This window comes from Aegilops tauschii, chromosome 3, assembly GCF_002575655.3.
Source record: "Aegilops tauschii subsp. strangulata cultivar AL8/78 chromosome 3, Aet v6.0, whole genome shotgun sequence".
Taxonomy (NCBI): Eukaryota; Viridiplantae; Streptophyta; class Magnoliopsida; order Poales; family Poaceae; genus Aegilops; species Aegilops tauschii.
In genome coordinates, this window is record NC_053037.3 from 489,183,763 (window position 1) to 489,243,262 (window position 59,500).

General features: G+C 45.3%; 1 protein-coding gene and 1 pseudogene across 1 annotated transcript; both read right to left on the reverse strand.

Moving 5' to 3' along the window:
• Positions 1–13,218: 13,218 nt before the first annotated feature.
• Positions 13,219–14,164, reverse strand: LOC109776135 (bZIP transcription factor ABI5 homolog; annotated as a pseudogene).
• Positions 14,165–32,169: 18,005 nt separating this feature from the next.
• LOC109776138 (bZIP transcription factor ABI5 homolog) lies at positions 32,170–39,644 on the reverse strand. The gene is made up of 6 exons (XM_040404461.3): positions 39,407–39,644; positions 39,252–39,326; positions 33,162–34,238; positions 32,977–33,048; positions 32,849–32,878; positions 32,170–32,697 (listed from the first exon to the last, which is right to left on the reverse strand). Exons 3-6 carry the CDS (start codon positions 34,140–34,142, stop codon positions 32,605–32,607), a joined length of 1,176 nt encoding a protein of 391 aa, XP_040260395.1. The 5' UTR covers positions 34,143–34,238; positions 39,252–39,326; positions 39,407–39,644; the 3' UTR covers positions 32,170–32,604.
• Between the last annotated feature and the right edge of the window lie 19,856 nt (positions 39,645–59,500).

The window sequence follows — 59,500 nt, forward strand, 5'->3', positions numbered from 1 at the left end:
CATACGTACTTATGGAAAAGAACTTGCATGACATCTTTTGTCCTACCCTCCCGTGGCAGCGGGGTCCTAGCAGAAACTAAGGGATATTAAGGCCTCCTTTTAATAGAGTACCAGAACAAAGCATTAACACATAGTGAATACATGAACTCCTCAAACTATGGTCATCACCGGGACTGGTCCCGATTATTGTCACTTCGGGGTTGCCGGATCATAACACATAGTAGGTGACTATAGACTTGCCAGATAGGATCAAGAACTCACATATATTCATGAAAACATAATAGGTTCAGATCTGAAATCATGGCACTCGGGCCCTAGTGACAAGCATTAAGCATAGCAAAGTCATAGCAACATCAATCTCATAACATAGTGGATACTAGGGATCAAACCCTAACAAAACTAACTCGATTACATGATAAATCTCATCCAACCCATCACCGTCCAGCAAGCCTACGATGGAATTACAAACGCACGGCGGTGAGCATCATGAAATTGGTGATGGAGGATGGTTGATGATGACGACGGTGACGGATTCCCCTCTCCGGAGCCCCGAACAGACTCCAAATTAGCCCTCCCGAGAGGTTTTAGGGCTTGGCGGCGGCTCCGTATCGTAAAACACGATGAATCCTTCTCTCTAATTTTTTTCTCCTCGAAAGTGAATATATGGAGTTGGAGTTGAGGTCGGTGGAGCGTCAGGGGGGCCCACGAGGCAGGGGGCGCGCCCCCCACCCTCGTGGACAGGGTGTGGGCCCCCTGACGTGGATTCTTCTTCCAGTATTTTTAATATTTTCCAAAAATATGTTCCATGGAGTTTCAGGTCATTCCAAGAACTTTTGTTTCTGCACATAAATAACACCATAAAAAGTCTGCTGAAAACAGCGTCAGTCCGGGTTAGTTTCATTGCTTGTCCTCAAGCTTAAACCTTTGCTTGTCCTCAAGCAATTCTGTTGATAAACTGAAAGTGATAAAGAAAAACTTTTACAAACTCTGTTTGCTCTTGTTGTCGTAAATATGTAAAGTCAGCATTCAAGTTTTCAGCAAAGATTATGACTAACCACATTCACAATAACTCTTAGGTCTCATGTTTACTCATGTCAATGGCATAATCAACTAGCGAGCAATAATAATAAATCTCGGATGACAACACTTTCTCAAAACAATCATGATATGATATAACAGGATGGTATCTCGCTAGCCCTTTCTGAGACCGCAAAACATAAATGCAGAGCACCTTTAAAGACCAAGGACTGACTAGACATTGTAATTCATGGTAAAAGAGATCCAATCATAGTCATACCCAATATAAATTAATAATAATGGATGCAAATGACAGCAATGCTCTCCAGTTGGTGCCGTTTAGTAAGAGGGTAATGACTCAACATAAAAGTAAATAGATAGGCCCTTCTCAGAGGGAAGCAGGGATTTGTAGAGGTGCCAGAGCTCGGTTTTAAAGCAGAGATAAATAATATTTTGAGCGGCATACTTTCATTGTCAACATAACAACCAAGAGATGGCGATATCTTCCATGCTACACACATTATAGGCAGTTCCCAAACAGAATGGTAAAGTTTATACTCCCTCTCCACCAACAAGCATCAATCCATGGCTTGCACGAAACAACGAGTGCCTTCAACTAACAACAGTCCCAGGGGGAGTTTTGTTTGCAATTATTTTGATTTGATTTTGCGTAAAGCATGGGACTGGGCATCCCGGTTACCAGCCATTTTCTCGTGAGTGAGGAGCGGAGTCCACTCCTCTTGAGAATAACCCGCCTAGCATGGAAGATACGGACATCCCTAGTTGATACATGAGCTATTCGAGCATACAAAACAGAATTTCATTTGAAGGTTTAGAGTTTGGCACATACAAATTTACTTGGAACGGCAGGTAGATACCGCATATAGGAAGGTATGGTGGACTCATATGGAATAACTTTGGGGTTTAAGATGCACAAGCAGTATTCCCGCTTAGTACAAGTGAAGGCTAGCAAAAGATTGGGAAGCAACCAACTAGAGAGCGACAACAGTCATGAACATGCATTAAAATTAATAGACATTGAGTACGAGCATGAGTAGGATATAATCCACCATGAACATAAATATCGTGAAGGCTATGTTGATTTGTTTCAACTACATGTGTGAACATGTGCCAAGTCAAGTCACTTAAACCATTCAAAGGAGGAAACCACCCCACTATACCACATCACAACCATTTTAGTAGCATGTTGGCACGCAAGGTAAACCATTATAACTCATAGCTAATCAAGCATGGCACAAGCAACTATAATCTCTAATTGTCATTGCAAACATGTTTATTCATAATAGGCTGAATCAGGAACGATGAACTAATCATATTTACAAAAACAAGAGAGGTCGAGTTCATACCAGCTTCTCTCATCTCAGTCAGTCCATCATATATCGTCATAATTGCCTTTCACTTGCACGGCTGGACGATGTGAATAATAATAAGAGTGCACGTGCATTGGACTAAGCTGGAATCTGCGAGCATTCAATAAACAGGAGAAGACAAGGCAATATGGACTCTTGGTTAAGTCAACAATAATGCATATAAGAGCCACTTCAACAATTTAATCATGGTCTTCTCCTATCGACCCCCAAAGAAAAGAAAAGAAATAAAACTATTTACACGGGAAAGCTCCCAACAAGCAAAAGAAGAACGGGAAATATTTTTGGGTTTTCTTTTTAATTACTACTACTACAGCAAGAAAGTAAACTAGCTAAAAGCTACAACTAATTTTTTTTGGTTTTCTTAAGTTTTTTTAAACACACAAGAAGAAAGCAAGAAAAAAGGAAAATAAACTAGCATGGATATTACAGTGAAAAAGTAGGAGCACCGACATCTAGCAATGAGTGTGTGTGAACATAAATGTAATGTCGGTGAGAAATACGTACTCCCCCAAGCTTAGGCTTTTGGCCTAAGTTGGTTTATTGCCACGGATGGCCTGGCGGATATCCATAGTTGTAGCCGGGGTCGTACTGAGATGAAGAAGACTCTGATTGCCACTGGTTGGAAATCATCTCCGGATCCCACTGGTAATTAGACTGTCGTGGAGGTTCAAATTGTGGTTCCGGCTCCGTGGCTGGTGTAGGGTTCCGGTAGGCGTGAATGGCCACCAATGGAACGAGATACGGACCTGCAGATAAATTAAACAAGGAGAGAGTAGGCAAGGTAATAGTCTCAGGGTGATGTTTATCAAAGAACAATTTGTATTTAAGCACCCCTTCCCTATTCTTAACAATAAAGTCAGGCGCTACCATACTCTTATAACTAAATAAGCAGTGCGCAGCAATTTTTCTTCTTTTTCATAGTGCCTAATAGGTATGTTATATTGTGCAGCAAGGCATGAAGCATAAATACCTCCAAAGATGGGGCCCTTTGTACGGTTCAGACTTAACCGTTTGGCAATAATACCGCCCATACTAACAGTGTTATCGCAGAATAAACCATGGAACAAAATGATAATATCAGGAACACTAAGGTTTCCACAGTTTCCGCGACCAATTAAGCAACGACTAGCAAATATGGCAAAGTAGCGTAAAACAGGAAAAATGTATGCTAGTGATTCTTGCATCGGAAACCTTCCTGGTTTCCCCCACGGTAATAGTGTCAATAAACCCATCCACATCTTTACGATGTGATTCCTCTAAACTACCCTCAAAAGGTATTTTGCAAACCTTGCAAAATTCATCTAGTGGCATCTTCTTAACCACATCATATAAATGAAACTCTACTGAAGGAGGTGATTCCTTAGGATAATAGTAGAAGTTTTGCACAAAAGTATTGGTGAGTAAGAGATACTGTTTGCGTTGGTCGCAGAGGAAGTCGGTGAGGCCTGCATTCTCAGCCAATTCATAAAAATCATCATAAATCCCGACTGCACTCAAGAAATCATTGGAAGGCCATTCACACGGCCGGACCTCCGCGGTGCGAGGTAAATTATATTTGGGCCTCTGTGCTTCTTCACTTTGCTTTTCCTTCGAGCTTCGGCTCGATGAGCCCCTCAAAAATCTCTTCATTATTTTCTGAAAAATTCTGAAATTTTTAGTAACTTCAAATAAAAGTGAACCAAGCTCAACAAAATTGATAGAAACTACTCCTACAAGTGCCTAGAGACTATATCATGCATTAGAACTACTTGGAACCATATAAATTTGACATGCAAGCTTAAGAACATGGTCACCTAGGCAGCACAAATTTACAATGAATAGAGCACTAGAACAAAAACTAATTGGACCAATGGAGGAGTCACATACCAAGGAACAATCTCCCCAAGCAGTTTTGTGAGAGGTGCTTTGAGCAAGGAGATGGAAAAACGCAGCAAAATGAGCTAGAACTCGTGCTTGAGCTGGATGGTGATTTTTTGGAGGAAGAAGAAGTGTGTGGGTGCAGGAATAAGTGGAGGGGAGCCACCATGGGCCCACGAGGCAGGAGGCGCGCCCAGGGGGGTGGGCGCGCCCTGGACCCTCGTGGCCATGTGCTTGCTCCCCCTGCTGTGTTCTCAGTGCCAGATATTCTCAAATATTTCAGAAAAAATCATATTCCATTTTCAGGGCATTTGGAGAACTTTTATCTTCGGGGTATTTTTATATTGCACGGATAATTCAAAAAACAGACAGAAAAATACTATTTTTCCTTTATTTCAACTAAATAACAGAAAGAAGAGAGAGGGTACAGAAGGTTGTGCCTTCTAGTTTCATCCATCTCATGCTCATCAAAAGGAATCCACTGACAAGGTTGATCAAGTCTTGTTAACAAACTCATTCCGAATAACATGGAACCGGAGAAATTTTGAATGAAACTATGTTACCTCAACGGGGATATGCACATCCCCAATAATAAGAATATCATATTTCTTCTTAACAGTAGGAAGAGGAAATTCAAAACCTCCAAAAATAATCGATGGAATTTTCCAATAGAATTGATACTGTGGACTTGAGGTTGTTTCCTCGGAAAGTGTACCGTATGGTCATTACCATTAACATGAAAAGTGAGATTGCCTTTTCTGCAATCAATAACAGCCCCTGCAGTATTCAAAAAGGGTCTTCCAAGAATAATAGACATACTATCGTCCTCGGGAATATGAAGAATAACAAAGTCCGTTAAAATAGTAACGTTTGCAACCACAACAGGCACATCCTCACAAATACCGACAGGTATAGCAGTTGATTTATCAGCCATTTGCAAAGATTTCAGTAGGTGTCAACTTATTCAAGTCAAGTCTACGATATAAAGAGAGAGGCATAACACTAACACCGGCTCCAAGATCACATAAAGCAGTTTTAACATAGTTTCTCTTAATGGAGCATGGTATAGTTGGTACTCCTGGATCTCCTAGTTTCTTAGGTATTCCACCCTTAAAAGTGTAATTAGCAAGCATGGTGGAAATTTCAGCTTCCGGTATTTTCCTTTTATTAGTAACAATTTCTTTCATATACTTAGCATAAGGATTCATTTTGAGCATATCAGTTAATCGCATACGCAAAAAGATAGGTCTAATCATTTCAGCAAAGCGCTCAAAATCCTCATCATCCTTTTTCTTGGATGGTTTGGGAGGAAAAGGCATGGGTTTCTGAATCCATGGTTCTCTTTCTTTACCGTGTTTCCTAGCAACAAAGTCTCTCTTATCATAACGTTGATTCTTTGATTGTGGGTTATCAAGATCAACAGCAGGTTCAATTTCTACATCATTATCATTGCTAGGTTTTGCATCATCATGAACATTATCATTAACATTATCACTAGGTTCATGTTCATTACCAGATTGTGTTTCAGCATCAGAAATAGAAATATCATTTGGATTCTCAGGTGGTTCAGCAATAGGTTCACTAGAAGCATGCAAAGTCCTATCATTTTTCTTTTTCTTCCTTTTAGAAGGACTAGGTGCATCAATATTCTTTCTCTGAGAATCTTGCTCAATTCTCTTAGGATGGCCTTCAGGATACAAAGGTTCCTGAGTCATTTTACTAGTTCTAGTAGCCACTCTAACAGCATAATCATTGTTCTTACTATTTAATTCATTGAGCAAATCATTTTGAGCTTTAAGTACTTGTTCTACTTGAGTGGTAACCATAGAAGCATGTTTACTAATGAGTTTAAGTTCACCTTTAACTCTAGACATATAATCACCCAAGTGTTCAAGCGTATCGGAATTGTATTTCAATTATCTACCAAAATAAGCATTGAAGTTTTCATGTTTGACAATAAAATTATCAAACTCTTCTAAGCATTGTGTAGCAGACTTATAGTGAGGAATATCACCTTCATCAAATCTATAGAGAGAATTTACCTTTACTACCTGTGTCGGGTTATCAAGACCATGAGTTTCTTCAATAGGTGGAGGATTAAGATCATATGTTTCTTCAACAGGCGGTAAATTAAGACCATGTATTTCTTCAATAGGAGGTAAATTTTTGACATCTTCAGCTTTAATACCCTTTTCTTTCATAGACTTCTTTGCCTCTTGCATATCTTCAGGACTGAGAAATAGAACACCGCTCTTCTTCGGAGTTGGTTTAGGAATAGGTTCAGGAGCTGGCTCAGGAGGTGTCCAATTATTTTAATTTGTTAACATATTATTCAATAGAATTTTAGCTTCATCCAATGTTCTTTCCCTGAAAACAGAACCAGCACAACTATCCAGGTAATCTCTAGAAGCATCGGTTAGTTCATTATAAAAGATATCAAGTATTTCATTTTTCTTAAGAGGATGGTCAGGCAAAGCATTAAGTAATTGGAGAAGCCTCCCCCAAGCTTGTGGGAGACTCTCTTCTTCAATTTGCACAAAATTATATATATCCCTTAAAGCAGCTTGTTTCTTATGAGCAGGGAAATATTTAGCAGAGAAGTAATAAATCATATCCTAGGGACTATGCACACAACTAGGATCAAGAGAATTAAACCACATCTTAGCATCACCCTTTAATGAGAACGGAAATATTTTAAGGATATAAAGGTAGCGGGTTCTCTCATCATTAGTGAACAGGGTGGCTATATCATTTAATTTAGTAAGATGTGCCACAACAGTTTCAGATTCATAGCCATAAAAAGGATCAGATTCAACCAAAGTAATTATATCAGGATCAACAGAGAATTCATAATCCTTATCAGTAACACAGATAGGTGAAGTAGCAAAAGCAAGGTCAGGTTTCATTCTAGCATTAAGAGATTTCTGCTTCCATTTAGCTAATAACTTCTTAAGATCACTTCTATCATTGCAAGCAAGAATGGCTCTAGCACATTCTTCATCCAAAACATAACCCCCAGGCACAACAGGTAATTCATATTTATTAGGGGGAGAGTCTTCATCATCACTATCTTCAATATTATCAGTTTCAGTAATTTCATTCTCTCTAGCCCTAGCAAGTTGTTCATCAAGAAATTCACCAAGTGGCACAGTAGTATCAAGCATAGAAGTAGTTTCATCATAAGTATCATGCATTGCAGAAGTGGCAACCTCAATAACATGTGACATATCAGAATGAATAGCAGAAGCAGGTTTAGGTGTCGCAAGCTTACTCAAAACAGAAGGTGAATCAAGTGCAGAGCTAGATGGCAGTTCCTTACCCCCCCCCTCGTAGTTGAGGGATAAATTTTTGTCTTAGCACTTTCAAGTTCTTCATAGTGACCAGCAGATATAAATCCCAAGTGACTCAAAGAATAGAGCTATGCTCCCCGGCAACGGCGCCAGAAAATAGTCTTGATAACCCACAAGTATAGGGGATCACAACAGTTTTCGAGGGTAGAGTATTCAACCCAAATTTATTGATTCGACATAAGGGGAGCCAAAGAATATTCTCAAGTTTTAGCAGTTGAGTTGTCAATTCAACCACAGCTGGATAACTCAATATCTGCAGCAAAGTATTTAGTAGCAAAGTAGTATGGAAGTAACGGTAACGATAGCAAAAGTAATATTTTTGGGTTTTGTAGTGATTGTAACAGTAGCAACGGAAAAGTAAATAAGCGAAGAACAATATGTGAAAAGCTCGTAGGCATTGGATCAGTGATGGAAAATTATGCCGGATGCGGTTCATCATGTAACAGTCATAACATAGGGTGACACAGAACTAGCTCCAATTCATCAATGTAGTGTAGGCATGTATTCCGAATATAGTAATACGTGCTTATGGAAAAGAACTTGCATGACATCTTTTGTCCTACCCTCCCGTGGCAGCGGGGTCCTAGCGGAAACTAAGGGATATTAAGGCCTCCTTTTAATAGAGTACCGGAACAAAGCATTAACAGATAGTGAATACATGAACTCCTCAAACTATGGTCATCACCGGGAGTGGTCCCGATTATTGTCACTTCGGGGTTGCCGGATCATAACACATAGTAGGCGATTATAGACTTGCAAGATAGGATCAAGAACTCACATATATTCATGAAAACATAATAGGTTCAGATCTGAAATCATGGCACTCGGCCCTAGTGACAAGCATTAAGGATAGGAAAGTCATAGAAACATCAAGCTCAGAACATAGTGGATACTAGGGATCAAACCCTAACAAAACTAACTCGATTACATGATAAATCTCATCCAACCCATCACCGTCCAGCAAGCCTACGATGGAATTACTCACGCACGGCGGTGAGCATCATGAAATTGGTGATGGAGGATGGTTGATTATGACGACGGCGACGGATTCCCCTCTCCGGAGCCCCGAACGGACTCCAGATCAGCGCTCCCGAGAGGTTTTAGGGCTTGGCGGCGGCTCCGTATCGTAAAACGCGATGAATCCTTCTCTCTGATTTTTTTCCCCCCGAAAGTGAATATATAGAGTTGGAGTTGAGGTCGGTGGAGCGTCAGGGGGCCCCCGAGGCAGGGGGCGCGCCCCCCACCCTCGTGGACAGGGTGTGGGCCCCCTGACGTGGATTCTTCTTCCGGTATTTTTAATATTTTCCAAAAATATGTTCCATAGAGTTTCAGGTCATTCCGAGAACTTTTGTTTCTGCACATAAATAACACCATAAAAAGTCTGCTGAAAACAGCGTCAGTCCGGGTTAGTTTCATTCAAATCATGCAAGTTAGAGTCCAAAACAAGGGCAAAAGTGTTTCGAAAAGTAGATACGACGGAGACGTATCAGTTGGCCAACGAGGGAGCGCCTGAAGGCTAGCCGGACCCTCAAGGGGCGAGCCGCGGCAGAGGGTCGACTACCCAGGCACTGTGATACGAGACCACCGTCAAGTTTCATGGGGTCCCTCGTGACCATTGATTTGAATACCTCAAACTTCACTGGATTTAAAAACTATTTGACTAACTCAAATTTCACAAATGCGGCAATGTGCACATATGTGATGAAACTCAATTCGTGTGTCATCTCCACTTCGTTAGTAGAGAGCAAAGGCAAAGACTCCCACAAACACATCCAAAATCAAACACACACATAGCATCCCATCATATTACAGCATGAGTACACATCAACATATTGCTAATTTCGTTTTTCCATTTAACTGAAGTTTCTGACAAACCCATCATCACCTATAAACTATAGCAAAAACACAAGTTCACTTGCTGACATTTGGGTCCTTATGGGTTTTAGTACTACTAGTAAATTACTATACCACCCCACTCTGAAAAATAGGTAACTCTACTATCAACACCGCAAATGTCATTGTAGTTGCACCAAACACACAAAACGGCCATAATGCAAGTCTTGCTCATCCTCCCACCAGCACAACTATGGAAGCTGAATGGCAGGTCACCATTCACCAGATGCAGTTGTCGCAGCGCCGCGACACGGCACTACCCTTCTTTGTGTTGACGCTCTCCATGGACTATTCAATCATCTTCTCTACCAGATGTAAAAGAAATCACGACCACATGTGTTACCATCTGCACTCACATATTAACTGTTTAAAGACTTGCCAATTAGGTTGTTGCAAGCAATTGACAAATGGTGGTAACTATAGGAGGGTTTTTTTCCTAGAAAAGGAGGATCACCCTTGGACTCTAATGCACACATGTACAGCTCAAGAGTATGAGGGTTGATGATCACCGTCATAGTTGGCCAACTAGGGAGAACAACTAAAGGCTAGTGGGACCCTCAAGAAGCGAGACATGATGGAGGGGGTAGGGGATTGACTACCCAAACATTGCAATGGGTGACTACCATCAAGTCTCACGGGATCCCACGTGACCATTGATTTGAATAGCTCAAATTACACTCGATGTAAACATTACTTAAATGCTTAAATCTCATCGACGCAGCGAAGTGTGCCAACATGATTAACTTGTGTGTCATCTCCACTTCTTCAGAAGCAAGCAAAGGCGAAGACTCGTACACACACATCCGACATGGACCACACACATAGCATCGCATCATATTAAAGCACGAGTGCACATCAAAATATTGCTAATTTTCTTTTGTTCTGTTTGTCTGAAGTTTCTAACAAACCCATCATCAGCTATAAATAGTAATAATAATGCAAGTTCACTTGCTTGACTAGATAAACACTGACATTTGGGTTCTTCTGGGTTTTAGGTACTACTAATAAATTCCTATACCACCCCCCTTCGAAAAGAAAAGGTAACTACTAAATTTTCGTTATAGTTGCATCAAACACACAAAATGGCCAGAATGCAGTTCCTCCTCATCCTCCTACCAGCACAACAATGCAAGCTAAATGGTGTGTCACCATTCTCTGGAAATAGCTGTCGCAGTGCCGCAACAGGGCACCACACTTCTTGGTGTTGACATTCTCCTTGTTCTGTTCCATCATCTTCAACGGCGGGTGTAAATAAAATCACAACCACATGGTGTTACCAGGAACACACACCCATTTACTGTTTTAAGACATGGCAATTGGGTTGTTGCAAGCAATTGGCAAATGACGGTAATTGCAAGAGGGTTTTTTCATAGAAAAGGAGGATCACTAATGGCCTCTGATGCACACAACCATAAGAGTATGAGGGTTGATGATCGCCGTCATGGTTGGCCAACCAAGGAGCACAACTAAAGGCCAGCTGGACCCTCAAGCATCAAGCCATGATGGAGAGGAAAGGGGGTCGACTACCCAAGCTTTGTGATGGGTGACCACCGTCAAGTCTCACGGAATCCCATGTAACCAGTGACTTGAATATCTAAAATTAAACTAGATTTAAAATCTATATGAATAGCCTCAATTTCACCGACACAAAAAAGTGCACCTACCTGACTAAATTCAACTCGTGTGTCATCTCCACTTCTTGAGAAGAGAGAAAATACCAAAACCCTCACACATACACCTCCAAAATAGACCACACACATAGCATCGCATCATATTAAAGCGCGAGTGCGCATCAACATATTGCTAACTTTGTATTGTTCCGTTTGTTTGATATTTCCAGCAAACCCATCATCACCTACATATAAACAATAACAACAACAGAAGTTCACTTGCTTGACCAGATAAACACTGACATTTGGGTCCTTATGTGTTTTAGATACCACTTGTAAATGACTATACCATGTTGCTCCGAAAAGAAAAGCTAACTACTATCAACTCTCACAGGATTTCGTGTGACCAATGATTTGAATAGCTAAAATTTCTTTAGATTTAATAACTATTTGAGCGGCCCAAATTTCACTTAAGCGACAAAGAGCATCTATGTGACTAAACTCAACTCGTGTGTCATCTCCACTTCTTCAGAAGATAGCAAAGGCAAAGACTCCAACTTACACCGGAAATGGACCACACACATAGCATCACATCATATTAAAGTGCGAGTACACAAGACGCAGAATATCTAGTCCCGACCTCATATGCTCTCTAATGAACAGTAAAATCGAAAAAAGAAAAAAAGCTGAATTTTTTCAGGTTCAAACTTTGACAAATGTTTTCGTGCTTGCAAATTTCATCCCAAAATAACATTCGCGTAAGTCATGCCAAAAAAGCTGAATGTTATTTTGGGATAAAATTTACGAGCACCAAGGACATTTGTCAAAGTTTACACCCAAAAAATTCAGAGTTTATTGAAGTATTTTAATTTTGTTTAATTTACCGTTCATCTTGAGCTCAATTAAGCTCAGAAGTAGAAGGGGAATTTCGAAGTACACATCAACTTATTGCTAATTTTCATTTTTTCCATTTGTTTGAAGTTTCTCACAAACCCATCATCACCTATAAACAGTAACAACAACACAAGTTCACTTGCTTGACCAGATAAATGCTGATATTTGGGTCTTTATGGATTTTAGGTACCACTAGTAAATTAATATATCATCCCGCTTTGCAAAGAAAATGTTACTGCTATCATCACCACCATTGTTGTTGTAGTTGCATCAAACACACAAGACAACCAGATTCAAGTCATCTTCCTCCTGCCAGCAAGGCTATAGAAGTTGAATGGCGGGTCATCGTTCATGAGATGCAGCTACTGCAGCAGGGCATCACCCTTCTTGGCGTTGATGTTCTCCTTTGACTATTCCATCTTCTTCACCAGCTGTAAAAATACCACGGCCATAGGGTGTTACCATCAACACACACATTAACTATTTTCAGACTTGGCAATTAGGTTCTTGCAAGCAATTAGAAAATACTGGTAAGTGTAGGAGGATTTTTCTGAGAAAAAGAGGATCACCCTTTGCCTCTGACGCACAACCGTAAGAGTATGAAGGTTGATGATCGACGTCATGGTTAGCCAACCAGGAAGCACAACTGAAGGCTAGCCGAACCCTCAAGCAGTGAGCCGCGATGGAGGGGAAAGGGAATCGGCTACCCAAGCGTTGCTTAGGGTGACCACCGTCAAGTCTCACGGGATCCCGTGTGACGACTTATTTGAGTAGCTCAAATTTCACTGGATTTAAAAACTATTTGAATGGCTCAAATTTCACCGATGCGGCAAAGTGTGCCTACGTGACTAAACTCAACTCGTGTGTCATCTCCAATTCTTCAGAAAAGAACAAAGGAGAAGACCCCATAAGAAATGGACCACACACACTGCATCGCATCACATTAAAGCGCTAGTACACATCAACATATTGCTAACTTTCTTTTTTCGATTTTCTGAAGTTTCTGACAAACTCATATACCTATAAACAGTAATAACAACACAAGTCCACTTGCTTGACCAGATAAACAGTGACATTTGGGTCCTTATGGGTTTTAGGTACTACTAGTACATTCGATACCACCCCGCTCTAGAAAGGAAAGGTAACCATAATTTATTCTCATCCTCCTACTAGCACGACTATGGAAGATGAATGGCGGATCACCTATCACCAGATGCAGCTGCCGCAGCGCCGCGACAGGGCGCCACCCTTCTTGGCGTTCACATTCTCCTTGGACTGCTCCATCATCTTTTCCACCAGTTGTAAGTAAAAAAAGATCACGACCACAAGGTGTTTTCATCAGCACACACACATTGACTGTTTGAAGACCTGGCATTTAGATTGTTACAAGCAATTGGCAAGTGATGGCGAGTGTAGGAGGATTGCCACATGATGGTGGGAAAATGTACATACCATTTGTATCTTGGTCAGCAAAATTGTCTTCTACAACAAAATGGTGAAACAGTTTAGTAACGGTAAGAACTGAAAAGACCAAGAAAACTGAATTTTCTCATGGTTTTCACTAGTAAGCAACTCTGTACCTCCTCAGCTTTCAAACGAGTGTTCTCCTCCTTGAGGTGGTTCAGTTCGGCTTCAAGCTCCACGGTATAAGCCTGTCCGGTTAAGAAAGACAGAGAGTGTAAGTGTCACCAACCTTGTTACCAGTTACCACCATTATAGAAATGGCATTGCATAAAGCCAACAATTTTGGCAGCCAAGTAAGTACCTGCTTCCTGGCACACGATTGTGCGGCTGACTAAGGGTTCTTGATCATGCGGTGGTGGCAGCGCTCATTGCTGCTCTCACAGGACTGATCCTCCGGAGCGCAGCGCTTCAGGGCGCCGCCGTTCTCCATCATCGCTCCGTCGCCCATGCAGTTCATCATGTCAACCTGCGTAATGGCACTCCTCCCGTCCGACGACCCTGGGCTCATGATACCCACCGCACCTTGAGGAGGTGGTGGCGGCAGCACCACGACCATCCCTACGTACCCTTGGGACGAACCCCATGTCGTCGCCATCACCTGGAACATGCCGTTGACCGGTGCCATCGGGTACATCATTGGGCCAGGCTGCAGCCCCTGCTGCACAGGGTTCATCTCTCCATGGACCATGCCGACCGGCACAGGCGCCTGGCCGCCAGTGCCAGATCCTCGGACCACACCGTCCTTGACAAGGAACTGCTCTAGCGTCATCTCTCCAAGCGTCCCCTATTGGTCGTTCGCCGCAACCGCACCACCGTTCTTCGGTGGTGACTGGACGGGAATCTGTGGCGCGGGCCGCACCGATACATATCAAATGGACCACACACATAACATCATATCATTTTAAAGCACTCCTGCACATAAACATATTGATAATTTGTTTTGTCCCATTGGGTCTGAAGTTTCTAACAAACCCATCATCACCAACAAACCCATCATCACCTATAAACCCACAGCTGACATTTTGGTACTTATGGGTTTTAGGTACTACTAGTAAATTACTATACCAACCCGCTCTGAAAAGAGCAGGTAACTCTACTATCAACACCACAATTGTCGCTAAAATTGCATCAAACACACAAAATAGCCAGAATGCAAGTCCTGCTCATCCTCTTGCCAACACGGCTATGGAAGATGAGACGGGTCACCATTCACCAGATGCAGCTACCACAGCGCCACAGTAGGGGCGCCACCCTTCTTGGTATTGAGGTTCTCCTTGGATTGTTCCATCATGTTCTCCACTAGTTGTAACATAAAAATCATGACCACGGGGTGTTACCATCTACTTGAACACATTAACTATTTTAAGGCTGGGCAATTAGGTTGTTGCAAGCAATTGGCAAATGATGGTAAGTGTATGGTAGTTTTTTGCTTAGGAAAGGAGGATCACCCCTGGTCTCCAATGCACACAACATTAAGAGGGTTGATGATGACCGTCATGGTTGGCCAAACAGGGAGCGCAACCGAAGGCTAGCTGGATCCTCAAGCAGCAGGCCGTGATGGAGGGGAAAGTGGATTAACTACCCAAGCAATGGGTGACCGCCATTAAGCGTGACCATTGATTTGACTAGCTCAAATTACCCAAGATTGAAAAACTATTTAAATGGCTCAAATTTCACAAACACGGCAAACTGCGCCTACTTGAGTAAACTTAACCCGTGTGACATCACCACTTCTCCAGAAAAAGAGCCAAGGTAAAGAATCCCACACACACATCCAAAATGGACCAACACATAGCATCGCATCATATTAAAGCGCGAGTACACATCAACATATTGCTAATTTTCTTTTGTTCAGTTTGTCTGAAACCCATCATAACCTATAAATAGTAACAACAACAAAAGTTCACTTTGCTTGAACAGATAAACACTGACATTTGAATCATTATGGGTTTTTGGTACTACTAGTAAATTATTACACCATCCCGCTTCAAAAATAGAAGGTAACTGTTATCGACACTCCAATTGTCGGTGCAGTTGCATCGAACACTCAAAACAGCCATAATGCAAGTCCACTCATCCTCCTGGCAAGATGGCTATGGAAGCTGAATGGTGTGTCATTGTTCATAAGATGCAGCTACCGCAGCACCACGATAGGGCACCACCCTTCTTGGCGTTGACATTGTCCTTGGACAATTCCATCATCTTCTCCACCAGCTACAAAATAGTCATGACCACAAGGTGTTACCGTCAACACGCTCACATTAACTGTTTTAAGACTTGGCAATTAGGTTGTTGCAATAAATTGGGAAATTATGGTAAGTGTATGAGGTTTTTTTTCTAAAAGAAGTAGGATCACCCCTGGGTTCCGATGCACACAACCATAAGAGTATGAGGGTTGATGATCGCTGTCATGTTGGCCAACCAAGGAGCGCAACTGAAGGCTAGCTGGGCCCTCAAGAAGCAAGTCATCATGGAGGAGAAAGTGGATCGACTACACAAGCATTAAGATGGGTGGCCACCAATAAATCTCAAGGGATCCTGCATGACCACTCATTTTAATGGCTCAAATGGGCTAAAATTTCACCAAAGTGGCAAAGTGTGCCTACGTGACTAAACTCAACTCGTGTGTCATCTCCACTTCTTTAGAAGAGAGGAAAGGCGAAGACTCCCACACACATATCCGAAATGGACCACACACATAGCATCGCGTCATATTAAAGCTGGAGTACACATCAACATATTGCTAATTTCCTTTTGTAACATTTGTTTGAAGTTTCTGACAAACCCATCATAACCTATTAACAGTAATGACAACACAAGTTCACTGGCTATAACAAAATCACGACGACATGGAATATTCCATCATCTTGTCCCCTGGCTATAACAAAATCACGACGACATGGTGTTACCGTCTGCACACTTACATTAACTATTTGAAGACTTGGCAATTAGGTTGCTGCAAGTAATTGGAAAATAATGGTAAGTTTAAAAGGTTTTTTTTAAAGAACGCTCACCCTGGCCTCCGATGCACATAGCCATATGAGTACGAGGGTTGATGATCGCGGTCATGGTTGGAAAACAAGGGACCCCAACTAAAGGCTAGCCAGACCTTCAAGCAGCGAGCCACGATGGAGGGGCAAAGGGGATCGACTACCCAAGCATTGCAATGGGTGACCATCGTCTAGTCTCACGGGACCCCGCATAACCACTAATTTGAATACCTCAATCTTCACCAGATTTAAAAATTATTTGATAACTCAAATTTCTTCGGTGTGGCGAAGTGTGCCTACGTGACTAAGCTCAACTCGAGTATCATCTCCACTTCTTCAGAAGAGAGCCAAGGTAAAGACTGCCACACACACATCCGAAATGGAATACACACATAGCATCGCATCATATTAAAATGCAAGTACACATCAACATATTTCTATTTTTCTTTTATTCCGTTTGTCTGAAGTTTCTAACAAACCCATGATCACCTATAAACAATAACAACAACTCAAGTAGACTTGCTTGACCAGATAAACACTAACATTTGGGTCCTTACGGGTTTTAGGTACTACTAGTAAATTACTATACCATCCCGGTCCAAAAGGAAAATCTAACTACTATCAACGAAAGGTTCACGGGATATATTTATTTCAAGTCATTTATGTCCAATGTCTAAGTTGTTAACATGAAGTAGCTGCAAATGACCAAGAAAATGCAAAAGTGGAGAGGGTGTGAGTAAAAAATCAGTAAAATCATGGGGCGTGAAAGGAAAGTTTGGCTGTGGAGCTTGTCCCTACAGTGTTAAGTAAAAAAAAACTTGCCACAACCATGGAAATATGTAAATCCACATGAACAACAAAGTTTTCATTCAAGAAATGTGTATCCACACCTCAATACAAAAAGAAGCTCCACCCCTTTGCAACGGGGTGCCACGAGATAAATTTACGATATGCACACATGGGAGAATGTAAAAAAATACCATTTAAGGACACTACAATAAATTTCATAGATATTGTGTGACCAAAAAATCAGGAATAAGTTGCTAGGCATGCATATGTAGAGAATGACCTTGTGTTTCATAGCAAAAAATTAACCACAAAAAAGTGAAACGTGTCTCACAGGTAACACGAAATAATTGTGGACAACAAAAGTTGTCATATATGATGTGTAGTCATAAAATCAGGAGCAAATAAAAAATTTTGGGGTGTACCAAGGAGATTGCCATGGAATATATGTAAAAAGGGACACACATAAGAGAACAAGAAATGAATTTAATGTCACAAATAGTTGCCAAACACATGTGAATAAAGCATGCAGATGAAGTAATCGTGTGCATAGACTAATTACCTTCGGTGTTGGGCTATGTGGATGAGAATCTGCCTCCTTTTTTACCATCACTTATTGCCCCCTGCGACGATTTTAGTAGGAAAGATTCATGTGAGATAATAAAAACTTGTAAACCATATATATGTCGCTTGAATGAGAGGAAAATCAATAGAAAATTGGAGGATTAGAAAATCGCGACCACATGGTGTTACCATGAAAATTGTGTGCATTGACTTTTACCATGAAATATTCCATCATGTTGTCCCTAGCTGTAATAAAATCACAATCAGAGGGTGGTACCATCAGCACACTCACATTAACTATTTTAAGACTTGCCAATTAGGTTGTTGCAAGCAATTGGCAAATGATGGTAAGTGTAGAAGGTTTTTATCTAAGAAAAGGAGGATCGCCCTGGCCTCTGATACGCACAGCCAAAAGAGTACGATGGTTGATGATCACGGTCATGGTTGGCAAACCAGGGAGCCCAACGGCTAGCCGGACCCGCAAGCAGCAAGCCATGGCGGAGGAGAAAGGGCATCGACTACCCAATCATTGCAATGGGTGATCATCGTCTAGTCTCACGGGATCCCGCATAACCACTGATTTGAATACCTCAAATTTCACCGGATCTAAACAATTTGATAGCTCAAATTTCACCGATGCGGCAAAGTGCACCTAAGTGACTAAACTCATCTCGAGTGTCATCTCCACTTCTTCAAAAGAGAGCAAAGGTGAAGACTCCCACACACACATCCGAAATGGACCACACACATAGCATCACATCATATTAAAATGCGAGTACACATCAACATATTAATAATATTCTTTTATTCCGTTTGTCTGAAGTTTATGACAAACCCATCATCACCTGTAAACAATAATAACAACTCAAGTTGACTTGCTTGACCAGATAAACATTGACGTTTGGGTCCTTACGTGTTTTAGGTACTACTGGTAAATTACTATACCATCCCGCTCTGAAAAGAAATGGTAGCTACTATCAACACCACAATTATCGCTGTGGTTGCATCAAACACACAAAACGGCCAGAATGCTAGTCTTCCTCATCCTCTTGCTAGCACAACTATGCTAACTACTATCAACACCATAATTTCCGCTGCAGTTGCACCCTTCTTGGCGTTGGGTTTCTCCTTGGACTGTTCCATCATCTTCTCCACCAGATGTAAAAAAAAATCACGACCACAGGATGTTACCATCAGCACGCACACATTAACTGTTTTTATATTCTGCGAATAGGTTGTTGCAAGCAATTACCAAATGATGGTAAGTGTAGGAGGTTTTTCTTATAAATGGATGATCGTCGTCATGCCCTCCAATGCACACACCCATATGAGTATGAGGGTTGATGATCGTCGTCATGGTTGGCCAACAAGGGAGCGCCTGAAGGCTAGCCGGACCCTCAAGGGGCGAGCCGCGGCAGAGGGTCGACTACCCAGACGCTGTGATAGGAGATCACCGTAAGGTTTCATGGGGTCCCTCGTGACCATTGATTTGAATACCACAAACTTCACTGGATTTAAAAACTATTTGACTAACGCAAATTTCACAAATGCGGCAATGTGCGCGTATGTGATGAAACTCAATTCGTGTGTCATCTCCACTTCTTTAGAAGAGAGCAAAGGCAAAGACTCCCACAAACACATCCAAAATGAAACACACACGTAGCATCCCATCATATTAAAGCATGAGTACACATCAACATATTGCTAATTTCGTTTTTCCGTTTAACTGAAGTTTCTAACAAACCCATCATCACCTATAAACTATAGCAAAAACACAAGTTCACTTGCTGACATTTGGGTCCTTATGGGTTTTAGTACTACTAGTAAATTACTATACCACCCCACTCTAAAAAATAGGTAACTCTACTATCAACACCACAAATGTCATTGTAGTTGCACCAAACACACAAAACCGCCATAATGCAAGTCTTCTCATCCTCCTACCAGCACAACTATGGAAGCTGAATGGCAGGTCACCATTCACCAGATGCAGTTGTCGCAGCGCCGCGACACGGCACTACCCTTCTTTGTGTGGACGCTCTCCATAGACTATTCAATCATCTTCTCTACCAGATGTAAAAGAAATCACGACCACATGTGTTACCATCTGCATGCACATATTAACTGTTTTAAGACTTGCCAATTAGGTTGTTGCAAGCAATTGACAAATGGTGGTAACTATAGGAGGGTTTTTTCCTAGAAAAGGAGGATCACCCTTGGACTCTAATGCACACAGCTCAAGAGTATGAGGGTTGATGATCACCATCACAGTTGGCAAACCATGGAGAACAACTAAAGGCTAGTCGGACCCTCAAGAAGCGAGCCATGATGGAGGGGGTAGGGGATTGACTACCCAAACATTGCAATGGGTGACTACCATCAAGTGTCACGGGATCCCACATGACCATTGATTTGAATAGCTCAAATTTCACTGGATGTAAACATTACTTAAATGCTTAAATTTCACCGACGCAGCGAAGTGTGCTAACATGATTAACTTGTGTGTCATCTCCACTTATTCAGAAACAAGCAAAGGCGACGACTCCTACACACACATCCGAAATGGACCACACTGTCGGCGTTCTGGGCACGGGGGTCACCAGACTTGCCTGCCTGCGGCCCACGGCGTGGCTAAGCAGCAGGCCGTACGGCCCATCTTTGTCAACAAGGCACCCAAGACCCTCGCGAGGGTCCAAGCCTCGCGAGGCGGACGACGCAAGACCTCCTCTGGAGTGGCCTAGCCAGGAAGGCTCACGAGGAGCGGAGATATCAAGGCGAGGCAAACCTCACGAGGCTCTCGTGACGTGAGCCATGACGAACGGCGGCAGGCGGGTGCTAGGCGGGCGCCAGTGCGCGCAGCGTCTCTATTTCCTCTTTGGTGCTAAGGAGGCCAGCGCAGGCGAAGAGTACCGAGGCATCAGGCAAAGGTTGCCATATTGGTGCAACGAGACCAAGACCAGGAGGACGGCAAGGCGGAGCTCATCGTGGAGCCCAAGACGGCGTCACCCCAGAGCTTTTCGCAGGCGAAGACCGCTTTTGTGAGGATAGCTTGTACTAGCTGTCCCCTTCAAATTTGCCCGCCGTTGTTGGCTCCCTCCCTGCTCGATATTTGGGAAGAGGACCAGGGCCTATATAAATAGGACTAGCCACCACAGTATGAGGCAACTGATCCCGAACTAGTTCAGATCATCCTCAACTACACAAGCACAAGAACACCTCAACCTTAGGAGGTTGTTCTTCCCTTGTATTGTTCATCATCAGCCCAAGAGGCAATCCACCACCACCACACTGGAGTAGGGTATTACACCACAACGGTGGCCCGAACCAGTATAAACCCCATGTCTTTCTGTGTTGCGAGTTCGTCGAATTCGTCTGCGAGATCTTAGCGAGCTAGAGTGTAGATCGGTAGGAGGGAAAGACTTCGCGCGCACCCCTGTGTTCGAACCTTAAGGGTTTGCCGGAACCCCACATCCGACATTTGGCGCCCCAGGTAGGGTTGCGCCGTAGTTTCCCTTCCATTAGTTCGTTGCTCCATCCCTCCGTCGTTTCCATGGCAGACGCTCGCCGTGCTCGAGCTGAGCGTCGGGCTGCCCTCTCCGCCCGCGTCGCTCAGACAGCTCCCGTAGGCGGGCCACCTCGTCGTTCTCCGTCTCCCGCCGCCAATGCTGCCACTGGCCCGGCGGGGAACGAGCAGCAGGCGTCCTCGCTCCATCCTTCGGTGTGGCAGGACGGCCGCACCGCTACTCCGTCGCTGACCCCTGCTGGTTCTTCGTCTCACGCGCACCGCGCTCCCATGGAGGCACAAGCCGCGCTCATCGCGGCGAATGAGCTCCTGCATTACCACCCCGTTGACGATCTCTACAAGGAGTGGCTCGACCGCGTCGCCGAGCTTGTCCGCGCCGCAAGGGGCTCTCCGGCGCCGTCCCACTCTCTGCCTCCCCCTCAACCAGCCGCAGGCGACGGGGCTCATGGCATGCCTCCACCACCTCAACCCCAAGACGGTGCCTTGGCACCAAGGCGCGCGCCTCCGCGGCGTGATCCACCGCGCCCGGCGCCCGCGCGTGAAGAAAGAAGCTGTCAAGAAATCGCGCGGCCGCGAGAAGCTGCACCGGCGCTCCCCGCGCCACCTCATCAAGACCGCACGCCGCCTGCCGTGGCGCAGCGCGGACCTCGCCAAGACCAAGCTCCACCTCAGAAGCGGGCCCCGGCGACCACGGCCGGCTGCCGCGCCTTCACCCCCGAACTGCGTAGCATCGCCTGGCCGGGCAAGTTCAAGCCAGATCTGCCTCCTGGCTACGACGGCACCGCCGACCCCACGGAGTTCCTACAGCTCTATGAGCTGAGCATCGAAGCGGCCAACGGCAACGAAAAAGTCATGGCGAACTGGTTTCCCATGGCTCTCAAGGATGGGGCCCGCTCCTGGCTCCTGAACCTACAGCACGGCTCGATCTCCTCCTGGGAAGAGATGCGCGACCGCTTCGTCGCCAACTTCCAGGGCACTCGCGACCGCCCACCGGCCGCGGGTGACCTTCACCGCATCAAGCAACAACCAGGAGAGACCCTCCAGAAGTACATCCAGCGCTTCAACAACACCCGCCTCAAGATCCCCAAGGTCACGGACGAAGCCATCATCTCCGCGTTCTCAGAAAGCATCCGAGACGTCAAGATGAAGGAAGAGCTCGCTATCCACGAGGAGCTTTGCACATCTCAGGAGCTGTTCAACCTGGCGACCAAGTGCGCAAGAGCTTAGGAGGGGCGCCTCTCTCTTCTTGAGCTGCCAGCTGCAAGAGCGTAGGAGAAGAAGGCCAAGGCCAAGGACGTGAAGCGCAAAGAGGCGGTAGTGCTCGCAGCGGAGCCCGACACCAAGCGAGGCAGAGATCAACCCGAGCCATCCAAGAACGGCCGACCGTTCTCCACCTTCCACAACCTGAACACCCACAACACCAGCGACTGCCAAGAGCTCAGAGCCATATGGGAAGGACGCTACGGTCGACGCCCCGAGCGCAACGACCGGGGCTACGGCCGCGGAGGAGGACGCGGAGGCGGACGCTGGGACGACCGTGGCCCGCGCCAGGAGTGGTGCGATCGGCCTCGTGAGGACCGCTGGTAGGACCAACCTCGCGAGGGCGCCTGGAGGGACCCGCCTCGTGAGGATCGCCCCCAGGGCAACGCCGGTCTTCCCCCGCTGCCGCCACCAAGAAGGAACGACGACCACCACCAGGACGAGGGGGGATGGGGGCTTTCAGGAGCCGCGTGCGGTCGCCTGCATCTTGGGCAGTGCCCAGGCCCCAGCCTCTCAGCGCATCTTCAAATAGTTCGCTCGCGAGGTGAACGCGGTGCTCCCCAAGCTCGAGGCCACGCGCCCGCTCAGGTGGTCCCAATGTGCCATCACCTTCAACTCGGCAGATCAGCTCAAGTGCACAGCCACCACTGGCGCCCTCCCTATGATGTGCTCCCCAGTCATCAGCAATGTGCAAGTCACCAAGACTCTCATCGATGGCGGCGCAGGGCTCAACGTCCCGTCCATCGACACGTTCGACAACCTCCAAGTGCCATATGAGCAGCTCCAGCCAACCAAGCCTTTCTCAGGAGTGACCGACGGTTCCACCACACCAATAGGGCAGGTCCGCCTGCCAGTCACTTCGGGGAGCGCAAGAACTATCGCACCGAGCTCATCGACTTCGATGTCGCGCACATCCGCCTGCCGTACAATGCCATCCTCGGGTATCCAGCCCTGGCCAAGTTCATGGCAGTCACTCATCACGGCTACAACGTTCTCAAGATGCCAGGAAGCGGAGAAATCATCACGGTTCCGTGTGAAGAGAGGGATGCGGTGTGCTCCCTTGAGTGCGCCTTTCAAGCCGCAGCAATCGACGACCCCGACAGCAGAAGTGAAGGCCCTCCAGAGACCATCCCCAAGAAGAAGCTGTCGCGCCGCACAGGACCTCAGGAGGATGGCGTCGCGGCAGGAGCCTCGTCCGGATCAGCGCCTGCTCTGGGGGCGCCTCCCTCCATCGCATAGGAAGGCACGCCCGGCGCCCTCCTCAGGCAGGGCTCGGGGGCTCTCTTCTGGAGAGCCTCAGACCTTGCCAACCTCACGAGGGAGGCTCTTGGGCACCACTTGGAAGCGTGCCTCACGGCACACCTTCCTCAGGAGAGCACAGGGCAAGGAGTGCCCACCACTCAGGAGTTCATCACCAAGACCACCCAGGAACTGCAAGCAGCAAGAGCCATGCGCGGCCACAGCTGCTCACAAGGCGCAGCTCCCCATCCAGGCGAGGATGTCGGGCTGCGTGTCTGCGTTGATGTCCCAGGGCTCAACAGGGCCGCATCTCAGGAGCGTTTCTAGCCATCGCGTGTGGGCCGCTGCGAGGGCCCACCACACAGCTATGTTCGCATGCCCTTCGGCTTGCCGAGCGTGGCGTCGGCCTATCAGCGCAACATGCGGCAAGTCCTGGCAGCTCAGGAGGTCAGGTTCCACGCCGTCCTGGAGGAAATGGAGACGGTCTTCAGGGAACCTCCCGAGCCTCCAGAGCCTCCCGAGGCTCAGGGTCCCGGTGGCTCATGAGGAGCCATTCCTTCAGCGCGCGGCGTCAACTGCACCAACTCTACTTCGTCTACAGAACCAGGTGACATCTTCCAAGTTCGTTTAAGCTGGGAGCGCCCCTCGGGCTGCATTATTCCCAGGCCACATGGGTCCGTCCCTGTGGCATGTATCCCTTTTGCTTAAGTCTTTAGCTTACCTTGCTGGGGGTGCCCCTCGGGCTGCATCATCCCCAAGCCGCTCGGGCCAGACCCAGTGGCATGTATCTTCCTGCATTTATCCAAGTTGATCTGCTCTTCATGCTTAACCTGCCAACGGCTATCGCCTGCTCGACTTCTGCCCGCCGCGGGCCTGTTCACCCTATGCAATCCTCTTGCATGTTAAAAGGGGGGCTCCTAAGCATCGCGACTCAGGAGCTCTTACTAGCTCTCCAGCCCTCACCCCCTGGCCTTGACCACGGCATCGCGACCTGGCATACCAGCGGCGGCTGAGCTCGCTCGAGGGCCGGGACCTGAGGACGTAGAGTGCTTGCATCTAACCGCCTTGCAGGAACATACAGGCACCAAGACTCAAGACCAGGCGCAACCCGCCTTGAGGTAGGGCCTCGTGAGTCCCGCGCTGGCTCACGAGTGCCCAGATACACCTCGCAGCCCTGCCGTGCAAGCGACGTGTCAGGGCGGGGCTGTACACGCTCCGGGGGCTCCTCCCGGAGGGGGGCCCCCATCCCACGCCCAAGTGGAAGCACCATGCTCCGCGCTGGCTGACGACACTGCCGAGGAGCGGCTATGCCCGTGCACAAGCGGAAGCACTATGTTCCGCGCTGGTGATAAACAACTGAGGGCGACCCCACGGTCGTGCCAACCTCAGGGAGCCCAGAGCTCAGCGCCCAGCCTTACCGCAACGCCTCCCCTCGGGAAAGCCGTGCATGGGGGCTGGGCACGGGGGCTGCGCTCGGGTCACGCCCAAGCGCACGCCACCCAACCAGGTCCCCCAGACCTGGGCATCGTGCGCCCCTCCCAAGGCCTCGGCGAGGGCAGGTATGGGATTGTTTGCACGTCAAGGGGGACTCCTGAGCATCGTGACTCAGGAGCCTAACTGGTCACATAGCCCCTCACTCCTTGGTCTGTCCTGGTCTTCGGTCGGCCCAATGGCGGTTGAGGTATGCGCGGGGCCGGGCTCTGCCGACGTAGAACATTAATCTATCCCCGTGAACTCTCCCTATATGCTGTTTGCGCGTCAAGGGGGACTCCTCGCAACTCAGGAGCCTAACTGGTCATGTAGCCCCTCACTCCTTGGTCCGTCATGGTCTCTGGTCGGCCCAATGGCGGTTGAGGTATGCGCGGGGCCGGGCTCTGCCGACGCAGAACGCAAAGCAAATAGGAAGGAAATCGCAAAATCTCGAAGAAAATATTACAAGCATATTGTCCTCACAATACCAAATAAAAGTCTAAACGCCTCCACGAGGCCTGTTACATGTCGCAGGAACGGAACGGGAACAATGGCCGTGGGTCACCTCTAGACGTCGTCGTCGCCTGCGGAAGGCGCTCCCTCGTGATCGGTTTTGTCTTCACCACCAGCCGCAAGGTCAACGACGCCGGACAGAGGAGCGGAGACAAAGCCACGGAACCTCCTCAGTAAGGCCCCCACCTGATCCTGCACGGCCGCGGCAGCCGCCTCGTACTGATCTTCGGCTACAGGCTCCAGCAGCTCGTCAAGGCAAGCATTGGGGTCGCGAAGGTGCAGGTGGCTAAAGACGCGAGTCAGCGCGGCTGAAGACAGGACGCAAGCTTCTGCCTCCGCCATGGGACCGAGACCATCAACGACCTCCTCAAGCGCCTTCACCACGAGAGGAAGCAGCTGGGCGGGGCCGTCCTCGTCAGTGTCCAGAGGCTTCTCCTGGCCGTGCTCGTAGAGCGTCTTCAGCGCTTTCCGAGACCTCTTCTCGAGATCGGCAAAGGCCACGCGGTCTTCTGCCAGGACTCGCGCCTTGGCATCGAGATCGGCCTCCCTCGTCCCCATCTTCTGCTCCAACTCTTCCAACCAGTTGCGCTCGGCGTCCTGCTTCTTCCCCAGCTCCGCCAACTCTGCATCATGGTTCTTGACGGCTTCCTCCCGGGCCTTCATCTCCTCCTCCTTCGCTTGGCGGTAGTGCACCTCTTCGGCGTGGTTGTCGCGCAGGCTCTGCAGCTCGCCCTCCAGCTCTTGGCAGCGGTCACGGGCGGCCTTGGCGTCTTTCAGCGCCACCTCACGATCGGCTGCAACGCTGGCGACTCCTTGCTTCTCCTTCTCGGAAGCCGCAGCAGCCTGGCCCAGCGCCGCACGAACTGCCAGGTCAGAGTGAAGCCAGCCAGAGGCCAACTCCAGACGCCCGGCCACCAGGCGCGGGTCCGCGCTCAGGAGATCCGCCAGCAGCTGGGTCATCTCCGAAAGGGCACGCTCCAAGACGGCAGCAGGAGCAGAAGGACCAGGGAGTGGAGATGCAGCAGTGGGAGGAAGCGACATCATCACCAGGGCTTGGGAGACCGCGGGTTCCGGAGCAGCTAGGACCTCGTCAGCCGCGCTAAGTACTGGCAGCTCCGGAGCCAGCGGGGATGCTCCTCTTGGCCTCGCGAGGACGATCAAGCCGGGGAGATGCGGGCGTTGTTGCCTCCTTTCTCCACGGGAGGCACAGCCGCTGCGTCTTCTTTCCTCTTCTTCGCCGAGGATGTCGGCCTGATCAACCAAGGGCAAGTATCAGGAAGCGACGAGTACAAGCAAGGACAAAGCGAAGCTTAAGACACTTACTGATCCACTGCGACGTATTCCACTGACCGCTTGAGAGGCTTGAAGCCTGACAGCTTCGTGACCTGAGGGGCAGGCGCTCGGACATCGGCGGCGCTCGGACATCGGCGGCGCCGGGCGGAGTAGAGGCAGAACCGGATCCAGCCTCAGGAGGTGTCGGGGCAGAGGCGGCACCTCGGGCCACCAGCGACGACCTACTCCTCATCGGGACGGGAGGTTGCTCCCTCTCCCCTTGGTGGGCGTCGGCATCGGCATCATCAGGAAGGGCGCAGAGAATCTCGGCCTTGCTCAGAGGGGAAGTCTCCCCCCACCTCTTCCAGGGTCTTCTCCGAGTCCTCCTCCTCTTCTCCCTCTCCGCGGGACTCACCAGAAGACACCTCCACCGGGTTCTGCGCCATAGGAGCTTCCAAAAGCGCCGGCGGCACCAGCCCGCACGCATCAAAAGTCGGCCTGGAGGCGACGAATTCCTCCCAGTCCCTGCGTTTGAACAGGGGAAGGAAAGCGCTAGGCGGGTACTCCTGGTTGTCCCCGACTATGAGGCACAGGACGGCGTCCAATTCATCGCCAGGAGGGTCCCCCGGCCTCAGGCGGGTCTTGTTTTCCTCTTCGTTAAGCTCCTAGAGGGGGCGCGCGCGCCCGGAGTGGGGCAACCCGCAGCATCAAGAACTCCCTCAGGAGCATCGCCCCCGTTACCTTGGCCGCCCTCGCGTTGCCCGGCCTCAGGTCGGTCATCATCTGCCCCAACACCAGCGATGCCCGCTCGTCGACAAGCTCCACCTTGGGCCACCCCCCGTTGGGAGGGGGCGCCGCTGTTGGCAACGCCAGACGCGGGTCGGCGCGCTGAGCATCCATCATGACCCATTTGGATCGGATGTTGTCGGCGCTCTTCCTGGTGCTCGAGATCGAGTTGGCCTTGCCGCACGCAATGAAATTAGCACACCCGGAGGTGTGCTCGCCGCTGACGCGGAGGAAGAAGAAATGGTGAAGGAGCGCCATGGACGGCATGATGCCCAGGTACGCCTCGCAGTAGTAGGCGAAGATGGATAGGAGGAGGACAGAGTTGGGATGGAGATGCAACGCCTGCAGCCCGTAGTGGTCGAGGACTTCATAAAAGAAATCAGAGAAGGGAGGAACCAACCCGGCGGCGAAGCTGCTCGAGAAGAAGGGGAAGAAGGTGCTCCCCTCAGGCTCCGGCTCGTCGGAGGCGAGCCGAAGCTCCGTCTTCCCCCACTCATTGCCCTCGCCCGCTGTCAGCAGGCGCACGGAGGCGAGGCTCTTCTCCATGACGGTGGGCGCCACGAGGGCCGGCTCATACCAAGCCGGTGTTGAGGAGGTCCTGACCTTGCGCGGCGCCATGGGCGGCAGATGCAGAGCAAGGCTGGAGCGGATCTGGAGGTAGCGGTGTCGAGGAGCAAGAACGGGGATCTGGAGCGAGGCAAGGAAGAAGCAATGAAGGCGAGAACTACCCGCGCCAACCTTTTGTCAGGTCAAGCAGTTATCGAGGCAGCGTGGGGAAGCAGAGACGCCCACGTCCAATCAGCCGCCACGCGTAGACCGAGGCTGCAGGCTTTTGGGGCCCGCGGTGCTCCGAACTTGACCCTTGGCTTCGCCACGGAGCCAAGCCCGAGCGCACCTTGGGCTCGGGGGCTACTGTCGGCGTTCTGAGAACGGGGGTCCCCAGACTTGCCTGCCTGCGGCCCACAGCGTGGCTAAGCAGCAGGCCGTACGGCCCATCTTTGTCAACAAGGCACCCAAGACCCTCGCGAGGGTCCAAGCCTCGCGAGGTGGGCGACGCAAGACCTCCTCTCGAGTGGCCTAGCCAGGCAGGCTCACGAGGAGCGGAGATATCAAGGCGAGGCAAACCTCACGAGGCTCTCGTGACGTGAGCCATGACGAACGGCGCCAGGCGGGTGCCAGGCGGGCACCAGTGCGCGCAGCGTCTCTATTTCCTCTTTGGTGCTAAGGAGGCCAGCGCAGGCGAAGAGTATCGAGGCATCAGGCAAAGGTTGCCATATTGGTGCAACGAGACCAAGACCAGGAGGACGGCAAGGCGGAGGTCATCGTGGAGCCCAAGACGGCGTCACCCCAGAGCTTTTCGCAGGCAAAGACCGCTTTTGTCAGGATAGCTTGTACTAGCAGTCCCCCTTCAAATTTGCCCGCCGTTGTTGGCTCCCTTCCCGCTCGATATTTGGGAAGAGGACCAGGGCCTATATAAATAGGACTAGCCACCACAGTAGGAGGCAACTGATCCCGAACTAGTTCAGATAATCCTCAACTACACAAGCACAGGAACACCTCAGCCTCAGGAGGCTGTTCTTCCCTTGTATTGTTCATTATCAGCCCAAGAGGCAATCCACCGCCACCACACTGGAGTAGGGTATTACACCACAACGGTGTCCCGAACCAGTATAAACCCCGTGTCTTTCTGTGTTGCGAGTTCGTCGAGTTCGTCCGCGAGATCTTAGCGAGCTAGAGCGTAGATCGATAGGAGGGAAATACTTCGCGCGCACCCCAGTGTTCGAACCTTAAGGGTTTGCCGGAACCCCACATCCGACACACACACATAGCATCGCATCATATTAAAGCACGAGTGCACATCAAAATATTGCTTATTTTCTTTTGTTTTGTTTGTCTGAAGTTTCTAACAAACCCATCATCAGCTATAAATAGTAATAACAATGCAAGTTCACTTGCTTGACTAGATAAACACTGACATTTGGGTTCTTCTGGGTTTTAGGTACTACTAATAAATTGTTATACCATCCCCCTTCGAAAAGAAAAGGTAACTACTAAATTTTCGTTATAGTTGCATCAAACACACAAAATGGCCAGAATGCAGTTCCTCCTCATCCTCCTACCAGCACAACAATGGAAGCTAAATGGTGTGTCACCATTCTCTGGAAACACCTGTCGCAATGCCACAACAGGTCACCACCCTTCTTGGTGTTGACATTCTCCTTGTACTGTTCCATCATCTTCAACGGCAGGTGTAAAAAAATCACAACCACATGGTGTTACCATGAACACACACCCATTTAATGTTTTAAGACTTGGCAATTGGGTTGTTGCAAGCAATTGGCAAATGACCGTAATTTCATGAGGGTTTTTTCTTAGAAAAGGAGGATCACTCCTAGCCTCCGATGCACACAACCATAAGAGTATGAGGGTTGATGATCGCCGTCATGGTTGGCCAACCAGGGAGCACAACTAAAGGCCAGCCGGACCCTCAAGCAGCAAGCCATGATGGAGAGGAAAGGGGATCGACTACCCAAGCGTTGCGATGGGCGACCACCGTCAAGTCTCCCGGAATCCCATGTAACCAGTGACTTGAATATCTCTAATTCCACTGGATTTAAAATCTATATGAATAGCCTCTATTTCACCGACACAACAAAGTGTGCCTACGTGACTAAATTCAACTCGTGTGTCATCTCCACTTCTTGAGAAGAGAGAAAATACCAAAACTCTCACACATACACCTCCGAAATAGACCACACACATAGCATCGCATCATATTAAAGCGCGAGTGCGCATCAACATATTGCTAACTTTGTATTGTTCCGTTTGTCTGATATTTCCAGCAAACCCATCATCACCTACATATAAACAATAACAACAACAGAAGTTCACTTGCTTGACCAGATAAACACTGTCATTTGGGTCCTTATGTGTTTTAGATACCACTAATAAATGACTATACCATGTTGCTCCGAAAAGAAAAGCTAACTACTATGAACTCTCACAGGATTTTGTGTGACCAATCATTTGAATAGCTAAAATTTCACTAGATTTAATAACTATTTGAGTGGCCCAAATTTCACTTACGCGACAAAGTGCATCTATGTGACTAAACTCAACTCGTGTTTCATCTCCACTTCTTCAGAAGATAGCAAAGGCATAGAGTCCAACTTACACCGGAAATGGACCACACACATAGCATCGCATCATATTGAAGCGCGAGTACACAAGACGCCGGGTATCTAGTCCCTACCTCATATGCTCTCTAATGAACAGTAAAATCAAAAAAAGAAAAAAATATGAATTTTTCCAGGTTCAAACTTTGACAAATGTTTTCATGCTTGCAAATTTCATACCGAAATAACATTCGCGAAAGTCATGCAAAAAAGCTGAATGTTATTTCGTGATAAAATTTACAAGCACTGAGAACATTTGTCAAAGTTTACACCCAAAAAATTCAGAGTTTATTGAACTATTTTAATTTTGTTTAATTTACCGTTCATCCTGAGCTCAATTAAACTCGGAAGTAGAAGGGGACTTTCGGAGTACACATCAACATATTGCTAATTTTCATTTTTTTTTCCATTTGTTTGAAGTTTCTCACAAACCCATCATCACCTATAAACAGTAACAATAGCACAAGTTCACTTGCTTGACCAGATAAACGCTGATATTTGGGTCTTTATGGATTTTAGGTACCACTAGTAAATTAATATATCATCCCGCTTTGCAAAGAAAACGTTACTGCTATCATCACCACCATTGTTGTTGTAGTTGCATCAAACACACAAGACAACCAGATTCAAGTCCTCTTCCTCCTGCCAGCAAGGCTATAGAAGTTGAATGGCGGGTCACCGTTCACCAGATGCAGCTACCGCAGCAGGGCATCACCCTTATTGGCATTGATGTTCTCCTTTGACTGTTCCATCTTCTTCACCAGTTGTAAAAATAGCACGGCCATAGGGTGTTACCATCAACACACACATTAACTATTTTCAGACTTGGCAATTAGGTTCTTGCCAGCAATTGGCAAATACTGGTAAGTGTAGGAGAGGATTTTTTTCTGAGAAAAAGAGGATCACCCTTTGCCTCCGATGCACAACCGTAAGAGTATGATGGTTGATGATCGACGTCATGGTTGGCCAACCAGGAGGCACAACTAAAGGCTAGCCGGCCGGACCATCAAGCGGTGAGCCGCGACGGAGGGGAAAGGGAATCGGCTACCCAAGCGTTGCGTAGGGTGACCACCATCAAGTCTCATGGGATCCCGTGTGACCACTTATTTCAATAGCTCAAATTTCACTTGTTTTAAAAACTATTTGAATGGCTTAAATTTCACCGATGCGGCAAAGTGCGCCTACGTGACTAAACTCAACTCATGTGTCATCTCCAATTCTTCAGAAAAGAACAAAGGAGAAGACCCCATCAGAAATGGACCACACGCATTGCATCGCATCATATTAAAGCGCTAGTACACATCAACATATTGCTCACTTTCTTTTGTTCCATTTGTCTGAAGTTTCTGAGAAACTCATATACCTATAAACAGTAACAACAACACAAGTCCACTTGCTTGACCAGGTAAACAGTAACATTTGGGTCCTTATGGGTTTAGGTACTACTAGTAAATTACGATACCACCCCGCTCTGAAAAGGAAAGGTAACCATAATTCATTCTCATCCTCCTGCCAGCACGACTATGTAAGGTGAATGACGGGTCACCTATCACCAGATGCAGCTGCCGCAGCGCCGCGACAGGGCGCCACCCTTCTTCGCGTTCACATTCTCCTTGGACCGCTCCATCATCTTCTCCACTAGCTGTAAGTAAAAAAAGATCACGACCCCAAGGTGTTTTCATCAGCACACACATTGACTGTTTGAAGACCTGGCATTTAGATTGTTACAAGCAATTGGCAAGTGATGGCGAGTGTAGGAGGATTGCCACATGATGGTGGGAAAATGTACATACCATTTGTTTCTTGGTCAGCAAAATCGTCTTCTGCAACAAAAAGGTGAAACAGTTTAGTAACGGTAAGAACTGAAAAGAACAAGAAAACTAAATTTTCTCATGGTTTTCACTGGTAAGCAACTTCGTACCTCCTCAGCTTTGAGGCAAGCGTTCTCCTCCTTGAGGTGGTTCAGTTCGGTTTCAAGCTCCACGGTATAAGCCTGTCCGGTTAAGAAAGACAGAGAGTGTAACTGTCACCAACCTTGTTACCAGTTACCACCATTGCAGAAATGGCATTGCATAAAGCCAACAATTTTGGCAGCCAAGTAAGTACCTGCTTCCTGGCGCACGATTGTGCGGCTGACTCATGGTTCTTGATCATGCGGCGGTGGTGGTGCTCATTACTACTCTCACAGGACTGATCCTCCGGAGCGCCGCGCTTCCGGGCGCCGCCGTTCTCCATCATCGCTCCGTCGCCCATGCAGTTCATCATGTCAACCTGTGTCATGGCGCTCCTCCCGTCCGATGACCCTGGGCTCATGATACCCACCGCACCTTGAGGAGGTGGTGGCGGCGGCACCACGACCATCCCTGCGTACCCGTTGGGGATGAACCCCATGTCGTCGCCCATCACCAGGAACGTGTCGTTGGCCGGTGCCATCGGGTACATCATTGGGCCAGGCTGCTGCCCCTGCTGCACAGGGTTCATCTGTCCATGGACCATGCCGACCGGCACATGCGCCTGGCCGTCGGTGCCAGATCCCCGGACCACGCCGGCCTTGACAAGGAACTGCTCCAGCGTCATCTCTCCAAACGTCCCCTGCTGGTCGTTCGCCGCAACCGCACCACCGTTGCCCGGTGGTGGCTGGACGGGAATCTGCGGCGAGGGCCGGGAATGCACTGGGTGGGGCTCCCTGTTGATCTTAGCCCACACCTCCTCCACCGTCTTCCGGCACAGCGGGGGAGGCAAGGAGAACGACTCGTGCCAGGCTAGCTTGCTTCCTCCTGCATCTTCGCTACCTCCGCCTCCACCAGCACCCACAACAGGAGCCACCTCCATGCCCACCAAGACACCGCCGGTCGCCGCTTGGAACTCCTTGGCATTCCATATGTTGCTCGTGAACTCGTCCATGTTCATGGACCCAAAGTTGCGACCTGCCTCACACACCGAGTATTGCAGCCCGTCCAACGTGAGCGCGAAGATGGAAGACTGCCGTGCCGGCGCAACCGTCCGTTCATCACCTCCGAGAATGCGCAGGTGCAAGGTGACTTCTTCCTCAGAGAACTTCATGTCCTTGCTCATCTCCGACGCCATCCTATCTCTCCTCACCACAGTGGTCACGCTCTGCGTACTCTTGCTTGTGGGTTGTGGTGTGTGGTTCAGTCTTGCGCCGCGTCCCCTATTTATAGCCTGCAGCATGCAAGAGATAAGCATCAATTAAAGCATTAGATAGCTATTAAATTCACGTGATTGGTGAAAAAGGTGGGCTATAGATCTCTACTCCTAATGTCTCAGCTGTTAGTCTCCGTTCCGGGTTTATTTTCGTCCCACCTCATCTGGGTTTTTTCGTCCTCCCTCCCACCTCCCAATTTCGTTGGTTTTTTTTCGTCGGTTTTTACTTGCCCCCTCCCACCTCCCAATTTCGTCCGGTTTTTCTTCGTCCCACCTCCCACCACTCCCTCGTACTGGTTCTTTTTCTCTCCACTCTTTCCTTGCAAACCAATAATTTCCTAACATACAAAAGATCACGAATCTATCTTTCCTTACCCGAATCAATCGCTCCCTACATCAGTGCATTTCTTTATTAAGAAAACTAACACGTAAATCTTAACGCATTGTAAACAAATCCCGTTATGGACCTAATTAATTTATTATGGAATCTGTACATAGTCGCATTGGTTTTTTTTCTCTCCACTCTTTTCTTGCAAACCAGTAATTTCCTAACATACAAAAGATCACGAATCTATCTTTCCTTACCCGAATCAATCGATCCCTACATCAGTGCATTTCTTTATTAAGAAAACTAACACGTAAATCTTAACGCATTGTAAACAAATCCCATTATGGACCTAATTAATTTATTATGGAATCTGTACGTGGTCGCATCTCTCCCCTCGTGAAAAAATCGCATCCATCTCCCGTTAAAAAGGAAAAGAGAACATGAACGATCAATCCCACACCCTGCATCTCAGTAGCAAAAAATTGCCCCCGCCTCTGCTACTGCGCCTCGCCGTGTGCCCGTCTCGACCCATGCCTCGCCTGCATGGCTGGACGCCGCCATCTCCACCACCACGTACAAGAAAACGGTGGGCAGAACCATCCATTCAAATCGCACACCCCCACCCTCCTCCGCAATCCCTAGCCTCGCATCACCCTATCGCTTTCTCGCCTCTCTTTCCCCTCGATGTAGATGGTGCCGAGCGGCGGCCTCGAGCACTGGCAGTGCCGCCCTCTCTATCTTCGCCGCGTCGAGAGATGGGCCGAGGCTATCGTCGGTTCGCCGCCCACGATTGGGCCGCCTCCGGTTGTCGCGCACCACCGGCTCCACCTAACGTGCCCGACCCTCTCCGCTTTTGACCTTCCGGCGACCACATCCCTCCGCGCCTCCATCCATCATCCACAAGGCCACTCCCTGCACCCACCCTCCTAGATTCTCCATACCGGGGGACAATCACTGAAGATCCAAGTTGGCCCGATATCAACTTTCTTACGTGCTTTCTTTATCAGTTGGTGATGGGAATGGGTTCCAATTTCTCTATCTGACTATGGTTTCGCAGGCAAGAAGCGCTTCTACATGCATCCTCCTGTCGGTCCCTAAAGTACCAAGGTAAATGGTTGATACTGTGTTTGTCTAGGATGATATATGTTGGCTCTGTTCCGGTTCATCCGAGCAGTTTGCTGACTAATTTACTGATAATTTAATCATATTAATTAAATGAGTCGGGTGTATCATCGTGCATTTATCTTGCCAGTAATGTTCTGTGATGCTTTGATGCACTTTGGGAATTGTTTATCTTGTCTTCAGTGCAGAACATTTGTTTATTAATGCATTAGAAGAATCCTTGTTACTACCTTGAACCTGTTTTATTACTGAAGTAAGTACCCGACCTCTAAATTGCTACATTACCTTGTAGATTGTATACACTCATTCTCTTATGATTTTGTGGTTGTATATACAGTGTTTTGAAAACTTTATTTGCTAACATTATGAAACGCCTGCTTTTGGCAAGATATTAACTTGCATTTCATGAGATTGATAGTGGATGCATCCGAAAATCAATTGACAACCCGATGCATGTTATTTTTACGATTGAGAGATATTAACTTCAAATTTATGAGATTGATAGTTGGAGTTATGTTCTGAGGAGTTCTGAACATGTGATTTTTGGGAATGCTTAACCAGTTCATCTTTGGCCGTCAGTTTTATTTGTATTTGAGACTGGAACATAATTTCTGAGTTACTTCATCAGTGTGCTTCAATTTTTTCTTTGTGCATGCCTAGGAGCTGGTATGCACGTGCATGGTGACAAGTTTAACATGGCTTTTGTCTTTGTTCCCGCTGGTCTAGATACATATGTTTTCTTGTCCGTAGAGAACTAGATATTGATCGTGTGTACAAGGATGCAATAAGCTCTGCAATGCTACGGTATTTAACAGTAATATATCGGCTAAATAGGCTATGCTGATTGGCACTAAAGTTGACCTAGCACCGCTTGATTATGTTACATATAATCGCCAAGATCTCGTCAGCGGCGTCATCTCTTTCATGTGCTTTACTGCATCACATAAGTCGTGTCTCGACAGCAAAATTGTAGGAGTAACCGGTCCTGGTTGCACAACCTTTTAAATAAGAATAGGGCGAGGCAGATTAAGGAGTTCGCTGACGTGAAGAGTTGGATTGTGTGATACCACCATTCAATGGCGCCATTCTTTTGTTTTTAGGAGGAAACGACAGGAGAGGCTTCTACTGCATTTAATTAACAAAAGATATTAATGTTACATATTTACAAGAGGGGTGCCACTTGTTTGTTGTTTTGCCTCAGTTGCTCTTAACGCGTTCCTACCTTCTGTCATGCGATGCCAAAGGCGTTCCAGGAGGCGTTGCGCATGATGGAACGTTGGTGAGTCACAGGTGCACCAGATCATCATGGCCTCCAACAGTACCACATGGTACGTTGAGGTTCACGCATCATTCACAAGTTGAAGATGAAGTTGTGTGAGTCATAAATTGGAGTGGCTCGTGATTCTGTATGTTAGCCCTTCCTTGTAGGTGCTTCTCAAGCTGGAGGACAACATATTAGTCAAGACATTAGGGATCCTCATTGATGTTTTATCTCTCGCCTGCACTTATTTTGTTTGCTCCAATTCTATATATTCTCATGAGTAGATGAGGTGTAAGCATGTGCAATGTAGTTCCTTTTTCTATATATGGTGATTGATTGCTTCTTTGGTAACCCAACTAACGGATGGTAATCAATCTTCTAATACCAAAACCAAACGTACAAAGCAACAATCAATTCACGTATCACAATCAGATTCTTCTTTAGTACCCAGCTTAACTCACGGATGATAATCAATCTCCAAACAAAGGAAACAATCACCGTCGTTTACCTCTCGCCAATGTTACATAAAAATAACGCTGAGAATTTAGATGTATTGTTTGTCATGGAGCTGTGGCTGGCCGATTTACATGAGTGAGGAATATAATACACATAATCCATATTGTTATGCACTAGCGCGTGTGCGTGTGAAATAGATGGATTATGGTCCCGTACCCAATAAGATGGATATGTGTGTGTGTTAGAGAGAGAGGGGGAGAGGGGGAGAGAGAGTGAGGAAGAGGGAGGGAGAGAGTGTGTGTGAGAATTTGATGGTAAAAAAGGTCGCCAATGTCACTTGATATGTATGAGAATATTAAATGTAATATTAACATAATTGATATTGAACTTTTAAAGTTAATGTGGCCCCGTTGCAACGCACGGGCGTTCTTCTAGTAGATAGATAAAGTAGTAGATAGTTCGTCTCGTACTGGATAGATAGGGTACTGCCAAACGTGGCCGCGAGTTAAGCCTGGTATATGAGACGAACTCGGGGGGTATGCTGGTTCCATTCAATAGCTAGCCGACGAGGGCCGCCGCTGAGACGCCTCAGTACCGACGATTGAGCATTAATCACGTTAGCGTGGGAGACAAGGATATGAGTAAACCGCGTGTGGCCGTTTGCTACTGCCTACTGCTGCCAAGATCGCCGTTTCTAATTTGGGGGTTGGATTAGTACAAGGAGTCTTACGCCACGGTGCTCTTCAATTCATAGAGGTGACAAACGTGGTGTCATCAAAAATGGAAAAAAATAGATAGGTGACAAAAGGTAAAGTCAGTCCACATGCAAAAAAAGTGAGACATGCATTTTTTTGGAGAAAGTGAGAAATGCATGTGAGAATGTATGTCTACCTTTTATTTTGGGCCTGGAGCCCTGGACCATCTAGAGGGAATCTAGGCCCATAATTTTTCGTGCACTAGTGGGCCTCTAAGGCCCACAGCTACACCAATATAGTTAAAAAAAATTGCGGCATATACTGATCTCATACCTTTTTTTGCGAAACATCTCATACTGACTCTTGTGTGTTCTACAAAAAATGTCATACTGACTCTTGCGTGTTCTACAAGAATTTCATATTGTCCCGTCAAGGAGTGTAAAATCAATAAAAAAATTGGAGGATTAGAAAATCATAGGGGTTAGTAAGGGGGGTCCAGATAGAATTAATGGCTAGATGATACCAAGATGCATTTTAGCCCGCCCTAGCACTTCCACCAACCACCGCACAAACATGCATCATCTCGTGTCTCATGTTCCACTAACTCTACTATTTCACAAACACACCTTTACAAGACTAGAACCTGAAGACTGGGCCACTTTGCTTCCCAAATCGACAACAATTTCATCATGCGGGGTCAGATCCTGCATCCTCCCACCCCACCCCTCCCCGACCAAACCCTAGCCCCCAAAATCCTTGTCGTGCCGAGCACATGGATGAAATCAATGAATCATAATAACAAAAATTAAAGTGCGCCTGACCACCAAGGGTGGGGGTCCAAATAGAAATCATGGCTAGAGGATACCAAGATGCATGTCCGCTCGCCCAAGCACTTCCCCGAACCACCGCACAAACATGCATCATCTTGTGTCTCATGTTCCCCTAACTCTACTAATTCGCATACACACCTTTACGAAACTAGAACATGAAGACTGAGCCACTCTGCTTCCCAATCGACAACAATTTCATCATGCGGGGTCAGATCCCGCATCCTCCCACCCCACCCCACCCTCCCTGACCAAACCCTAGCCCTCAAGATCCTTGTCGAGGCGAGCATACAGATGAAATTGATGAATCATAATAACAAAAATTAAAGTGCGCCTCACCACCTGACAGAAAATGAACTTGTATTCTCCCTTAAAACCACTTATATCCTAGATCGGCTTTGCAAATTTCGCAAAATCCTGTCATAAAAACAACGCACATCAAACATGTCAAAGATTAGGACGACGAGGAAAAGAGTGGGTGGATCCATGATTCGTACCTCGTATGAGTGCGAGAAGACGGACGGATTTCGGCGAAGGCAATGCGGCGGCGAGCCAAACCAGCTAAAAACTCGAGGCGCGAGGAGATCTGGTGTGGGAAAGAGGAGAGAGAGTGCGTGTGGTGTAAATGCAGCCCACGGCAAGCCTGGTTTTAATGGGGAAAAGGGTTGTGGTTCCCTAAAATAGTGAAACTGCCGACCCTAGTCCACCCACACCCCTAGATCTCCTCCCTTCATTTTGTAACATATGGCTAATCAATGTGTCTCACCAAAAAGGATACAACACGGACGCTCTATGTCAAATCATGCTATATTGCCCACATGTGTGGTCAATGCAACATCATTGCATTAGGCTAGGAGATTTGTGAGGTAAAGTTCATCCAATATAATTTCCAAAGTGCCGCATCCTAGATTTTTCCCAAATCTGGTATGTTAAAATTTTCACAGGGAATTAAATTTTTTCTAAGAAAACCTATGCTTGTTAGCCTCTAGCTAAATATTATCTAGGAATTTTCTTAATGATTGACGTGTTTGCTCTATTTGAATTCACCTAGAGAGTCAAGTACCCTATGGCCAGATTGAAACCTTTGTTTGAAATTTGGGAGAAACGGAATCAACCCTACAAGGTTGAGGGAATAAACCGGAATCCCAATATAGGTTGAAAATTAAACTATTTATTTGGGCATAAGGCTATCCTAAATAAGACCCAGATGATATTCAAGCCCTAAAAAAATTCTCTAAATGATTGAAGTGGATTGGTTGGAATCAATTCAAAAATCAAATGGGGATTTTTATGAAAAGGGGCTTTGCATTTATTTAGCAAGAAAGTGAATCCCATATGTCCAAATAATAGGCTTGACCTTCTGCCAAATTTTCCATTGGATTTCAAACATATTTGGGTTTAAACCAATTTGAAATTGAAGATGGAAAATAAAGTGTAGAAAACGTATGCTCAAAAGAGCCAAATAAAATGTTGGCATAAATATTCATATTTGAAATTAGGGAAAGTTTTCTTTGGAATGAAAAATCAAATCAAATACAAATGAAAAGGCAAAGAAAAAAAAACAAAAAATGGAAAGAAAAAAAAGAAGGCCCGGCCGAGCAAGCTAGTCAGGCCGGCCCAATTAAGCCAGCCACAGCCCAACCCCGCGTGCACCCTCTCTCTCTCTCTCCCCTGAGCTGCGGACCAGCAGGCCCCACTAGTCAGGGTCACCCTCAACCTCCAACCGCCCACGCGTGCACGCCGACCACAATCTCCACATCGCGCGCCTACCATCCATGCCAGCTCCTCCCTCCATGTCCATTAAATAGCCCCAGACACTCTCTCCACTTCCCCTCTGCATCCCCCTCACCAAGCCACCATGCTCCTCGCCGGTGAACCCACGAGCTCCGCCACTGACCTAGAAACTCCGACGTCGATTCCGGCAAGTACAGTCACCCCGAGACCAACCACCGCCACCACTCGACTCCCCGCACAACGGCGCACCCCCTGGACATCTTTTGCGGCGACATGAGCTTCCTATATCCCGACTTCAACGAAGCCCAAGCCTCGTCGCCGCTGTGACCTCAACTCCGGCGACACCGTGAGTGTCTTTCCCCGCGACCTTGTCCATCGTGTTCCCCTTGATCACGCGCGTCGTATGATTCGTTTGGCTCATCCAGAGGCACTCAATCTCGAGCACCGCTTCATCACCCGAAGCCCTGTCGGCGCAACCGAACTTCGGTGAGCTCGCCCCGCTAGTCTCCATCACCCTCGAGGCCAGCCAATGCCACCTTCGATCTCCCTAAGCAACACCGAGCCCGTTCATGCCCTCCGCTGCCCCCGGAAACCCCCTGGAACTCCATCTCCGACAACTCTCGAGCGTAGCGCCGCCGTGCACGTGTTTTCTAGAGACTCTCCGGTGAGATTGCGGTGAACCACCGAAACCCTAACCACTAGATCTAATTTGGACCGTAAGATTTAGATCGCATGCACCACAGCAATCCACTTAAACCGAATCAGTATCAGCCAATAGGAAACTGCCATGCCACCCGGCTTATCCAAAACATTATTCACTCGAATTTCTGTTAAATTGAATTAAACGGTAGATTTTCAAAAAAAAACCTAGAACTTCAAACACTCACAACTTCTTATCTGTAGATCCAAATTGAAAAACTCTTTTTGCAAAATCATCCGCAATAAATACACTTTCACGTAGACCATTAATATTTAACCATTGAATAGTTTAAATTCAAATTTGAACAACATGACTTCCAATTTGAATAGGGTGTAACTTGCAATTTATAAATCTAAATGAATTGATTATTTTTGCAGAATGAACCTAATGAAATATAGTTTGAACTTAGCCACTGTAGTTTAATTTTAAAATAATTTAATATTGACATTAAATATATTTTAGCAGAAGCTGTATTTCAAACAATATTTGAACCTAAAGAGCTTATTAGGATAATTAAGTTGTAACTAAGCTCAAAAACTTAAAATGAATTTTAGCAAATGTTTTGGGGTTATTATTGACTTTAGTGAATTTAATTAATTTGAACTAAATTCAAACTGGATTGTTTATAACTTTTAAGCCTGAGGGTTAAATTGAATAGACTTTTGCAATATGATTTAGTGAACCAAATTGAACCTAGTAAATGTTTTGGAGTGATAATTGACTTTAGGGAATTAAGCTTATGGATTTCTATTTCTGTGCCCTCGATTCCTTAGTTGTGCTTAGTTTTACCCATGGCCTCTAACTTTCCTCGCCCCCTCCCCCCCCCCACAACTCACCCCATGTTCGCAAAAACTGAAACATAGCCTTGTTCTCAGGTCAAAGCAGTTGACCGTTACCTACTCAGTTACTAATGCATGGGGCCGGACATCTTAGGATAGGTGGGCCATGTATGACAGGTGGGCCGTGGCCATGACCGCTTATGACGAGTAGGGCATGTGTTAGCCGCCACATTTCTTTGCCTAAATTAGTCCGAGCCCGAGCAAGCCGCCGCATCCCCACCCCGCCCCACGCTGCCACCACCACCGTCATGCTCCCTAGCAGCCCCGTCGCCCAGTCCGACCATCCGCTTGAGTTCCGATGGCGCAACAAAGTGGTTCAACCAGGTAGCCCTTCTTCCTACATGCTGGAACCATTCGTGACGCACTACAAAAGAAGACACATCCGTGACATTATGGCCCGAACGATTTTTTTCTGTCATGGTTGATATGTCTCCAACGTATCTATAATTTTTTTATTGTTCCATGCTATTAAAGTATCAATCTTGGATGTTTTATATACATTTACAAGCAACTTTATATCAATTTTTGGGACTAACCTATTAACCTAGTGCCCAGTGCTGGTTGGTGTTTTTTGCTTGTTTTTGGTTTCGCAGAATATCAGTACCAAACGAAGTCCAAATGCCATGAAACTTTTTGGAGATTTTTTCTGGACATGAAGAACACTAGAAGCCTCGGGAGAGGACCAGATGGGCGCGCCCTGATGGGTGGTGGTGCGCCTGAGGCTCCATTTGACCTAATTTCGCCTCTATAAATACCCATAAATCAGAAAACCCTCGGGAGTCCATGAAATACTTCTTCTACCTCCACAAGTTCCAGAACCACGAGATCCAATCTAGAGACCTTTTCTGGCACTCTACCGGAGGGGGAACCGATATGGAGGGGTTCTTCATCAACCTTGTTGCCCCTCCAATGATGCGTGAGTAGTTTACCACAGACCTATGGATCCGTAGTTAGTAGCTAGATGGCTTCTTCTCTCTTGATGTTCTTCAATACAATGTTCTCCTTGATGTTCTTGGAGTTCTATCCGATGTAATTCTTTTTTGCGGTGTGTTTGTTGAGATCCGATGAATTGTGAGTTCATGGTCAGATCTATGCATGGATATTAATTAGTTTAGTTTTCTTTGAACTCTTTTATGCATGATTAACATAGCCTCATATTTCTTCTCCGATTTATCGATTTGGTTTGGCCAACTAGATTGATTTATCTTGCCATGGGAAGAGGTTCTTTGTGATGGGTTCAATCTTGCGGTGCTCAATCCCAGTGACAGAAAGGGACATGACATGTATGTATCGTTGCCATTAATGGTAAACATATGGGGTTTATTCATAGATGAGTTTATCTTGTGTACGTCATGTCATCTTGCCTAATGCATTACTCCCTTTTTTCATGAACTTAATACACTAGATGCATGCTGGATAGCGGTCGATGTGTGGAGTTAATAGTAGTAGATGCAAAATCATTTTGGTCTACTAATCTTGGACGTGATGCCTATGTATGATCATTGCCTTGGATATTGTCAAAATTATTTGGTTTTCTATGAATTGCTCAACAGTAATTTGTTTACCCACCGTATGCTATTTTCTCGAGAGAAGCCTCTAGTGAAAACTATGGTCCCCGGGTCTATCTTTTATCATATAAAAATCCTAAAAATACCTTGCTGCAATTTTCTTTTATTTTTTTTATTTTTTTTAGTTTGGTTAGATCTATTTATCAAATCCTATACAATTTAATCTTGCTCTTAACCATTGAGGGATTGATAACCCCTTTACGCGTTGGGTTGCAAGTATTTTTTTTGCTTCTGTGCAGGTGCTATTTACATAGTGTTGCTTGGTTCTCCTACTGGATTGATAACCTTGGTTTCATAACTGAGGGAAATACTTACCTCTGTTGTACTGCATAATCCTCTCCTTTTCGAGGAAATCCCAACGTAGATCACAAGTAGCAGGAAGAATTTCTGGCGCCGTTGCTGGGGAGACATCATCAACATCTATCAAGTACCTACGCATAAATTTTCATCTCCTTGCAATTTACTTTATTTGACATTTGCCTCTTGTTTTCATCTCCCCCACTTCAAAAAAGTTTTGATAAAAATTACAAAAATATTTTTCATTTGCCTTTTTGCGTGTTTTCTTGTCTGCTTATTTTCCAATTGTCATCATGAGTGATTTTGGTATGTCATAAATAGATGATGGCAAGACTCCTAAAATTGGAAGTTCTGCTAATCTTGATGCTAAAACTTTTGTGTTGGGACAAGGGAATGTTATAGGGAAAGGTGTCATCCAAGAATTCTTTATTTGCATCAGGACTTTAGCTTGTGATGGTGCCCATATACATAAGAGAACCAAGACTTATGTCGATGCTACTTTCGCACTTGTTCTTAAACTTGAAAGAAAATTTATCCATACTCATCCTACTTTACAAAGATTATTTTACGAGTTGCCCATTATAAAGAACCCTAGGGCTAAAAAGATAGCTACCCTTGTCCTCATGAATGAATTTGATCATATAGTGTGCGAAGCTAGAGAGATCTTTGATTTTTATGGTACGAACCGTGAAAAACCAGTAATAGATGAGATCCTTATTAATGGTGATTATATGTTAAGGCATTTTCTTCTCAATGATCGCATCTTTGACGAAAATCTTAAAAAAGGATGTCCCTCCTTTAAGTATGATTCAACAAGTTTTCAATGATATCAACCAACAATACTCTTGGAATGTAGCCGGTAATTAAAAGGGATATGAAGACGTGCAACTTGCTAATGCTAAAATTTCTATGGATGATGTGTTTTATGTTATGTTTGAAAAACCTCCGGATGAAAATACGCCTAAGGAAAAGGGGAAGAAAGATGTCAACACTTGAAACTATACATTATGCCTAGCTACGGGCATAAAATAGTAGCGCTTGTTGTGAGGCAACCTAGTAGTTATCCTTTATTTTTTTTCTTTTATGTTTTTCAATAACCATACAATTATGCTTCTATAATGATTGTGTTTTAGTGTTTTAATTAGTGTTTGTGCCAAGTAAATCCTTTAGGATGGTTTGGGTGACAGTTGCTTTGATTTTGTGCATTAATAGAAACTTTTAGGTCCAGTAGCAGAATTATTAAATATCACTGGAGCAAAGAAAAATTCTGAATCTTTTACACATGATTTATATACAAATTTCCTACGTATTCCTAATTGTTTAGAATATTTGGAGTTACATAAGTATGGTCAAAGTTCAGATTACTACAGACAGTTCTGTTTTTGACAGATTCTGTCTTTGTTGCATTGTGTGCTAATTTTGATGAATCTATGGATTGTATTGGGGGGGGGTATAAGCCATGGTTGAGTTAGAATACAGCTGGTATAATGCAATAATAAAATATGAATGGGTTTGCAACAATACCTAAAGTGGTGATTTGCTTTTTTATACTAACGGATCTCATGAAGGTTTTTGTTAAGTTTTGGGTGATTGAAGTTTTCAAGTTTTGGGTGAGATCACGATGGATGAAGGAATAAGGAGTGGCAAAAGAATAAGCTTGGGGATGCTTATGTCACCCCAAGGAAATATTCAAGGACTCCCAAGCAACTAAGCTTGGGGATGCCCTGGAAGGCATCCCCTCTTTTTCTAACGACCATCGGTAATTTTACTTGGAGCTATATTTTTATTCATCACATATCATGAGTTTTGCTTGGAGAGCCTTGTATTATATGTGTCTTCGCTTGTTTTCCTTTTTAGTTTGTCACAATCATCCTTGCTGTACACACCTATTCGAGAGAGCCATAATTATATGATGATTTGTTAGAATTGCTCTATGTGCTTCACTTAAATTTTTTAGCTAGGCAATTGCTTTATGTGCTTCACTTAAATCTTTTTGAGCACGGTGGTGGTTTAACTTTTGAAGAAATGCTCTCACGCTTCACTTAGATTATTTTGAGAGTAAGTAAATTTTTGAAGAAATGCTCTCATGCTTCACTTAGATTATGTTGAGTTACTAAATTTTGAAGAAATGCTCTCATGCTTCACTTAGATTATTTTGAGGGTTAGTAAATTTTGAAGAAATATGCTCTGATGCTTCACTTATATTATTTTGAGAGTTAATTTTTTTGAAGAAATTTATGCCCTCATGCTTGACTTCAATTTATTTGAGAGCCCCTTAGTAGCAATGATAATTTGCACAAGATATGAATTTGGTCCCAAAGTGATAGATATTCAAGAGGGATATAATAAAAACTTTCATGAAGATCATTGGATATTATAAACTTGATTCCTTGCAATAGTTTTGAATGTGTACATGTCTGCCCACTATCACACATGGTCCAGATAACACCATCGTGTCCGATGGATGGGTCGTCGCGCCTCCCATGGGGTGCTCATACGTCTCCATCGTATCTATAATTTTTTATTGTTTCATGCCAATATTATAAAACTTTCACATACTATTGGCAACAATTTATATGATTTATTGGACTAACATCTTGATCCAGTGCCCAGTGCCAGTCCAAGTTTGTTGCATGTTATTGATACGTCTCCAACGTATCTATAATTTTTTATTGTTCCATGCTATATTATATTCTGTTTTGGACATTATTGGGCTTTATTATACACTTTTATATTATTTTTGGGACTAACCTATTAACCGGAGGCCCAGCCCAGAATTGTTGTTTTTTGCCTATTTCAGAGTTTCGTAGAAAAAGAATATCAAACGGAGTCCAAACGGAATGAAACCTTCGGGAACGTGATTTTCGGAACGAACGTGATCCAGAGGACTTGGACCCTACGTCAAGACATCAACCAGGAGGGCACGAGGTAGGGGGCGCGCCTACCCCCCTAGGGCGCGCCCTCCACCCTCGTGGCCCCCTGTTGCTCCACCGACGTACTCCTTCCTCCTATATATACCTACGTACCCCCAAACTACCAGATACGGAGCCAAAAACCTAATTCCACCGCCGCAACCTTCTGTACCCGTGAGATCCCATCTTGGGGCCTGTTCCGGAGCTCCGTCGGAGTGGGCATCGATCACGGAGGGCTTCTACATCAACACCATAGCCTCTCCGATGATGTGTGAGTAGTTTACCTCAGACCTTCGGGTCCATAGTTATTAGCTAGATGGCTTCTTCTCTCTTTTTGGATCTCAATACAATGTTCTCCCCCTCTCTTGTGGAGATCTATTCGATGTAATCTTCTTTTGCGGTGTGTTTGTTGAGACCGATGAATTGTGGGTTTATGATCAAGTTTATCTATGAACAATATTTGAATCTTCTCTTAATTCTTTTATGTATGATTGGTTATCTTTGCAAGTCTCTTCGAATTATCAGTTTGGTTTGGCCTACTAGATTGATCTTTCTTGCAATGGGAGAAGTGCTTAGCTTTGGGTTCAATCTTGCGGTGTCCTTTCCTAGTGACAGTAGGGCAGCAAGGCACGTATTGTATTGTTGCCATCGAGGATAACAAGATGGGGTTTATATCATATTGCATGAGTTTATCCCTCTACATCATGTCATCTTGCTTAAAGCGTTACTCTGTTCTTATGAACTTAATACTCTAGATGCATGCTGGATAGCGGTCGATGTGTGGAGTAATAGTAGTAGATGCAGGCAGGAGTCGGCCTACTTGTCTCGCACGTGATGCCTATATACATGATCATACCTAGATATTCTTATAACTATGCTCAATTTTCTCAATTGCTCAACAGTAATTTGTTCACCCACCGTAAATACTTATGCTCTCGAGAGAAGCCACTCGTGAAACCTATGGCCCCGGGGTCTATTTTCCATCATATTAATCTCCCGACAACAAGATATTTCTAGCACCGTTTTTATTTTGTTTTCTTTACTTTGCATCTTTATTATAAAAATACCAAAAATATTATCTTATCATATCTATCAGATCTCACTCTCGTAAGTGACCGTGTAGGGATTGACAACCCCTTATCGCGTTGGTTGCGAGGATTTATTTGTTTGTGTAGGTGCGAGGGACTCGTGCGTGGCCTCCTACTGGATTGATACCTTGGTTCTCAAAAACTGAGGGAAATACTTACGCTAGTTTGCTGCATCACCCTTTCCTCTTCAAGAGAAAACCAACGCAGTGCTCAAGAGGTAGCAAGAAGGATTTCTGGCGCCGTTGCCGGGGAGGCTTACGCAAGGTCAAGTCAAGATTTGGACTCCCGACAACGAGCCATTTCTGGCGCCGTTGCCGGGGAGTCTACGCAAAAGTCAACATACCAAGTACCCATCACAAACCCTTATCTCCCGCATTACATTAATTGCCATTTGCCTCTCGTTTTCCTCTCCCCCACTTCACCCTTGCCGTTTTATTCGCCTCTCTTTTCTGTTCGCCTCTTTACCGCTCGCTTGGTCGTTATGGCTAGTCCTATTTTTTCTCCATTGTCTCCCAAGAATGAAGTTCTTAATTTTAAGCAAAGGGAGGGAGAAAATCTAAAAGACGCTTGGTATAGAATTTGCAATGCTCAAAATAGATCTACCAGAAGGCAATCCACTTCCGTTCTTCTCCGCAATTTTTATGTAGGCGTTACTCCTTGGTACAGATATATCCTTGATACCATTACCGGAGGAAATTTCTTGGGTAGCCATACTTTTGATTCTTATAATGCTATGATAGATTTGTTTGGCTCACCCCCTCTTTTGGTTAATGGAACTATGTTAACTTTGGAGCATGTAATGCAAAGACTTGAAATTATTGAAATTAAAGTTGCTACCATAGAGTTAATTGAAAATTTTGATAAAAAGATTCACAACCGAATTACCCAATATGGATCTAAAATAGGAGATACTTTGAAAAATATTAAGGAGAAGGAACCCATAGTTAATGAGAAAATAAATCAGGATTCCACTAGAATCGATAAACTTGAGAATATCATTACCAACTTGGGAACCGTTTTTTCTTCCATAAAGAATACTGCAAGTCCTCCAACTAAAATTGCCAAGCTTATGTATGTTCCTAAAAATAAGGGTGAATCCTCTAGTAAGGAAACTGTGGATCTCAAATCTATAAGCATTCAGCCCAATCTTTTTGCTATTATTAAAGAACCATTTGCTATAAATGAATTTTTCGATCTTGTGCCTAAAAGTTTGATAATTAACAAAAATAAAGAAACTTCTAAGGATGATAGATGCCTCGTTAAAGAATTGCCTACCAAAAATGGCAATACCTAGATCTATCCTTGCTTTTATGCCTAGCTAGGGGCGTTAAACGATAGCGCTTGTTGGGAGGCAACCCAATTTTATTTTTAGTTTTTTGCTTTTTGCTTCTGTTTAGGAATAAATATTTGATCTAGCCTCTGGTTAGATGTGTTTTTATGTTTTAACTAGCAAAGTGGCCCGCTCGATGCGTGGGCTAGGATTTTATGTACTTGTATTTTGTGAATATTTTATTTGATTTGTTCATAGAAAAATATATGAATTTTGCAATCATATTTTTGTCTTTGGTGTTTATCTATATATAATAAATATATGTGTTTTCCATTCATCCTTTACTTACTAATTATTCATGCCTTACTAACTGTAGTTTTATGATCGCCTGCATTCTTCAAATTTAATAGTTTTGCTGACATTTGTATCATGCTGCTTGGGTTTTTCTATAAATAGAAATATAGTTGTTCTCATTGTTTTCGTGTAGTCAAAAGTTAATTTGCTAACGGTATGCAAAATTGGCATATTTAGTTTGTGGTTTTGTACTGAAATTGTTTTTTTTATATTGTGTAGATATCCGTAAGAACTGTGTTGTTTGGTATTTGCCTCCATAGACGTGCACAACAGTATCAAGGGTGAAACTGTGAGAGCAAACTATATACAAAATATAAGCCACCCTTGGTACATTTTGGCTATCATAGCAATCCTTGTTTTACTACGAAAGAACCCTTGATATATTTTATGGCTTAGTATGACACACATGCACTCACAGTAGCAAAGTGCATGTAGAAACGCCATTTTTTATGGGTCCAGCATTATTATTCTTGATCACTTTCCCATTCTGTAGTCTTCTTGACTTCTTCATCTTCTTTCCCCCACTCATACTTTCACACAGCGAGAATTTTCATCTTCCATGATCCCCTCTATCTTTTCCTAAATCTTTCTTCTTAGTCAAAAAGTGCTGTTGCAGGATAGCTCCCATCAGCTTCCTTTCTTGATTTGCTGCATTGAGGTTGGTCTATCTCACCTGGAGCCACCTCCACAGTGGTTTTGCCACACGTTGACCATGGATGGAGGGTGGTTTGTGTCCTCGTACGTTTCTCGGTCTCCTAGGTTAGTAAATGGCGATGGTGACGTCTGTTTAGTTGCTTTGGTCGTTGTTTTCATCTCCCACAGACCCGCAGCCCTCTTTGATCCAGCATTAGTATGAGTTTGCTGGCAACATTTTCTTGCACAAGCGCGCAGGCTGGACAAATCATCCCTATTTCTGCTCGAGGTGGCTCGGCACATGATTCTCATCCTCCACAGCGGCAACATTCTTGGAAGTTCGACCTACAGGTCCCTAATTTTCCTTTTCCGACTCTGTAATATTTCCCGCTTTTGTGACATCTAGAGGATTCTCAGATTTCCATATCTATGATGTGTCCTTGTATATAATAAATATGGTGTAGTATGAACATAAATGAAGATGGCTCATTTTCCTATGGATAATATCGTGGATAAAAATGTAACTGTTAGGTTGATCTCTCTCCCGTTCGAACCCAACGGGTCGAACGGGCCCTTGACTTGCGCCGTGATCGGGGGCGCCCAACCAAACCATGGTTGGTGGACCCCTGTGACCCGCGATATATAAACAGAGGTGGGGGCCGGGGCACGACTTACGAGGTTAATCGCTGCCACAATCCCCACCTACAATCCCTACCGATCTAGGGTTAGCGCGGTGCTCACGGGAAGCTCCACCACCGCCGCCATCCACTCTCTGCCATCACCGGCCACCGTCACCATGGCCGGCACCGGGAGTTCCTCGTCTGGACAAGCAGAAGGTAGGTTCACCGGAATGATCTAACCTATCCGATCCAAAGCTATCTATCAATGGTATCAGCCAGATCGGGTTAGATTTTTCGGTCGAAAAGAAATCACAGAAAGAAATCCCCTCCCCCAAAGAACCCTAGAAGGGCAAAGAAATCTCAAAGAATGAATCCTTAAGGGAAAAAGTAGCGCCGCCGCAATGGCCGCGCCGTTCCTCTCGATCCCCACACGCATCGGCAAGCCGAGGTGCGGGGAAGAAGAACACAGCCTCTCCAAGGGGGCAAAAGGGCACCACCACCGCACCGCTTGACGGCGGCGCACTCTCCTTCGGGAGCTCGCGCGCACCGGCAAGGGGGACGGGGGAGGCGCCGCTGCATTGGATGCCGTCGAACACAAGGGGAATAGAGGAGGGCTCGACCTCGGATCTCTCTTTCTCTCTGTCTAAAGAACAAGATGGACGGAGGAAAGGAGAAAGAAAAGCGCGCCGCGGCGTGGCGCGATGGTCGCCGGCGCCCTGGTTGCGGTGCGGTCCCACGGCGAGCGGGACAGAGACAGAGAGGCAGGGGAGCAGAGGACGCGCAGCCGTCGCTCTCTCTCTCAGAAAGGGAAGGGAAAGGAGGCGCGCGCGGCGCGGTGGCTTCCGCCGCCGCCGCCGGCGGCCGGACCGGGCGACCGGGGCGAACCCCTCTCTCTGCCGTCGCCGGCGAAAGAGTCGAGGAGAAGCGAGCGGCGCGCGGGGGGGGGGGGGAACTGATTAGGGTTCACGCTCGTTTCGATCGGGGCGGCTGTTTTGTTCGTCCGATCCGAGCGCTGGACCGTCGGATGAAATCCGATGGCCAGGCAGCAAACCCTAAGTCACGCCGGGCCAAGTGGGCCGAAAGTGAAGGCGGGCGCAGCCGCGTGCTGGGCCGCGGCCAGCAGCCGCGCAGGCGCTGGGCCGAGGCTGCAGCTGCAGGCGGCCCAAGCCGGGTCGAGGCGGCTCGGCTCGCGCGAGCGCGCGGGGGAGCAGACCGTGGGCCGTTGCGGGTCTCCCGCGCCAGGCCGCGCCAGGCTGGAGCTGGCTAATTTTTCTTTTATATAGTCTTTCTGTTCAAATTAATCCAAAGATTTTTTGTCCAGAAAAAGAGTTCATGAATTTTATAAAGAAAATTAAAAAGTTCATGATTTATTATTCGGTCAAAGAAAAGGTTTTGTAAATAGTAAAAGTTCGTGAATTTTTATTGATGATTTTCCGCTGCGTAAATAATTAATAATGCTCTTTTACAAAGAAAATATAAGTTTATATAGAACGAAGGTTTTAAGAGCATGTTAAAGAGATTATTAAAATGAATATGATTATGTTATTTTTTATGACCAACGTTGTTAATAACATGATCATGTTTTATTATTGAAATTTAAAGGTGCATTTATTTCTAATTTTTGCCCAACGGTAATATAGATTTAATTGCATAGACAATTATATGTTTAATTTGACCAACATTAGATTAATGCATATGATTGTTATAATTGATGTCACTTAAATTGTGATTTCAGGAGGATTTCACTTGATGAGTTGCCTAAAAGATGTTCCGATACTCAGAGGTGACAATCACACTGAGTGGAGGAAGAAAGTTGAACTGGCATTTGTCTGTGCTGATCTGGACTGGGTTCTGGATGAACCACAGCCGGTCAGACCTACAGAGCCAGTAAGAGAGGCCACTCATGATGATGCTGCGTGGACTAAAAAGAGGGGGGATTATGCTCCTTTGGAGATGTCCTACATCATAGAAAATCAAAAGTGGGTCAATGCAAACAAAAAGTGCATGGCCTTTATAAAGAATACAATTGAGAGCGCCATTGTGGGCTCCATTGCATAGTGCACTTCCGCAGGGGAGTTGCTTTCAAAGATAAAGAGCCAGTTCACTGGCTCTTCAAAGATATATGCCACCCAGGTGTTAGAGCAACTGGTGACAGAACGCTACACAGGTGGTAGTCATGGAATAAGAGAGCACATCCTCAGGATGAGCAATATGGCAGCAAAGCTCAAGCCCATGGATGCGGATCTGGAGATCAAACCAGCGCTCCTGGTCCACCTTGTCATGGCTTCACTGCCGAAGGAGTTTGAAGCTTTTGTTGTGAACTACAATATGTCACCTGGAACATGGGACATTGAAAAGACAATAGCAATGTGTGTCCAAGAAGAGGACAGACTCAAAGCCTCACATGGTGGTACACTCAACTATGTGAAAGGTCACAAGAAAAAGAATTACAATCAAAACAACAAAAGTTCTCCTTCAAAGCCACAAGGAAAAGCTTCCTATCAGCATCAACGTCAGCAATAGCCTTTCCCAGTGGACAAAGACACTTGTCTCCACTGTAAGATGACCGGGCATTATAAGAAAGACTGTCCTGATTGGCTAAAGTCAATCATGGCAAAAAGAGGTAACAATATATTTTCATTTGTAAATGAATCCCTGTATGCACAGTTTTCAAAATCCACTTGGTGGATTGACTCAGGAGCAACTGTTCATGTTGCAAATTCTTTACAGGGATTCCATTCAACGCGGACTACGCTAAGAAGCGAAAGACGCATTGAAGTGGCGAACGGAGTTGAAGCAGAAGTTGAAGCTGTCGGTGATATCTCCTTGGAGTTAGCTGATGGATTCAATCTTCTACTTAGAGATGTTTTATTTGTTCCATCATGTCATAGAAACTTAATAAGTGTTTCTTGTTTGGACAAAGATAATTATTAATGTTATTTTGGACATGGCAGGTGTGCCATTTGGTTAAATAATGCTTATGTGGGTGATGCTTTACTACATGATGAGCTTTATTTGTTATCACTTCATGAAAAAGTTTATTCCGTTTGCAATGTGAAAGAACATGTTTCCGCGTCGAATAAAGAACAAAAGAAAAGAAAAAGAACATTCGACTCATCGAAATTATGGCACTGTCGCTTGGGCCATATTTCGAAGGGGAGAATAGAAAGATTCCTCCGTTAGAATTTTCAGACTTAGAACAATGCATAGATTGCGTTAAAGGAAAGTACGTAAAACAAATCAAAAAAGGTGCAATCCATAGCACAGGCACACTAGAAATCATTCACATTGATATTTGTGGACCATTTCCGGTAAAAAGTGTGGATGGATATGACTCGTTCATAACATTCACAGATGATTACTCTCGCTATGGTTATATTTATCCAATCAAAGAAAGATCGGAAGCGTTGGATAAATTTAAAATATGCAAAGCTGAAGTTGAAAATCAGCACGATAAAAGAATAAAGATAGTAAGGTCCGACCGTGGGGGAGAGTACTACGGTCGACACACTCCATATGGCCAAGTCCCTGGACCTTTTGCAAAGTTCTTGCAGGAGACTGGCATAGTAGCCCAGTATTCAATGCCGGCTGAGCCTCAGCAAAATGGAGTAGCTGAAAGGCGCAACCGCACCCTTATGGATATGGTGCGCAGCATGATGAGTTATTCCAACTTGCCATTGGGATTATGGATGGAGGCGCTTAAAACCGCCATTCACATTCTCAATAGAGTACCAAGCAAGTCGGTGCCCAAAACACCGTACGAGCTATGGACAGGAAGGATGCCCTCCCTACAACACTTCAGGATGTGGGGGTGCCCCGCTGAGGCCAAAATGTTTAATCCAAACATTGCAAAGTTAGATTCCAAAACAGTAAGTTGCCACTTCATTGGCTATCCAGACAGATCAAAAGGTTTTCGTTTCTACTGCCCTGACAGATATACAAAGTTTGTAGAAACGAGACATGCAGTCTTCTTAGAGGACGAAATGATGAGGGGGAGCTTGGTAGCCGGAAAATTGATCTTGAGGAGAAGAGGGTGCATGCACCTAATCCGATGATTCAGGAGCCATTTTTCTCACTACCAGTTGCAACTCCACCCATGACAGCTATGGGGGAAGACCCGGAACCTGTCCGTCAGGAGCCGACTGAACCCGATGTTGAGCATGAAAGGGAGGTGCAACAGCAAATTTTAGAAGAAGTGCCAGAAGTTGAGGCACAAAATGTGCCAGAAACTGAGGCCCTTAGAAGGTCTACAAGATCAAGAAAGTCAGCTATTTCTACTGACTTTAAAGTTTATAACACAGAAATGGTTCATATGGAAAAGGATCCCACCTCATATGAAGAAGCCATGAGAAGCCCTCATTCATTGAAGTGGATGAAGGCAATGGAAGACGAGATGAAATCGATGAGTTCCAAAGATGTTTGGGACATAGAGGAAATTCCTAAATGAGCCAAAACAGTAGGCTGTAAATGGGTCTACAAAATTAAGTATGAATCTAAAGAGAATATAGAAAAGTATAAAGCACGACTCGTGGCAAAAGGATTTACACAAAGAGAAGGGATAGATTACAATGAGACATTTTCTCTAGTCTCATGTAAGGATTCCTTCATAATCATAATGGCATTAGTTGCTCATTTTGATTTAGAGTTACATCAAATGGATGTTAAGACGGCATTTCTGAATGGTGATTTAAAAGAAAAGGTCTACATGAAACAACCCAAGGGTTTTATCATGGAAGGCAAGGAAAATATGGGGTGCCGCCTGAAGAAATCCATTTATGGATTAAGACAAGCCTCTCGGCAGTGGTATCTAAAGTTTAATCAAATGATTAAAAGTTTTGGATTTAAAAAAAATATTGAGGATAATTGCATTTATGCAAAGTTTAAAAATGGGAAATATATTTTCCTAATCTTGTATGTGGATGATATCCTGCTTGCTAGTAGTGATGTTAGTCTACTATAAGAAACAAAGAAATACTTATCCTCAAATTTTGACATAACAGATCTTGGTGAAGCATCATATGTTTTGGGCATAGAAATTCACCGAGATAGGAACAATGGAGTCTTATGACTATCTCAGAAAGCATATTTAGAAAAGGTTCTTAAAAGGTATAATATGCATGCGAGTAAAGCCACGCCTGCTCCAATAGTCAAGGGCGATAGTTTTGGGAAATTCCAATGTCCCAAGAACCAGTATGAGATCGATTAAATGAAAGCAGTACCATATGCTTCGGCAGTTGGCAGCTTACAGTATGCACAAGTGTGCACTCGCCCTGACTTAGCTTTTATCACCGGGGTACTCGGTAGATATCAAGAGAATCCAGGCCTAGAGCACTGGAAGATGGTAAAGAAAGCATTGCGTTATGCGCAAGGCACGAAGGACTACATGCTAATATACAGGAGAAGTGATTCCCTAAAGATAAAAGGGTATTTAGACGCGGATTTTGTGGGGGACAGAGATGATAGAAAATCCACGTCAGGATACGTCTTCACTCTCGCTGGGGGAGCTATTTCGTGGAAAAGCTCCAAGCAGTCGATAGTTGCATCATCCACGATGTATGCAGAATTTACAGCATGCTTCGAAGCCACGGGGCAGGCGATATGGCTAAAGAAATTTGTACCCGACTTGAAAGTGGTAGATTGCATTCACAAACCACTAAAGATGTACTGTGATAACCAGCCCGCAGTATTCTATGCTCACAACAACAAGTCGAGTAATGCTGCCAAAACAATAGAGATAAGGTATTATGTTGTGAAAGATAAAATCCAGGATCAAACTATAAGTCTCGAGCATATAAGGACAAATGATATGCTTGCGGATCCGCTAACGAAAGGCTTACCACCCAATGTGTTCAAGGAACACTTAGCCGGCATGGGTTTAAGGGAAAGCCTTATGATTCCTGGATAGGCCCAAAAGGAACAGGATTTGTTTCTGAACATAATGTATGTTGTAGCTGTATGATTCTAACGGCAATTAAGCCGTGACGATGAAACATGCTCTATGTACCAATATGTGATGAAACAAATAAACTAGAAAGTATAAAGTTAAAAGTAAAGTTGAGATCAAGGGGGAGAATGTTAGGTTGATCTCTCTCCCGTTCGAACCCAACGGGTCGAACGGGCCCCTGACTCGCACCCTGATCGGGGGCGCCCAACCAAACCATGGTTGGTGGGCCCCTATGACCCGCGATATATAAACAGAGGTGGGGCTGGGGCACAACTTACGAGGTTAATCGCTGCCACAATCCCCACCTACAATCCCTACCGATCTAGGGTTAGCGCGGTGCTCACGGGAAGCTCCACCACCGCCGCCATCCACTCTCTGCCATCACCGGCCACCGTCACCATGGCCGGCACCGGGAGTTCCTCGTCTGGACAAGCAGAAGGTAGGTTCACCGGAATGATCTAACCTATCCGATCCAAAGCTATCTATTAGTAACCTCATATGAATATATGATCATGTGCTTTATCTTTATAAAGATGTTCCACTGCTTAATGAAGTGAATAAATACGTAAACTTTACCCTTTCTGAGAGGTAAGAGAATGAAATAACTTCCTTACGTTTACTCTTTCAATTCCGAAATACGTAATGTGTTAGACATGCAACATGCATGGTCTCAAAGTATGTAACTTTGAGCATTACCATTTCGTATATGCAATATTAGTAAAAGATTAAAATGAAAGAATGACCCACATTAGTGGCATTAGTTCTTTTTGGGGGGGGGGGGGGGGGGGGGGTCCAGAAGGCTTACTTAATAGTCAATGTCAGAGAAGTGTGTCTGCATAATTTCTGGAGTTTCATCTATTTAGAAACAGAATTAGCATTACCTTTATCGTTCATCTTTAAATTTTCCGATGGTATCCGGCACTATTGAGTCCAGCCATTCTATCTTCTCGCTCACATGTATTTGTTCTGTTGTGAGTACACAAACTCAGACCACATTGTTCCGACATATTAAAAAAACATCAATCTTGATATATATCTATATATGTTCACCCACGTAATATTTTCTAATCTCATGACAAGCTTAGGCTCAAAAGAAAATTTTCCTTTCAAACTGAGTGTGATATATTGAAAATTTCCATTCAAATTGACTGTGATCTATATAGAAAACTTTCTAAAAATATATATAATCTTATAAAGTTATATAAAATTATTAAGTAAAAATTGTTGCGGATCTAGGTTGCCAATGGCTAAAATGAAAGCAATTTGGCGATATCTTCTGACAACAACCTCGCTGGTATTAATCAAGCAAAATTGAATTATTAGTTAAAAATGTTGGTTGGTCGATTGCGCATGAGATTAGACCAGTATGTGTCATTAAAGTATGGAACATGTGTGTGCCGAATGATCATCTATACTAAGTCGGTAGGTTGGTCATACTTTCTACCAGCTTAGTATACACTATCATGTAACCTGAATTATCTCACTTTTGTGCATTCCTACCATGCCACAAATAAGATAGAAGAAAGCCAATTAGCTAGAAGTGATTGCCTTGCTGTGCCCGAAAATTCTTTTCAAGGGAACGCCAACCGAAAGATTTGATCTGGACTTTGTAGAGAATGTTATGTTGTTCTTTGCATAGGGCTTCCCCCCATTCCAATACCAGGGCACCAAGGTTTTTGTATTAGAAACAGAAAGTGGTGTTAAATCAACACTTGCGGCATGCTAAGTTTTCCCTCGTATAGCGTGTAGGTTTATGGATCCCACACACCAGACACTTGTTTTGCCCTTTGCTAAGTCATAGGGGAGAGGCATCGATCGGTTTCTAAAAATAAAATAAGGGAGAGGCATGTAATCATTGTGCATGGCATTATAAAAGTTGACCAAATATATTAGCAAGTGTGGTCAATTTATATAGACCGAACCATTTTAGTTTCTAATTTACACTTTTTTGCAACTTTAGGTCTAAAAACATGCAACTCCCAGGTATGAATATCTTGAAGTATAAAATTACACTTAATTTAAAAAAGCAGAAACTCAAGTAATGGCTAGGTGTACAATCAGTGTAAAAAGCGTCAGCTTGAAAGAAAATGAAAATAAATCCAACTTTGTTTGTTTAAATGCGATAAAACTATATAAAAAATCAACTGATTTTCCGTACAAAACCGCTTAACGTTGGCAATTTCCTCTCAAATTAGTTTTAATTTTCACAATATTGCTACCGTCATATAGAAAACAGTTTTACTAAGGAAAGTGGAAAGGTAAATAATACAAATAGAAATACCAAGTAATTAAGGGCACCGTTATGCATATTGTGAGCTTCGGACAGAAGTGAAACAATGCTTCATACATTGATATATTCGAAAGATAATTTAAATATGACATGCATCACTAATAGAAAGGATACATCTAGACTCACATAAGTAATAAACAAATAAATTTTTGGCCTGGCAAAATCAAGGTTTCACCTCTGCATAAGAGAAGTAATAAAAAGGCAAAATCAACCAAGGCTAGGCGTCCTCTTGTACTTACCTCGTGTAGATGACTGCAAGAGATCACATTTCTTGTTCCTTTGCGAGTGCATTTGGATCTGTATTCTTTCCTGTTCCCAAATACGATTATATTTTGTAGTTAT

Bases quoted from the DNA above. Each gene is read 5' to 3' on its own strand.
- LOC109776138 (XM_040404461.3), bottom strand. From the start codon at position 34,142: ATGGCGTCGGAGATGAGCAAGGACATGAAGTTCTCTGAGGAAGAAGTC. The intron at 32,879-32,976 runs GTACGAAGTTGC...TTTTTGTTGCAG, and splicing joins CTTGCCTCAAAGCTGAGGAG to AAGACGATTTTGCTGACCAA. The intron at 32,698-32,848 runs GTATGTACATTT...TTTTACTTACAG, and splicing joins TGCTGACCAAGAAACAAATG to CTAGTGGAGAAGATGATGGA.